Genomic DNA, 62018 nt, shown 5'->3' with positions numbered 1-62018 from the left:
AAATATAGGTCACTCAAAATCTCGAAAAACTACACAACGTACAAAGTTGAAATTTGACAGGGAGGTAATTTATAGTAAATAGACAACAGTTAAGAAAGAATTTCGCGAGAGGATTGGATTAAGAAGGTCTAAAGGCTGACGAATTAGAGAGCGTCCGCTAGCAGCAAAATTCTCGTTGTCTACAGTGATTTAATAAAATACCCAGCTTCTCTTTTGGTACGGAAAATATCAGTTAAGTTCAACATTCGCAATAGTGGTATAGAGGCAGAACACAAAAAGAAACAGCGCTTTTTCAGATCATAAACCGATACCAATTCATCTGGACTCTTAGTAATTGTCTGGTTCTAGATAGGTACTCTTAATTCTAAAATAATACACACAATATTACAGTTTACCTATGAGTAGTACCTATTAAATATCAGTATTTCGTTAGTCGGTTATAATAGTAGGACAGTACCTATGTAATAACCTATATCCTCTAGGCTAGAGTGGTGGCAGAAATTTGTATTTGGAGAGTCGTAAAAGCAGATTAAGCAGTCTACTTATTGGCCAGGCTTTCCTTCGTTAAGAGAGAAAATCTAATAGAACACGTGTTCTTCAAATTACAGATGATGGACCCTAGAACGAGTATGAAAGGTGTGACCACAGACTAGAGTTAACCTACTAAAGTATAGCCTTCACCCGCAAGTCTTACCTTGAGTCAGCTGCATTACTCGGAAGCCGGAGCACCGTCACAGTCCATGCCGGTCCCGGCGCCGGCGGCCGGACACGTCACGTCAGGTCCGGAAGACACCGGGTTGCCTGCGCGGCAAAAAAATAAACAAATCGATATATTTGAGGAGCAGGCGAGCGTTCGCGGACAGGAAGCTAGGATAATAGCGAAGCCTCGTCCGGTCGCCGGAGACGGTGGGGTAGGGGTGGTTTTAGGCCACGCCCACAGGCGGGGCCACGCATCGCCTGCGCGGGATTATCACCCCTTCGATGCGCTGACTGATTCTTGTCATCTGACAAAGGAGCATCCACAATGCCTCTAGTATTTTTGAGATAACTCACTCCTTCCTCCGAGGTGGCATTATTCTCTGATACAGAATATTTCGATAGTGATGAACGGTACAGTTACGTTGGTAAAGTTTTCCCCCGCGGCGTGCTCTTTCATTTTCGTGCCGATTGTGATGTCGAGTGCTTTTGAGAGTTTGTTTTGTTACCCATTTATATACTGTTACGCAGTAGGTATCATGAAATAGTAGTTATATATGGATCCAATATAAACTGGTGTCACTGTTTAGAATCTATACTAATATTATAAAGCTGATGAGTTTGTTTGTTTGATTGAACGCGCTAATCTCGGTAACTACTGGTCTGATTTGAAAAATTCTTTCAGTGTTAGATAGCCCATTTATCGAGGAAGGCTATACATTATCCCCGTATTCCTACCGGTACGGGGACCACGCAAGTGAAACCGCGCGGCGTCACCTAGTCCAAGATATATCTATTAACAATATAGATGTATTGAATACAATACTTGCGGAAACCTGCGATGTTAAGCGTGACACTCAGCTTTTCACGAATTTCGAAAGAATAATAGATTTTTCAGAGATAAGAAGTACCTACCTAACTTCTATGTGACTCAGTAACCTCATCTATCGTCCAGTGCAAGTCCCATTGAAATCGGTTCAGCTTTTCCAAAGAATATCCTAGAAAACAGATATAAAAATAGGTTATTTGTGTTTTGTATCGTGTAAATAACTATATGAATAACATTAAAAAAACTTTAGAAATCACAGATAGACTCTTCAATTTTATCAGGGTACTGAACCTCAAAAGGAATAAACTAACCCTTATAGTATCACTTCGTTGACCTTACTCCTACCCTACCCCTACCCTACTTCTACCCTACCCCTACCCTATACATATTAAAATTTAAATTATAATGAATCGTTTGTATGCGAGTATACATTTTTTTTATTTTTTTTAAATTTTTTCTCCTTAAAAACCATCCTAGTTAGCCTAGAACTTCAACGAACATTTAAAAAAAAATTGGTTAAATTGGTCCAGGCGTTGTTGAGTTATGCGCTTACCAACGCATTTTGCGATTCATTTTATAGATACGTAGGTCTACTGTCCCTTAAGAGCTGTGAAAAAGTAAATGTACAGAAATACCGATAACGATACCCCACACTATAAGATAGACAATATAAAATTCATCCTCGCTTTGCATGTAGGGAAGGAACCCTAATTTTTTATAGACTTAATTAATATACTTACACTTACCAAATCTCGTCATCCTAGTTTTAACAGACTCATGAGTTATCGTAGTGACAAGTTTATCTTTTTAATTAACAATGGAATTAGTATGCAATTTTCGATTTCCAATTACGTTTTTTAAGTTGGTCGACTATTACTCTTTTTATAGCAATTGCTAATTAGCCGTCATAGTTTTCCTTGTAATTTCATTATGTATCCTACTTTTGTGATTTTTTTCATATTGTATCCATAAATAACGTTTAGCCGGTAGAGGGTGGGGACACTTGACTCTTACAAAAGTTAGCTCTTTAAAGCTTAATATTTTACAAACGAATCCCTAGCTCGAAATACGTTGGTAGAACTAGGCTTAAATTTATGTTTTTTGTAGATTAATAAATAAATAAAATAAGTTTAAAGACCTATAGAAAGATACCCCTCAGTATGAATTAAACGAGCAAAAAAAAATTATCCCCACTTAATATATATATTTTGTGATATAGTTTGAGGTTAAAGCAAAATGGGAGTAGAGAAATAATATTTATATGTTAGACATTTTATTTATTCTTTAACTAACTATTGTAATAATAAGTAATTAACCACAGTTTAAAGTAATGGTAAAACTAATAAACTCTCGGTACGGGAGGTATTGTTTGCACCTCGGTGTTCAACGTTGTATCAATAACGGGTCGGTACGTGATAGCGACTTTACCGGTCTTCACGTCCAACGTGGACAGACTGTGCTTTCTCCAGTGTTGTTCAATCGGTTTCGCCGTCTGCAACAATGCATTGTCAAGGTTTGGGTGTACTCTTCTATAACAAGACCCCCAAGACTGTGATGGACCTGCCAATGCATAGCTTTAAGCAATGTGTTAAAAACATTTACTTTGTCGAGGTTACTACAACATTGATGAGTTCCTTAAAGATAAAAGCGCTTTGAGGCCATTGGATCAGCTTCCACCTTCACACAGGAAATAAAACTATAAGAAATTGTAATTGTTATCAATTGTAAATTATAATACTGTATGACTTTTTCAAAAGAGCAACTGTTGAGTAAGAAACTCAACAGTTGATCTACCGTTCCGGTATCTTCAAAGCAGAACCTGCCTTCCGAACCGGTGGTAGAATCTTTACAAATAGTCAACTGACGTGTCAAAAGTGCTTGTAAACTGAGCCTATATTGAAATAAATGATTTTTGATTTTGAAGAATAACTTTACCGATGTTGATTTCTTGTGTTTGGATTTCTACATTAGCACATGCTCCGAGGTAAGGGTGCTTTCCACCAGAGATGTGCTATGTAGCTGTGCTGCGAAGATGTGAAATCTATCTCTACGAAAATATGTGACCGTTTCCAACAATACTAAGCTATATAGCTGTGCGAGGAAGATGCGCTATAAAGATGCGCCGCCGCAAAGTAAAAACGCGGGCATGCCGTAGAACAGAGTGCCTATACTCTGCTCTGCACCCATAGAAGGCATCCATAGCACGCATCCTTCCATATAAAAACATATCTTAGTTAAATCCGTTTCCACCAGTGCTGAGCTATGTACACCAATGAATATGATTGGTGGATATCAAACGCATCCATAGCAACGTCGCGTAGCACATCTCTGGTGGAAAAGCACCCTTATCCTGTATAATTGTGGTTCCTGTAGAAATAAGGAGATCAAATGGCTGTGATATTCACAAATACGGTGGCTTTTTATTGACAAATAAAATAATTTCTATTGACAAAATCGGTCCAGTATATCCAGAAATTGCAACTTCTACAACTTCACAAATTTCAGCTCTTTATACTATCTATATAGATATATCAAAATCAATGCCATTTTTCGTTGTAATTAGACCGAGATCATGACGCGGACCAATTTTGACCAAATTTTATTAATGTAAAATAATAAATATAGACAAAAGCTACAATATCAGCAAGTAATACATTATATTTGTTGATAACAATTGGCTATATTTTAATCACGTATTCTCACGAAAATAAAAACTATATGGGTAAAACCACAGGGCCTCTTCTGGTAAGTTATTTAAGTGTAAGGGCGTCTTCTGTTACGTTATATATAGACAGCGGTGTTTATTAAGTAAGTAGGTACTAAAAATGATATATGTATAGATTCATGGTAAGGAAAAGTACAATAAACACTGCTCTGATATGCGTAATACTAATATGGCAAAAGTTTTCGATTCTCTTTTGTTTTTTTTCTGAATATAGTCACTTCGTTACAGAACGCGTTCGCAAAAATGGAGACAATTTGCGGTAATCAAAAACCTGCCCATGAAAAAATCAGTATGGAGCAGATAAATCAAGACGAGCGAGAAACAACACGTTGATGTGCTGAGTTTATGCGAGGAAGAACTTCCACCAATGACGATTCACGCTTGGGATGACCTACGACATCAATAACAGAACAAATAGTTAAACAAGTTGAAAAAATGTTTTTATGCGATCGTCATGTCGTTCGTTTTATAGCTGATGAAGTAAAGATTTCGTTAAGAAGTGTCTATAATGTTATACACGATTCTTTGGGCATGGAATATAAAGTTCAGCGCGCTAGATGCCCAAAATGCTTACGGACGCGCTTTAATATATCGGACTAAGAATTTCACAGAGCTGTTTAGATTTGTTACAAGATCCTAACCGCAATTTGGCTCTATAACTATGGATTAAACCTGATTTCACCATAACGATCCTGAAACGAAACAACCCAAGTCCATGACCTGGAAGATGTGACTATCTCTAACTACTAATAAATGTAAGGCAACTCTTCCACCAGCAAGATAGTGTGGTATGGGCTCCCTTTTTTGGGATAGCCAAGAGTTGGTAATGATCGAATACCTCAGTCATGGAGACACTATTAAAAGGTCTATTAAAAGGTTAATTAAGAAACGGTGAGAAAAACTAGCAGATGTTGTTTTGTTTCACCAAGATTACGCCCCCGCGTACAGGTTCAATGTTGTGATGGCTACTGAAGGTGCTGACTTTGAATTGATGATGCAACCAACGCATTCACCGAGTCTCGCTCCTAGTGATTTTCATCTCTTACCGCGTCTAAAAAAGCAATCAGAAATTTGATGAAGACGCAGTGATAGCTACTACACAATTTTTAAGGGATCAGGACAAAGACTTTTTTCAAAAAGGAATTTTATGTTTAGACAAAATATATGCCAAATATATACTCCTAAAAGGTTGACTTCGTTGAAAAAAAAAATAGCATATGTATCTTAGTCATTCTCACTACTTAATGAACACCGTAGTATATTTTCTAGGTGAATATTTTATACAGGTGGTGTCATAACTAATGGATTAAACGTACGTAAGATGAAACAAACATTGTCTTTCAGTATTGCAGAAACTGATTTAGAACTCGGAAAACTAAAAAAAAAATTAAAACTTGGTTGGTATTGTCAGTCTTTAAGTCATCGTCAGGGTTGAAAAGGACGTTTTTCGGGCATCTAGATCTACAATCGGCATTGGAATCGAGGGTGTAGTTGCAAGCATCAACCACTATAAAATGTCTGAAGGACCTGAAGCAGTTTTATAGTATCCTTGAGATGCGAATATTTTAAGGAGTCTCCTTGGAGTGGACGGATAATATGCTATTCACGCAATATTTCGTAGAGACGACACATCACATGAGCATATAGATCACCTGTCCTTTAGTATCCTTGCTATAATCCATTTCATCTTCTCTCTTAGGAAAGTCATCCCTGAAATGCGCTCCACGGCTTTCAGTCCTATTTAGGGCGCAAGCCACCACCTGGTTAAATATAAAATATAATTTAGCTTAATGTGTAGATAAACTATTAGAATTAGTATTCTATGTTCTAATCTGGCTTCAGTTGTAATAGTGTATAGATAGGCGCGTTTGTATGAAGCTGAAGTAATGACAGTGAAGCAGAAATATGTTTATAAATTATGGGTATGTGGGTCGCACCGGAGATCAAGGAAAGGAAGGAATCACTAAAATCCATATTTACTAAAGCTTCATCCATTTCTGGCGTATCAAAATAAATTCTTGAAATATTCTTATTGGCATTTAAAACATCGCCGAACGTGACACGTCCCAAGAAATAATTTTACTTTCTGTACCAATAGTTGAATTAATTGATATTATAATTAGTTTTTAATACTTTATAAAAACTAAAATTCATAATTTAAACTTAGTAAATCATAAAATATGGAGTTGACTATGGATATGTACCAAAATATCTTGCCTTCATTTGAATCACATGCATTTATTCCGTATTTATGAAATATTTGAGCATTCCTATCTCACCTGAACAGCAGTTTGCAACATGTTCTGCAATTCCAGTGCTTCAATCAAATCACTGTTCCAGTTTTTGCGCTGATCAGTCACTTTGATATCAAAGAAACACTGGTACCATTTCTGAATCTCAGTGTTGGCTGTAATGTAGAAAAAAAAAACATTAGTAACATTTACGTACAAGAATACGTGTTCTATCTGTCTTCTATTTATTCATAATATTTAAATGAAGCTGTTAGCCGTGTTAGCCCATTGGATATAACCTCTGCCTCCAAATCGGAAGTTCGAATCCGGTCCGGGGCGTGCACCTCCGAATTTTTGGTTATTTGCATTTTAAGAAATTAAATATCACGTGCCTCAATCGGTGAAGGAAAAACATCATGAGGAAACCTGCATACCAGAGAATTTTCTTAATTCTCTCCGTGTGTGAAGTCTGCCAATCCGCATTGGGCCAGCGTGGTGGACTATTGACCTAACTCTTACCTATATATATGAGCTTACCTCGTCCGTCTCAAAATCGAGAGACAATTATTTTGTCGGTGAATTTGTTTCGATGCGATGCAACTTTGTAGCTAATTAGGTACTTTGTTTCACTAGTGTAGTTCTCGTTCTCGTAAGAATAAAGGGATAAAATAAAGTCTATATTACTTGCTGATTAGTGGTATTGGACAAATCGGTTTTGTGGTCACTTTACATTTATAATAATACTAGCTGACGCATGTGAAATTCGTGTTTTCACTTAATTCAAAAATCAAAATTATTTTTTTTTTTTTTTTATTCTTTACAAGTTAGCCCTTGACTACAATCTCACCTGATGGTAAGTGATGATGCAGTCTAAGATGGAAGCGGGCTAACTTGTTAGTATTGTTAGTGTTGTAATTATTTGTTTTATATAATATTTTATTATTTATAGTCGCACAGGTCAACCACAGGACTACAAGTAAATGAGGCAGATAGTCTGCATCGCCCAATAACGAGGTAAAAAGATTTACCTTCCGACAGCAGTTTATTGTCTCTAAATACACCACACTTGTTTTGCATGGTGGCTCTCATTTTTGCCCTCAGCTCATGAACCGATACTGATCCTTTTGCTGAGCGTATTTTTTCAAAATTGTCCAGAATTTCATCACAAATGTTCTGCAAAAGAAAACAATAAATTTTAAAGACGAATCAAAATCCACATTCGTTAAAATTGTCAAAAAAGTCACACTTTGTTATTATTACTTTATTTTATTCTTTACAAGTTAGCCCTTGACTACAATCTCACCTGATGGTAACTGATGATGCAGTCTAAGATGGAAGCAGGCTAACTTATTAGGAGGAGGATGAAAATCCACACACGCTAAATCGCTTGGCGGTCTATGACGGTAGGGTGGTAACTAGCCATGGCCGAAGCCAGCCAGACCTGGACCAATTAAGAAAATCTCAATCGGTCCAGCCGGGTATCGAACCCAGGACCTCCGTTTTGTAAATTCAATTGACAGCCTCCGTGGCGCATACCACTGCGCCTCGTAGCGTTATCCTTCTATCTGTTTAGTTACGGATTTTACATTTATTAACCAGTTTTATTTTGGATATAATTACCACTAAAATTTCAACATTATCTACTAGTATCATAGCATAGAGCCGTGATAGCCCGGTGGATATGACCCCTGCCTTCAATTCCGGAGGGCGTAGCTTCGAATCTGGTCCAGGGCATGCACCTCCAACTTTTCAGTTATGTGTATTTTAAGAAATTAAATAGCACGTGTCCCAAACGGTGAAGGAAAAATATCGTAAGGAAATCTGCATTCCTGAGAATTTTCTTAATTCTCTACATAATTGTGAAGTCTGCCAATCCGTATTAGGCCAGCGTGATGGACTATTGGTCTCTCATACTGACAGGAGACTCGTCTTAATAGTGAGCCGAATATGGGTTGATAATGATCATGATGATGATCATAGCTAGTATTACCTTTTCTCCTCTAACTTAATGAAACAAGGGACAATAGAATAATGGCAGAAAATGAACCCAAAACCTGTCATATTTAAATTTAAAACCAAAGCTTAAAGCTTTGAGTAACAAAGAGTATAAATAAATCATACGTCTCTCAATGTTGGTAGTGTCTCTCCAGGCTTGGCAATTCTCGCCATGTTAAGACCAATCGACTTTCCAAAGACAACTACATCCAGTATGGAGTTGGCGCCAAGACGGTTGGCACCATGGCAGTTGCTGACCGCTTCTCCGGCTGAGTGGAGTCCTGGTATCACCGTATCTGCACCTTTATACGCCAATGCCTATAAATGTACTAAATTTATTTTCATCTAACATTCCAACTCTCTCCGGAGCCTTACCTGCTCAAAAAGTACCATTACAAGACATTGCTCTATGCTTTTAACACGTTCAATAATTTTTCGTATATTGTTTATTGAGGGCTAAGGAGCATTATGTCATCGGCATAAATATTAATTATAACGAATTCTGCCAATATGTCTTATTAATGATCATAGAGCTAAGTACCAGATAACTGTGCTACTTGAGACGAATATTTTAGCATTCCATGGATTCACCGTGCGGGTGCCGGGTCCATCGCGTGGTAGAGAGAAAAACACCAAGCAAAGTCCAGGACTTGTGACTACTGGATGTAGGGTTAAGGAATTCCTTGACGATCGATCAACACTCCCCTTCTCTGCTCGTATTGTTCTCCCTACCTAATAACTACTCTATAATTAGGTAAATAACGTAAAGAATAAACAAGTTTGGAAATAACGGCCCACCTTGACTCACTACTCTCGAACTGTTTCTTCCAACAAAACAGTTCGATTCTAGTGCCATTGCCTGTTTAGATTGATAGTATGACTATGAACGTTACTTTCATTAGATGCTCGTACTACATCCAAAGCAAAATTGTCATCCAAAAGTAAAACATCTCCTTTCCAGATAATGGGAATGCCCCCATAGTGTATTTACTAGACTGTAGTAATACTACATAGTAGAACAACTATATCTCTTCTTTCCAGTTGATGGGAATGGCCCCCATAGTGTATTTGATAAATTGAAAGCAAAATCAACTTCCAGAAGAGGAACAACAAATACCTCTCCTTTCCAGTTGATAGGAATGCCCCCCATAGTGTAGTGAACGGTGGGCACGATAGGCACAGGCTGCGTATACACATCGGTCCCGGTGAAAGTCCACGCCGTCTCTGAGATACCAGGCAGGCGTTCACGGATGACTTCCGCCGGGAGGTGGTGAAGTTGTAGATACACGTGGTCCTTCTTCGGACCTACTCCTCTTCCTGTAACATAGAAATATTCAGCATCATCACCAACATCATCGTTATCATCACCATAACCATCATCAGCATCATCACCAACATAGTCATCATCATTATCATCATAACACCATCATCATCACCATCGCCATCATTATCATCACCATAATCATCACCATCACCATTATCATCACCATCACCATCATCATCATCAGCATCATCATCATCATCATCATCATCATCAGCAGCAGCATCATCATCATCATCATCATCATCATCATCATCATCATGCACATCATCAACACCATCATCATCACTATCATTATCACCATCATCATCATCATTTTCACCATCATCATAATTATCATTATCACCATCATCATCACCATCACCATCACCATCACCATAATAATCATCATTACCAACATCACCATCATCATCATCAACACCATCATCATCACCATCAATCATCACCATCATCATCAACATCATCATCACCATCACCATCATCATGATCATCACCACCATCATCACCATTACCATCATCTTCATCACCATCATCATCATAATTATCACCATCAGCATCATTACCATCACCATCATCATCACCATCAACATCACCATCATCATCACCATCACATCGTCATCACTCTCATCATCGTCATCACCATCATCATCATCATTAAGGTGTACTGGAGAAGATGCATAAATGATTGTACCTTGACGAATTTCTGTAGCGATAGATCTTGAGACGACATCACGACTCGCCAGATCTTTAGCTTTGGGAGCATACTTCTCCATGAAACGCACGCCTTCGCTGTTGACGATGTAACCCCCTTCACCTCGACAACCTTCCGTCATGAGGCAGCCAGATCCATACATGCCTGGAAATTTCATTCATTCAAACTTGAAACTATACATTTTTCATATTTTTAAAGTCAATACGTTTTATATAACAAACTACTCCGCTGCGTTTGTCGGTCTGTCTGTTCGCGATATACATGACTGGTTATTGCCAGTAGATACGATACTAATGGATTATACCAAATATTTATATTTTCTTTTTTTTAATGTAGGTTAAAGTCAGCGATGTCATTTACCCAAACTTTTTAAAAGGATAGCACACTATTGCAGCAATGAAAGATAAAAAGCTGTAGACTAATTTTCGACCCTATACTCGTATTTCGATATTTATTCACTGCCCACATCTCTAGGCGCGCTGTAGACTAAACGGTAAACTTGAACATTGTATGGCTCACGTAAGCCGTGTAAGATTCTTTAAAAAAAATTGCTCAACGGTGATGAGGTTGGATTCAACACCCAGCCGCTAGACTATTGTCGTACCCATTCCTAACAGTCTTTTGCTATTAGTTGGAGGGGAACAGGAACTTTGGTCACTAGCCGACACCCCGCGGTTTTATTCGCCTAGTTCTCGTTCCCGTAACTGGAATAAAATATAGTCTAAAACACTCTATTTTTTTTTTATTTTTTGATAAGTTAGCCCTTGATTACAATCTCACCTGGTGGTAAGTGATGACTCACAAATAACGTGGCTTTGTAGTGGTAAATTTTCAAAATCGATTCAGTAAATCCTAAAATTATACCTCGATCCCTATAAACGTTACCTCTTCATAATACACGTATTACTATAGATATTTAAAAATATGGCAATAATCCTTTAAAAATCCAAATGACTACTATACAGGCTGCTTGGTAGTATTTCCTATAACTCTAGGGTTGAAAATGATCAAGGATTCAAAGTGTTCTAAAATGAATATTCTCGGAGTATATGCAATGCATCCTTAAAATAATGACGAAGCCAAACTTAAAATGCAACGTTGTTACCTAAAAGCGAGTCGGTATTATTTGAATTACTTTGCATGAAAACAATTTTTGTTTTTGTAGTTAATTTAATAATAGTTCTGCAGTTCGGTTCCTATAAGTGGTCTCGTTAATAACTTGAAGTTATAGGAAGTACTCCCGAGCACCTTGTATATTTCACGAAATTAAATATCACATGTCTCAAACGGTGAAGGAAAACATCGTGAGGAAACCTGCATTCCAGAGAATTTTCTTAATTCGTGTGAAGTCTGCCAATCCGCATTGGGCCAGCCCTCTCATTCTGAGAGGAGACTCGAACTCAGCAGTGAAGCTTGAAGTTATGGGAAATACTCCCTAGCATCCTGTATATTTACCAGTGGGATGAAACTGAATAAACTCTAGATCCTGAAGCGGGATACCGGCTCGAGAGCACATGGCACCACCGTCACCAGTGCAAGTGTGCGCCGCAGTGCAAGAGAAATACATCCGTGGGTATCCTCCCGTTGCTATCACGGTGTTTTTGGCTTGAAATCTGTCATTAATTTTCTTTTAAAGTCTTTTTAATAGTCAGGAATCCGTAGAACATGTTAGCAACTAACGAGTTTTTCGTGAGTAGCTTCATCTCGATGAGACGATCAATTTTTTATTTACGAAAATTCTTGATTCTGGTAGCTAATAGTTATACAACTTAATAGCCACAATGTCCTATAAATTGTGTGGTACATTATGTCGTATATATTACTAGCTGACGCCACACGATTTCACACGGGTGGTTTCCGTTCTCGTAGGAATACGGGGATAAAATATAGCCTTCCTCGATAAATGGGCTATCTAACACTGAAAGAATTTTTCAAATCGGACCTGTAGTTCCTGAGATTAGCACGTTCAATCAAACAAACAAACTCTTCAGCCTTATAATATTAGTATAGAAGATATGGATAAGATAACACACCTGTGAAGACTACTATCGTCCATGTCAATAGCGAGAGCTCCCACCACAGCTCCGTCTTGAAGCATCAAATCCAGAACAAAAAACTCATTGAATAGATCAATGTTCTTACTAAACTTCGTGCAATATCCGTATAATGTATGAAGAAGCGCGTGACCGGTTCTATAAAAAAAGAGTTATGAGAAATGAGAGCGGTTTCAGACTAGCGTTTTATACGCGCGTATGAGCTCGATTTTGGAAGCGCAGGCGTTTAGACGCGTATAGGCGCGTCTTTTGGCACACGCTCAACTCGTAATGATCTTTTACGCACTATTAAGCTCGTATCACCATCATCATTATCAACCCATATTCGGCTCACTGCTGAGTTCAAGTCTCCTCTCAGAATGAAAGGGTTTAGGCCAATAGTCCACCACGCTGGCCCAATGCGGATTGGCAGACTTCACACACGCAGAGAATTATAAAAATTCATTGGTAAGCAGGTTTCCTCACGATGTTTTTCCTTCACCGTTTGAGACACGTGATATTTAATTTCTTAAAATGCACACAACTGAAAAGTTGGAGGTGCATGCCCCGGACCGGATTCAAACCCACACCCTCCGGAATCAGAGGCAGAGGTCATATCCACTGGGCTATCACGGCTCTAATAGCCTCGTATAAGCGCGCGTATTCTATTTTTTTTTTTAATTGATTAGAATCATTTCGCAGTTCTGAGTAAAGTGGAGCTATTAAAGTGACCAGTTATTATCAATCTTGATGCAACTATCTGTGACACCCAGCATTTTTTTCGTCGTCTCAGTCGACGGCGAATAAGTAGCGCAAATAGTAATTTTTCTTCGTCAGAATTTATGTTGATACTGACACATCACCACCGGTTTGAGCGAACACGCCGATATATGCCCGTTTATGCGAGTCCGGTTTTTTGAAGCGCGTAATATAGCGCGCGTGTATGTGCTTATGCTGGAACGATTGTATACGCGCAAAAAAAATACGCTAGTCTGAAATCACTCTTAATAATATCTAAAACTCTATTTCTTTTACAACCCTTGTTCTTATATTTTAATTGAAGAGTATATTGATGCGGTATTCAACAATATAAAGAGTGATTGAAGTAGACCGTGTATATGTTTAGTATTAATAAATGTCATGGTTCACGTTTTCCACATGCAAAGTCACGGGCGTAGCCTTGTTAAACTTACTAAATTATTCTATAGTAAAAGAATCTATACTAATATTATAAATCTGAAGAGTTTGTTTGTTTGCTTGAACGCGCTAATCTCAGGAACTACTGGGCCGATTGGAAAATTCTTACCTACAGTTAGATAGCCTATTTATCGAGGAATATATATTATCACGCTAAGACGAAGCAGAACACCAATGAAGAATGTTTCAAAACGGGCTGTTTTCCTATAGAGAAAGTTGACCAATGAAACCAGTGGTAAACGCGGTAGATTTACAAGACGGAGGTCCTGGGTTCGATCTCCGGCTGGACCGATTGAGGTTTTCTTAATTGGTCCAGGTCTGGCTGGTAGGAGGCTTCGATCGTGGCTAGTTACCACCCGACAAAGACGTACCGCCAAGCGATTTAGCGTGTAGAAACCAAAAGGGGTGTTTAGATTTTCATCCTCCTCCTAACAAGTTAGCCCGCTTCCGTCTTAGATTGCATCATCACTTACCATCAGGTGAGATTACAGTCAAGGGCTTACTTGTAAAGAATAAAAAATTAAATTATAATAAGCGCCATCTCTTTCAACATAAACGAACTAGTTCTTGATTCACGTGAAAGTTGTATTTAAATGGGGTTGTTTCGTGTAAATGGGATGGTATTTTAAACGTAGTTCCTTCTTTTGCCGTTGATGCCTGCACGTGGCGCTAGGTCGGCGATTTTTAATTTTATGGCTATTGAGAAATGTTTGTATTGTGTGTGTAATATGTAATAAATGATTGCAATCATAGACTAAAAATTCTTACATAAATTTAAGAATATTTTGTTTGCAATCAATTTATATATAAGTAGTAAATAAAACATTTAAAACTAAAGAAATTACTAATGCCATCTCGTAGATTGTTAAGGTGTCAGTAGGTAGAAAGGTATCGTAAATAATTGGTGATGTGTAAGTGCGTTACTCGTAGAATTCTAACCAGACGAGAAAGTACCTCGAGGATTTACTAGATGGCGTTTAAAAGGACATATTTTTTTCTTATGCACTATCTACATTCATGTTGTTGTGAGAGTGTCACCATGTATAATATACCTACCTCATCCTACGAAAGTTCGTTAGCCCATGCTCCTACAATAGGTAAGAACAGTAGCCACTAATTGAGTTTGGACCGCGATGACTTTGGAAAGTTTGGTTTCAGTCCAATATAGTAATAATTGCCGTACCGTGAGCCATGATATCCCAGAGGATATGACCTCTGCTTCCGATTCCGGAGGGTGTGGGTTGGATCCGATCCGGGGCATGCTCCAATTTTTCAGTTGTGAGGAAACCAGGGAATTTTCTTAATTCTCTGCGTGTGTGAAATCTGCCAATGCGCATTGGGCCAGCGTGGTGGACTATTGGCCTAACCCCTTTCATTCTGAGAGGAGACTCGAGCTCAGCAGTGAGCCGAATATGGGTTGATAATAAATGATGAATGATAGTAATTATTCACAAGCTTGGATTTAGTCGAGCGAACAACCAGTTCGGATTTATTCAACGTTTCATCCGAAATTCCACAGTGCCTGAAGACAAAAGTCTTCGAACAGTGCGTGTTGCCAGTGATGACTTATGGTTCTTGGTGACTTGGTCGCTAACTTTGGGCCACATATTAAAACTCAGAGTCACATAGCGGCCGATGGAACGAGCTATGCTAGGAGTATCTCTGCATGATCGAATCAAAAATATGGAGATCCGCAAAACTAAAGTCACCGATATAGCTCAACGTGTCGCGAAACTGAAATGGCAACGGGTGGGGCACAAAGTTTGAAGAGCCGATGGCCGTTGGGGTCTCAAGGTGCTGGAATGGCAATGGACGACATCAAGCGAGTCGCAGGTATTCGCTGGATGCAGATGGCTTAGTATCGTGATATTTGGAAGTCCCTACAAAAGGCCTATGTCTGGACGTCCATCGGCTGACATGATGATGATGATGATAATGTAAAGTTCCCGTGGTGATGCAATAAAAAAGGCTGATATGATGATAGATAAAACGAAAAAAATCTAGAAAAAGGATAAAGCGACACCTAATATAAATATACTGAACTACCTAGTCTATGGTTCCTAGTTTCGTCGAGAAAAAGGTTATCATCGAGGGTTCAATACAAAGGGTACATTACAAAGAAAAAAAAAGTTTTAGCGCCATCTGTATCAAACTACTCAAACTACTCGTTGAGAAGGTGGTTGCACGGTGGTTAAGATGGCATAGTAAAACGTGGTAAAACCCAGCGATAGTCAAACTCTACTATATTAGTGGTGCCTTAAAAAAAGCTGTTAAGATGATAGATAAAATGAAAACAAAGATTTTACTCTTCGTTTAATTTTTACTAATCAATTTATAGTAAAATGGATAAAACGACACAGTGGCGTAGCGAATAAGCTAACCTCGGATAGAGTTTGCAATCTTAAAAATCAATCTATCATTGGGACATTGGGAGGACGGATCACAGATTAGAGATGGCCTCTGTATGAAAATGTCAATTTTTGCGTGTCAATAACCTATCCGACCATTTTGACATATCCATAGAGATTGCAATTTAAGATTGTTTACACATGATAGGTGTAAACAATCATAAATTGCAATCTGAGAAATTGTTCGGATTGTTGCATTATTTTTGAATAAAAGTTTATAAAATTTAAATGGTCATTACATTATTCAGTGATAGTGACGTGATTTGACGTGTCTGTTTGTCTGTCTGTGGCAACATAGCTCCCGAACGAATGAAACGATTTCATTTTGATAGTATGATTTTGATAGTATGAAAGGACTTATGGGCGAGTGTTCTTAGACATGTTTGATGAAAATCGGTTGAGCCGTTTAAAAGTTATGGGGGGTGAAAGTGGGGAAGAATAACCGAATGTCTGCAAACTCGAGTGGGGTCTCAAATGGAAGAACACTGAAAGAAAATATTGATGACTTGATCGAGAGTGTAATGGTCATGAAATTATTATTTCATGACCTTCGGGGGTTTTTCAAAATTTTCAATTTTATGTTAAACCTATTTATTTCACGCTCTAACTTAAATTACATGTAGTAAGTAACATGTCATTTAAGTTAAAGCGTGAAAAAATAGGTTTAAACAACTTCTCAAGGTTAAAATTAAATAAGTACGTCATCTGGCAAAATGTGGCGTCGTCACAGATGCGCGTCACACGCCATTTGGCAAAAAGTGGCGGCGTCACACATAGCAGAGGTAAAAATTAATTTGACACAATAACAAAACGAACTTCTGTACTCAAACTACAAAAACGTCAGTTCAAGTTGTCAAAAACGTTCCGTTCCATTTTCAGTAGTGCGTTATTCGGGTAGTGTGTTTGTACATATTTGATAATAAAATGGATTTTTTTACGTGTTTTGAAATGTAAAGTCATATTTAGCTTAAAACATATTTCAGTAGGTATTCCGTTTTTTCAACATCAATGGCGAGTACATCACTCAACTGCGGTTCGCGGGCGATGTAGTCATCATGGCACAGACTCTAGATGACCTTAGTACCATGCTCAATGACCTCAGCAGAGTTTCTCAACAGGTGGGCCTGAAAATGAACATGGCCAAAACAAAAATAATGTGTAATGCTCATGTATCGCTCCACCCAGTTATAGTTGAGAACGCTGCACTCGAAATTGTAGACGAATACATATACCTGTGACATATGATCCAGTTAGGTAGGTCCAATTTCGAGAAAGAAGTGAAACTTCGCGACATCTTTTCGTCCGAAATTCCTCTGTGCCTGAAGACAAAAGTCTTCGAACAGTGCGTGTTGCCAGTGATGACCTATGGTTCCGAGACTTGGTCGCTAACTATGGGCCTGATAAGAAGGCTAAGAGTCACACAGCGTGCGATGGAACGAGCTATGTAAGGAGTATCTCTGCGTGATCGAATCAGAAATGAGGAGATCTAGCTCAATGAGTTGCGAAGCTGAAGTGGCAATGGGCGGGGCACATAGTTCGAAGAGCCGATGGACGTTGGGGTCCCAAAGTGCTGGAATAGCGACCCCGCACTAGTAAGCGCAGTGTTGGCTGACCCCCCACCAGGTGGACTGACGACATCAAGCGAGTCGCAGGGATTCGCTGGATGCAGATGGCTCAGTATCGTGATGTTTGGAAGTCCCTACAAAAGGCCTATGTCCTGCAGTGGACGTCCATCGGCTGATATGATGATGATGATGATGATTCCATTTTTAATTTGAAGATTTGTTACTTTTGTAAAACGTTGAATAAAAAGTACTATTGAATTAAGCACTGTGCTAAGAACGAAACGACAAGGAGGGAAAAGATCGCTTGCGATCCGTCAAAAAAAAATATTTAGATTGCAGATCAATTGCAGAGTTTTAATATTGGCACGAAGATTAGAGATCGATCGGGCGATTGGCAACAATCTAAGATTGATTTAAATCTTAGATTGGAGATACATTATTAATTTCGAGCGTTAACCAGTTTTTTATAACTACATATTATGCTTTTATCCCAGAAAAAACCAGATTAAGTGAGATAGTGGATTACATTTTACTATTTTGTCTACGATTGCAATCCGGGGGGCCCGTATCTATACTAATAATTATTATAAAGCTGAAGAGTTTATTTGTTTGTTTGATTGAGCGCGCCAATCTCAGGAAATACTGGTCCGATTTGAAAAAAAATTTAGTGTTAGATAGCCCATTTATCGAGGAAGGCTATATTATCCCAGTACTCCTACGGGAACGGGAACCACTCGGGTAAAACCATGCGACGTGACATTGATATGGCTGATACGGTAGTAGCTACGCCTCTGAAGCGACACCTCATATAAATGTACTGAACTACCTAGTCCATGGTTCATAGTTTCTGCAAGGCAAAAAGGTATTCATCGAGGGTTCATTACAAAGACATTAAAAAGTTTAAATAGGCTGAGATGATAGATAAAATGAAAACAAAGATTTTACTCATTTCGTTTAATTTTTACGAATCAATTCAGAGTGAAAATAATAAAGCGACACCTAATTTAAATGTACTCAACTACCTAGTCTATGGTTCCTAGTTTCCGCAAAGCAAAAAGTTTTCATCGAGGGAATTTTTTTCAGCGCCATCTGTATCAAACTACTCAAACTACGTGCTAAGAGGACGGTGGACAAGGGGTTGGTGAATGAAATACCCAGCGACAGTGGTTCAACTCGAAAATAGAATTAATCAATAGGCATAGAGTAACTAAGTCACCTGTAGATGGCGTAATAATATTCAAAGGGAACCGTAACCATCTAGCCAACTAGTGCAGTGACTAGAATATAACATTATAAATATTCATCGTAACATCATCATATCAGCCGATGGACATCCACTGCAGGACATAGGCCTTTTGTAGGGACTCCAAACATCACGATACTGAGCCACCTGCATCCAGCGAATCCCTGCGACTCGCTTGATGTCTTCAGTCCACCTGGTAGGGCGAACGACCAACACTGTGCTTTCTAGTGCCATCGGGGTCAGGGGTCGCCATTTCAGCACTTTGGGACCCAACGTCCATCGGCTCTTATAAATATTACTTTTATTACTAAAGTGAAAGCAATATATTTTTGACTACTCTTCCTCCAAAACGCTGTCATATTATTGTTCTACAGCGAGACTAAACGACAATTTCTAAACCATTAAACAACTATAAAACGAAAAAGCTTTAATTCGTAAATAGTAATAAAACCATACAAAAATAATAACCCCTACAATTCGAAGGCGATTTCCATCTTCAAAAAGAATATAAAAAAAAACAACTAAAACGAATATTACTTATCTATACTAATATTATAAAGCTAAAGATTATTTGCTTGAACCCACTAATCTCAGAAACTACTGGTCCGATTTGAAAAATTCTTTCAGTGTTAGATAGTCCATTTATAGAAATAGGCTATAGGCTATATTATATCTCCGTATCCATACGGGAACGGGAACCACACGGTTGAAACCGCGTGACCTCAGCTAGTTTAATTATATTAAAAAATTCATTGTGACTGTAACTTATGTTGAAACATTAAATAAGTTCAAAGAGCCGACGGATATTGACGTCACAATGTGCAGGAATGGTAACCTCGCACGGGGAAGCTCAGTGTTAATCGATTCCCACAAGCAGGAAACAGGGAGCGTCTGGATGATAGCGGGTTAAGCCGTAGGTCTACCTATGCAAGAGCCTAAGTCCAGCAGTGGATGTCCATTTGCTGATAATGATAGTGAACTTTCACTAAATAATACTCACCGGTCGGCCACAGCGCATGTTCTCTTTGCCATTTCCTTCCCGTTCTTTATAGTGCCACCTCCAAAGGATCTTTGATAGATTTTTCCTTCCTTGGTCCTTGAGAAAGGCATTCCCATATTCTCCAACTCAAATACACAATTGGGTGCATTTTGAGTCAAGTACTGGATTGAATCCTAAAAAAAAGAATAGTTTATTTAATATAAATTTAGTCATAATAAAGCTCGTACGGTATTTGTGTAATTTCATTATGTTTTCGCATATTTTTGATCGTAATGTTTGTATTTTTGTGTGAAAGAATTTACACCAAAATACAAACAGATGGGTCTACAAAATAGTAAACATTATATACAGGGTGTTGTGGAGTATTTCCCATAACTTCAAGTCCACAGACAGGAGCAGAATTGCTTAGCTATTTTTTATTAACTAAAAAAAACTTATTATGTTTTTTTACAAAGTAATTCAAAAAATTCCGACTATCCATGTAACACCCGCCTTTATCTATCCTTGCATTTAAAAATACGTAATCATAGTGGTAAGACTGTCGATATCTAAGAGATATTGCAGTTGGCACTCCAATATCCTCGTCGTCATCAACCCATATTCGGCTCACTGCTGAGCTCGAGTCTCCTCTCAGAATGAGAGGGGTTAGGCCAATAGTCCACCACGCTGGCCCAATGCGGATTGGCAGACTTCACACACGCAGAGAATTAAGATAATTCTCTGGTATGCAGGTTTCCTCACGATGTTTTCCTTCACCGATTGAGACACGTGATATTTAATTTCTTAAAATGCACACAACTGAAAAGTTGGAGGTGCATGCCCCGGACCGGATTCGAACCCACACCCTCCGCAATCGGAGGCAGAGGTCATATCCACTGGGCTATCACACTCCAATATACTTCATGATATTAGCAATAAAGTTATACAAGTTTGGCTAGATAATATAAGGGAAACAATTTAAGGTCTGTTTACAATTTTTTTACTCTGAAAATATTAATTTTAGAACACATGTTCCTTAGAAATTTCTAATTAATTTTCCTTATAGCAAATAAATCTTGAGTTATGGGAAATACTGACGAGCACCCTGTATAAATATTCTACTACACTAACCTGATCGCCAAGCCAATCTGATCCCTTAACAGTATCGTAGAAGTGCCAACGCCAGTCATCTTCATGCATGCTGCCTTTATGAAAAGTCAAAATTGAATTAGTTTATTTATTTTTCTACTTGGCCTTCAACATACTTGATTACCGAGTGCTGAGACTGAGATGGCCTTGGAAGATAAAATTGTGTCCCTTATATTAAGTGAGACCTAGCCAAGCTTATTCATTGATAAATATCATGAAGTAGCTTACTATTGAATTAGTGCGGAGTGTCAGTTGGATATCTCGTCGATATTCACAGTATTACCTCAATGATTACGTATTTTAAAATGCAAGGATAGATAAAGGCGTGTGTTACATGGATAGACGTATTTATTTGAATTACTTTGTAATAAAAACATAAAAAGTTCTTTTTTTTAGTTAAAAAAAAAATAGTTACGCAGTTCGGCTCCTTTAAGTGGACTTGTCAACACTTTGAAATTATGAGAAACTAGCGGACGCCCGCGACTTCGTCTGCGTGGAATTCAGTTTTTCACAAATCCCGCGGGACGAATGGATTTTTCCGGGATTAAAAGTAGCCTATGTGTTAATCCAGAGTAAAATCTATTTACATTCCAAATTTCAGCCAAATCGCTTCAGTAGCCGTAGCGTAAAATAGGAACAAACATACTTACACACTTACACACTTTCACACTTCACACAAACTTTTGCGTTTATAATATTAGTGTAAAGTGATAGTGTGAAGTGTTAAGTGTGATACTCCGCAACACTCTGTATAAAGTCTTAAAACAAATAAAATAAAAATATATATAAATATATATAAAATTGGTTGTCTGGAAGAGATCGCTCATTAGCGATAAGGCCGCCAATTGTACATTAGTTTTTAAGTTAATTTCTTGCCTGTAATTATTATTTTTGGTGTACAATAAAGTATATTTCATTTCATTTCATTTCATTTCATAAAAGATAAGAGATTTGAAAAGATAGTCGCTGTAATGGTCCATCGAATTGAATTATCATAAAAATCAATATATTCAAACCTAGTCATCATCCCCATTACCTACACTCGAGAGCAAATAGCCGCAATTTGAGTAATGGTAGCTCTGCCTTTTTCAGTAAATGATATATTTACGAGATTAGCTACGAATCATTTCTCCACGTCAAGAATACGTAAATCTTTTGGTTCAATCCACGGATACAATGGATAAGTACCCAATCATGGATTAGCCTATAGGCTATTTGAACAATTGCTTAGGGCATCCCGTCTAGCGAATGCGCGTTTGAAATTGACGTTGATTGATGTATAATATATACTCTGTTTTATTGTAAACTAGCAGACTACCGCGACTTCGTCAGCGTGAAACTTAATGTACACTTTTAACTATTCCTACCCTACCCTACCCCTACCCATTTTTTATTTATTTTCTACAAGTCCTTGACTACAACCTAAAGATGGTAAGTGATGATGCAATCTAAGATGAAAGCGGGCTAAATTGTTAGAAGTAGGATGAAAATCCACACCACTTTTGTTTTCTACACGATATAGTACCGGAACGCTAAGCCGCTTGGCGATACATTTTTGCCGGTAGGGTGGTAACTAGCCTCGGCCGAAGCCAGACCTGGACCAATTAACAAAAACCTCAAATGAACCAGCCAAGGATCGAACCCAGGACCTCCGCCTTGTAAATCCACCGCAACACTGCGCCACAGAGGCCGTAATTCATCACTAGTCGTCAATTAATCAATTATAGGTTATAGGTACACATTCGACCGATCGATGCGGTACCGAGCACGAGGTTCCGTGATAGCCCAGTGGATATGAACTCTGCCTCCGATTCCGGAGGGTGTGGGTTCGAATCCGGCCCTGGCATGCACCTCCAACTTTTCAGTTGTGTGCATTTAAAGAAATTAAATATCACGTGTCTCAATCGGTGAAGGAAAACATCGTGAGGAAACCTGCATACCAGAGAATTTTCTTAATTCTCTGCGTGTGTGTACTCTGCCAATCCGCATTGGGCCAGCGTGGTGGACTATTGGCCTTACCGCTCTCATTCTGAGAGGAGACTCGAGCTCAGCAGGGAGCCGAATATGGGTTGATGACGACGACGACCGATTATCGCTTGGCTGTACCACAAACCACAAAGGTTATTGGGTAACTACCTACTCGTCCAAGCAGACTATTGTGCCAATTTAGTAATTATAAAACCTTTTTACCCGAAATGGTAATCAAACCTCGGCTGTACGGCATACTTGTGATATTATATTTGTAGGTACATAATTTTTACACATGCACGAGCAATTTCAATTGCATGAATATTCAATTTTTAACTAGTTAATTCAATCGTAATACCGACAGTAGCCAGTCAAATGTATAATTACTAGCGGACGCCCGCGACTTCGTCCGCGTAAAAATCGATGTCAACTTTCAACCCCTATTTCACATTCTATTTTGCAAGTTTTATAACTTATACCTAATAAATCCACTAATCATTTTACATTTACAAATGTGGAAAAAATAGGGACTTTCCGTACAAACTTTCTACCCCTACTTCACCCTTTTCTGATTTTGTTTTCGCGACAAAAAGTATCCTATTATACTTCTCCGTATTATGGTCTCAAATCGTTGTAAGTATCATTTGAATTCATTCTGTAGTTTCAGCGTGATGCCCGGATAAAAAAAGGCAGACAGACAGACAATAAAATAGAAAATAGGCTTTAGTATCGATCTCCCACGTCTACCCTACTCCTACCCTACCCGTACCCTAACTGTACCCTACCCCTACTCTACCAGTACCCTACTCTACCCTACCCGTAATCTTCCACTTTCCCTATCCCTAGGATAGTGCTAGTATATATTTTCAAGCTTTATACTTTATACTTGAAAGTATTATACTTTCAAGCTTTATAATTAGATGATGATGAAACTGGAAGGAAGGTTACTTATATGTACCTTACCTATGGAAGCGTTCATTCCACCCTGAGCGGCAATGGTGTGGGACCTTGTGGGGAACAGTTTGCTGACTAAGGCAACAGAAAACTTTCCCTCCGCAAGAGCGACTGCGGCACGTAAGCCAGCCCCGCCCGCGCCTATCACCAGGCAGTCGTGCTGATGTTGTGTGATAGAGTACGAACCATTGCGCCTTGGTACTGTAATAGACAACAATTTTTTTTTTGCCGTACTTTTGTAGGGGCTGACGCAGACGTTTAACCGCCATGTAATGCGAGTGTACGTGAATTGTATGAGTACCGTACCGGCGTGCGCATAAGACATATATAGAATTTAAACTATCGTGAGTGTTATTCATATTAATTGATTATGAAACACGGCTAAAACTCACGTGATATTAGGTCGGAGTATGCCCGAGTAGTTTCGAACCCATACAGGGCCCTTAGACATGAGCTGGTTCTTGCATCGCGGCACGGTCCAAACTTGGAACAGTTTGGACTAAGAATACGTAAATAAGAACCAGCGCATGACTAAGGGCCATGAGAGGGTTGTAAATGATGATCCTTGACTTCAGGGCCAGGTTTTCCATTTTAGAGGAACTTAAACCCACCACGCTGTTCCAATGCGTGTTGGCGGGCTTACAGTGATGTTTGTCATAAGCGACCACTATCAGAAATTAATGATAAATGATTAATTTTGCTGAAAATTTCTTGGAAAAAAAAAGCATTACATCATCACCATATTATAATTATTCAATTACCCATAGCAGGAAGGAGTGAGGTACAGGTTGTACCTCTCGGTGCTGAGAAATTTTAGTGAGGAACCCAAAACCTCCAGATCCGAATCCACATCGAATAACCACTGTGCCATAGAGGCAGATATTAATTCTACTTAAATGGGGTAAGCTATATAAACTGGATTGTACTTTAACTTGAGTTAAAATCATAATCCCACATGCGAAATAAACATCAAACAGTATAGGTTTATTCGATGAAACATTTCGAGCCAGACGGAAAATTCTGTGGATGTCAACAACATACTCGTATCGTGTTGCTCACATCCTGTCGACTAACACAAAATGTTTCGCTTCGACGTTTCTAATTAGAACAGCCAAGTCGTGGAATGCCTTCCGGTGTCACTGTTTCCTGCCACCTATGATTGGGTATCCTGGTACCTTCAATATGTACACATGTACACACACCATAGGTGAATACATTGAATAGGAAAATCTAGGCAAGCGCGCTCCAATTTAGAACTAATTGCTTTGCTTTGCTTTCCATCAGACAGTAAATAACCACCACAAAACGGCCTCCGTGGCGCAGTGGTGATTTACGAGACGGAGGTCCGGTGTTCGACCCCCGGCTGGGCCGATTGAGGGTCTGGCTGGTGGAAGGCTTCGGCCGTGGCTAGTTACCACCCTACCGACATAGACCTACCGCCAAGAGATTTAGAATTGGAGTGTGGATTTTCATCCTCCTCCTAACAAATTAGCGCGCTTCCATGTTCGATTGCATCATCACTTACCATCAGGTGTGATTGTAGTCAAGGGCTAACTTGTAAGGAATAAAAAAAAACTATCACGTAAATAAAGAATAAATACATAATTTAGTAAAGCCAAAAAGAAATTCAACTCTTAATATCCATACCGTTGAATATCTGCCGAATGTTGTTCTTGATAATGATACGAAAATTGACCTGTAAAAAAAACAAAGTAAATACATTATAAGATAACATTTTATCTATTTACTATTAGTTAAACTTTAAACGGTTTTCAATGATTTTACTGCCACTCACTTCATAAGAAAACTCCTTGTAACGAAAATACTCGTATGAAATAACTTCGTGTGGTTTTATGAAACCACGATGCAAGTGAGCTCCGCCATAATGAACTTAGCTGCTATGCCGAGCATTCCCTCCCTATTCCACGGCTGGCTATAATCCGATAGCCGATAGATGGACGAAAAAACTCGAGGCGATGGAAAACAGTTTCACTTTAAAATGAAATTATTTCAACCGTAAAACCGTTCCCGAGAGATGTTCCCAATTGCATTAATAAATTTTCCTGTACATAATATAGATTCTTGAGTCAATATAATTTGCCGCCAATGTACGAGTAATACAATTCCACCAAAGCCAACAAAATGTTTTTATTTTTAATGCTGTAATGTTACCTTTAGGTATACGTTGTTGACTTCCAGCGAATTGAAGCCCTAGGTTATTAGTTAGCTGTTGTATTTTCTTTTCATTTGTATTGGATTGTATTTCCCTTCTCTTATATTTTATTCAATGCAATTTTGTAACAGGTACACAATTTAATCTATCCATGATTTTGTTACGTTAGGTTGTTTTTCTATTTCTTATATCTATACATATTACACCCAGTATTACAAATTTCCACCTATATAACAGGGGCCCTTGCAACTTGTACGCAGTGACGTAGCGTGCTTTGGAGGGGCACTGTATCAAAATTTGTTGCAGGCCTCAAAGATTTCTCACAAAATAAACAAAAGTTGTCGTCATCAACCCATATTCAGCTCACTGCTGAGCTCGAGTCTCCTCTCAGAATGAGAGGGGTTAGGCCAATAGTCCACCACACTGGCCCAATTGGCAGACTTCACACACGCAGAGAATTAAGATAATTCTCTGGTATGTAGATGTTCCTCACGATGTTTTCCTTCACCGATTGAGACACGTGATATTTAATTTCTTAAAATGCACACAACTGAAAAGTTAGAGGTGCATGCCCCGGACCGGATTCGAACCCACACCCTCCGGAATCGGAGGCAGAGGTCATTTCCACTGGGCTATCACGGCTCTTAAACAAAAGTATGTGATTTAAATAAATACGTCATTAACTTAAACCATAACCTAAATAGGGCATTTATAACTTTTGGGCACACGCTTAAAAAAGATTTTTTTTTTTAATTTTGTCATTTCTGAAATGAAAGCACTAGGTAGTTTTTTATGTTTTTTTCCGGGAAGCACCTAATTAAGTGAGATTGGATTTCATTTCACTAATTTTTACTTTTACACATTGGGGCTAACACAATAGAGACGTGATAGCCCAGTGGATATGACCTCTGCCTCCCATTCCGGAGGGTGTGGGTTCGAATCCGGTCCGGGGCATGCACCACAAACTTTTCAGTTGTGTGCATTTTAGGAAATTAAATATCACGTGTCTCAATCGGTGAAGAAAAACATCGTGAGGAAACCTGCATACCAGAGAATTATCTTAATTCTCTGCGTGTGTGAAGTCTGCCAATCCGTATTGGGCCAGCGTTGTGGACTATTGGCCTAACCCCTCTCATTCTGAGAGAAGACTCGAGCTCAGCAGTGAGCCGAATATGGGTTGATGACGACGACATTGGGGCCCCTGTAGTCCGGAGGCCACGTATCATAAATACTAACTAACTTTCTCCGTGACGCAGTGGTATGCGCGGTGGATTAACAAATCGGAGGTACTGGGTTCAGATCGAGATTTTCTTAATTGGTCCAATCTGGCTGGTGGGAGGCTCCGGCCGTGGCTAGTTACCACCCTACCGGCAAAGGCCAAGCGATTTAGCGTTCCGGTACAATGCCGTGTAGAAACACCAAAAGGGGTGTGGATTTTCATCCTCCTCCTAACAAGTTAGCCCGCTTCCGTCTAAGACTACATTATCACTTACCATCAGGTGAGATTGTAGTCAAGGGCTAACTTGTAAAAGAATAAAAAAAAAAAACTACGCCCCTGCTTGTATGTAAAACTTTAGTTAATGAATAAACGTTTTTAATTTTTTTTTTTCATAGTAAAAAAACGTCATCTGACCGTCTGTCTTATCTCAAAGACTACTGAATGGATTTTCATGCTGTTTTAACTAATAGATAGAATAGATAGTGGTTCATGAGGATGGATTTAGGTACCACGGTAATGTTAATTATTTAATTTGTATACATCGATTGATAATAATAATTGAGAAGGTCGGAAAGAGTCAAGCTAAAAATGCAAGCAGTTGAAAATGCTGCATAGTCCTTTGGATCCTACCCTACTAATATTATAAAAACGAAAGTTTGTATGGATGTTTGTTAATCTTTAACGCTGCAACTACTAACCGATTTGGCTGAAATATGAAATGGAAATAGATTTACTCTGGATAAACACATAGGGTAATTTTCATCCCGGAAAATCCACGATAGATTTGTGAAAACTAAATTCCACGCGGATGAAGTCGCGGACTTCCGCTAGTGTAATATATACATGCATGATAGAATTATATCTTTTATAAATTTACGAGTACCTAAAAAAAAATAATACGCTATTTCATATATCTATCTTTTAAGGATAACTTATTATTTTTAATTTATCCTTCTAATATTATAAACGCGAAAGTGTATTGATGTGTGTTACTGGTCACTGTTGAGCTCACCCTGGGGTCATGCCTGAAAATCAGCACTACAGCTCTCAACTGTAGTATCGAGCTGAGGCAGCGCCCCATTTTGCTGAATCTCTTTATTAAATTATTATACTAAGTACAGACAGAGTAACTTTGTAATTTAAGTAGGTATCTTTAAGTAGCTTGTAAGCTCTGTTAGTATCAGTTTGTAATTTCTTCTTGTTTTTTAATTTGTTCTTTTTTTAGCTGACTAAAGGATTTTATTATTATTATTACTCTTTAACGCAGCAGCCACTGAACCGATTTGGCTGAAATTTATAACAAAGATAGATAATTCCCTGGATTAACACATAGGCTACTTTTATCCCGAATCTATGGTTTTTGCGAGATTTACGAAAAACTGATGATGCTATGAATGTTTGTTACTTTTCCACGTCGCGATTAGCTGAAATAAATTGAGATAGATTATAGCCTGCATTTCTTAACAAACAGGCTACTTTGACCCCAAAACCCATTGCGAATGTTTGCGAGAGAACTTAATTTTACGAGGACAAGTCGCGTAGGTATTATGAAATGATGACGTACATTGAAATTACATGGATTTTCTCGGACAAAGTCGCAGGCGTCCGGCTGTAGCTCACTCTCTCTAGACGCTATTCTGTATTGATTAACGACTTATTATAAAATTTTGAACATGCACTATGAAGCCTACGAACTATCTATCCTATCATATACGGAAAAAGCATCCTATATAGAAAATATAGCGCTGTTCAGTTCGTTAAAAATGCAGCATACGGATGTACAGGTATTCTGCCAAATATAGAAAATACAGGTAAAATATTCTTACCAGAGTAGAATAAATCATAATCAATAAAAGCGTATGATTTGAAAATAAACAATAATTTCCGTCAACAACGCTTTATATCAATAATGGAATCACAGAAAATAATACATTTGCTATTTTGAAATACACGTAATGTCAAACTACATTGAAAATTAACGTAAAACCTTCAGTTTTAACTGGTAAAAATGGCCAGTATGATCATTGAAACCATAAAGGGTTAGGACCATAGATCATCGTAATTATGGTTCTGATAATGAAAACCCCGTAATTTACAACGTACATGTGATATTATTGTGATATCGTAAATTTATAAATAATAATATTTATACTTCGAGTTATTTGATTTTCGTGTTGTGTTTCTTTAATGATGCAGTATCGATTGAATCCTAGACGCTATAACCGCACCATTCGTGATTTGTTGCGATCAAGTTAAGGCACCTAGCTCACTAGGTGACCACCAGTAGCAAGCATTTCATAGATGCAAAAAAGCACTGCCTATCCTCAGGACTCAATACAAACCAATGTTGGACCCCAGAGCAGGGGCGGTGGCACGAGATTTAGGGACGTAAATGATTTAACGTACTCAGCCAATAACACATTCAGACTAAACAATATGCACGGGTTACCTACGAAAAATTTTCAGTCTTCGCTATGCCACAGAGTACATAGTTGGACTAAGAATTTTGCAGTTTTTACTTATAATGCATACCCTAGTTAAAAATCTTATGGACGCCTCTGCTGACCACGACCACGACCATTGGCCGCAACGACCAAGGTTAATGGAAGAAACCATTATGAAAAACGCGCACGCCGCACGGTTCAAAGTGCTGGCACGATTGGTGCTACTTATATTTTTCTATGAGCGTTCGTGCACTAGTTCTGTGTCGGCTAGCCAATATTTCGTGGGCAGATTAGCAACTGCTATTGGTCGCTGTACTCTGGGCCGGCCCGTCCATACGGCGAACGGAGCAGTCGCTCCAGGCGCCAAATCCTAGAGAGCATCTAAATGATAATCCTACTCAACCGTAGACGGTACTGCGCCTGATTTTCAATTGGTCACCCCAGGTTTCATTGGTTTTATTCTTACTTTACATATCGACTATTGCGACCACGGTCTAATATTGGGCTAGTCGTGGCCGTGGCTGCCATAGTGCGCGAGATTCCTAACACTCTGCATTTGACTATCACGTTTCATTAATCGTCTTAAATATAAGCCACCTGCATCACTGACTGTCGGAGATGTTACCTTAAATGATTTTGATAATTACACCTTAACGGGTGTGGGTTCGAATAAGGTCCGGGGCATGCACCTCCAACTTTACAGTCGTGTGCATTTTAAGAAATTAAATATCACGTGTCTCAAACGGTGAAGGAAAAACATCGTGAGGAAACCTGCATATCAGAGAATTTTCTTAATTCTTTGTGTGTATAAAGTCTGCCAATCCGCATTGGGCTAGCGTGGTGGACTTTTGGCCTAACCCCTCTCATTCTGAGAGGAGACTCGAGCTCAGCAGTAAGCCGAATATGGGTTGATAATGATGATGAAGATGATCAATGATGTAAAATTAGTCCTAGATTTAAGACAAGCTTTTATTAAGAGAAAAAAAATATTTTCCTGATTTTATTTCAATACTTTGAATACAATAAATACATAAATAATAAAAACCCTGTATTAAATAACAAGTTCGCAGTCTCCGAGTCAGGTAGTAAGAAAGTCAAGGCGGGACTGTAAGCGTTTCTGTTGTTTTGTAAAGGAAGCCCTAAGCGTCGCTAACTTTAAAGTTTTCCATTTATTGAGGAAAATAACAAAGGAAAGCTTATTTTTCTTGTGTTAAACTTTCAGACTTTTGTTAGAGCGACAATAAACAGCTTTTGTTGTTACATAAAATCGAATTTATGAAGACTCAAAAGCTTTATTATTGTCCAACGTTGTTTGTTTGTACCTCTCATAAAGCCTCTTAATAAAAGAAATATTATATTCATAAAATAGATTAAATATTCATAAAATACGAATGGCATCCTTGATATATAGGGATTTCCGAACACCAGGGGCTTGAGCCGCCTGCGACTTCCTGCTCGCTTGATGGGTGTCAATTAACTGCACTTTCTGGTGCGGCGTCGCTATTTTTTGCAAGTAAGCCCTTGACTACAATCTCACCTGATGGTGCACTCACCATCAGTGATGATGCAATCTGAGATGGAAGCGGGCTAACTTGTTAGGAGGAGGATGAAACTCCACACCCCTTTCGGTTTCGACACATCGTACCGGAATGCTAAATCGCTTGACCACATCTTTGTTTGTTTCTTGACCCCCGTTTTAGTTTCCCGACTCGTTGATTGTATCAGTGGCTGTTATTAAATTGTTATCTGTATTTATTTTAAAATCGTTTTTGTTTTTGGAAAGGTAATTAAATGATTTACGTACTTTAGAATATTTGGTGTAATTTAGCGTATTACGTTATCCCACTAGCAGGAATAAAATTATTGTTTTATAAACTTCGCACTACGTAAGGTAAAGTTATTTTAGTCGCGCGTATCTTCATCATTATCAAGCCATATTCGGCTCACTGCTGAGCTTGAGTCTCCTCTCAGAATGAGAGGGATTAGGTCAATAGTCCACCACGCTGGCCCAATGCGGATTGCAGACTTCACACACGTAGAGAATTAAGAAAATTCTCTGGTATGCAGGTTTCCTCACGATGTTTTCCTTCACCGTTTGAGACACGTGATATTTAATTTCTTAAAATTCACACAACTGAAAAGTTGATACATACAAGATACGCGCGAGCCGTGTTAGCCCAGTGGATATAACCTCTGCCTTCGATTCCGGAGGGTGTGGGTTCGAATCCGGTCCGGGGCATGCACCTCCAACTTTTCAGTTGTGGGCATTTTAAGAAATTATATGGAGGAATAATAATAATAATAATAATAATAAGCCTGTTTATTTCCAATCCAAATAAAAATAACATAACGTACAAGCAATTTTTAAACTTAAAAACTAATATTATAAACAAAAAAAAAAATGCATTAATATATTAATTGCTGTCGCTTTCTTCGTTACCATTGATCGGAACCCCTTCTTAGGTTAAGGCCTCCTCCAGCTTTTTCCAGACCTCTCTGTCTTTAGCTTTCTTTATCCAATCATTTCCTGCTATTGTTCGTATATCATCTATCCAACTTTTTTTGGGGCGCCCTCTTCTCCTTTTTCCAGTTTGTCCTTCCCATACAGTTGTCTTTAAAGTCCGTGTATCTTGCTATATGACCTGCCCACCTCCACTTCTGCTTTAGAGCATATTGTAAGGCATCTATTACTTTTGTTTTACGTCTTATGTGTACGCTCCTGACTTTTTGTATTCTTCTTACCTTCATTACACTCTGCTTTCTGGCATACTGCTATTTTTAACCGACTTCCAAAAAGGAGGAGGTTCTACGTTCGGCTGTATGTATGTTTTTTTTTTTTATGTATGTCCAGCGATAATTCCGTCATTTGTAGACCGATTTTAAAAATTCTTTTTTTGTTTTGAAGGGTTTGATTTCAGGGTAGTCCCATTTTTTTCATGTTAGGATCTGATGATGGAATCCTGGAGAAATCGAGGGGAACTTTCGAAAATCGTAAAGACGGCTAGTGCGTTTGTTAGTGTTTCCATAAGGTATTTTAAACCACTACAATTTTATGAAGGTCTGGAGTTGGTCTGATGATGGAGCCGAAACACAGACGATGGAACTCGTCAACGATTTACAGCAGGTATTTTTTGTTTGGGCTTGATTTATTTGTATTGATGAGAACTTTCCACCTAGATGGGTTGTGACAGTATTAAGGGACTGATGATGAAGACGAAGGAGAGTTAAGAGAACTACTCAACGGTTCACATTAGCTACCTTGTGTTTGGACTTGATAAATTTGTATTGATGAGAACTTTCCACCTAGATGGGTTGTAACTGTATTAGGGTTCTGGTGATGAAGACGAAAGATAGTTAAGGGAACTCCTCGACGGTTCACAGTAGCTACCTTGTGTGTTGACTTGATAATTTTGTATTGATGAGAACTTTCCACCTGGATAGATTGTGACTGTATTAGGTGTCTGGTGATGGAAATGAAGGAGAGTTAAGGGAACTCCTCGACGGTTCACAGTAGCTACTGTTTTTTTGGGCTTAATAAATTTTATATTGATGAGAACTTTCCACCCATATGGATTGTGACTGTACAGGGAGTCTGGTTATGAAGACGGAGGACAGTCACCTTTCACGTTTTTCTGAATATTCATATTACGTGTGGATAAAGGGGGAGTGAAATTTTGTATATGAGTTAAGGTAGTATTTTTAAAATTGGGATTGTAGGACTTAGATAATTATCATAAGAAAATAACGTTTCAACTAATTCCTCATTATTTTTTGTTCACAATCGGTAGGTGTGCTAACACTAAAAATTAAAAAATAAAAATTTTAATAATAAAAATTCAACCGACTTCCAACTCAAAAATTAACCTAAACTAAAAAGCAAAAAATAACACCTTACCTATGTGCTACCTTCTGATTAGTTTGAAGGCGGTGCCAATCCAGTGACATGTTTTAATTAAACCCGTTTCTGAAAGAACTACAGAAATTGCGTAATTTAAACGGCTTCAATTAAAACATCACTGGCTTGGCACCACCTTCAAACTGATCAGAAGGCAGCACATAGGTAAGATGTTATTTTTTGCTTTTTAGTTTAGGTTAATTTTTGAGTTGGAAGTCGGTTGAATTTTTTTTATTAAAATTTTTATAGTTTTTATTTTAGCGTTGTAAGTCCACGTTTGGCACCCATATGTGAGAGTAGGTAGGACACAGGTATCTAGGACGGTTTTCTTAATATGGAGGGGGAGATCTCCTTTTAGGATTTCCTTCAAGGACCAAAACTTTTTCCAGCTCATATTAATACGCCGTTCGACCTCTTGTTCTTCGTTATTATCTTCGAATGATATTTGTTTCCTTAGGTATATATAGTTTTTCACATATTCAAGTGGCTTTCCGTTCAGGTTTATAGCATTTCTGTGGGTGTTCGTCATTACCTTTGTAACTCGTTTATTCTCGTTCATTTTTAGTCCAACCTTTTCGCTTTCTTTATTTAAGATATTTATCATTACTTCTAGTTCTTTACTTGTTTCAGCAAATAGGACAATATCGTCCGCGAATCTGAGGTGAGTGAGTCGGGCTTGATTGACTCTTATCCCCATCGACTGGCAGTTGATATTATCGAAAATTTGTTGTACAAATACTAGTATAAATAATTTGGGTGGGAAGGGGTCGCCTTGTCTCACTCCTCTGAAGATTGGTATATCAGGACCTCGTACTTCTAGTTTTACTTGACTTACGCTATTATTGTAGATGTTTTTCAGTATTCTCTTATAATTTTCTTGAATTTGATATTTATTCAGAGCTTCCCAAATTGCATCGTGAGAGATAGTGTCGAACGCCTTAGTGTAGTCGATGAAAGCAATGTATTCATTCAGTCTATTCAATTCTCTGTATTTTTCTGTGATTTGTTGCATAACTTGTATGTGGTCCGTTGTTGAAAATCCTGAACGAAATCCCGCTTGTTCTACCGGTTGGAATTCATCTATCTTTGGACTCAATCGGCTCTGTAGAACTGATGTAAATAATTTGTACACACTTGAAAGAAGGCTAATAGGGCGGTAATTTGCTATATCTTGAGGGTCTCCTTTTTTGTAGAGAAGGATGTGTAAAACTGTGTAAAAAACTTTATTGAATAGATATGCTAGTGGGCGGGCTAATATGACAGCACCGGCTTTTAACATTTCATTTTGTATGCCGTCAGGACCAGGGCTTTTGTCTGTTTTGAGTTTTTTAATATGTTTGGTCACTTCTCTGTCATCCACTGGTGGTGCATCACACATATCTGGGGAACTATCTGTGGTTTCTTTGGTTCCAGTACAAGAGATTGAGTTTGATGTTTATCTTATATAACTCCTTATAGAATTCTGTAGCGCAATTCATGACATTTTGTCTGGTTTCAGATTCTTTTGATTTTAGTTTTAAGTTTTGGATCCAGTTTTTGTGGGTGGTCAATTCCTTGTGTGTTCTTTTCGTGCTTCTGTAGACTTTTAGGTTAGTTTCTATTATTTTGTTTCTATGGTATTTGTAGTCCTTATTAATTGCTTTATTTGTAGCTATAAATAGTTTACTCAATTCTTCTCTATTTTTTTTAGTTTTCTGTTTTGTTTTTAAAAGTTCAGTTCGTCTTTTAAGAAGAGTTTGAGTAGATTCACTGAGAATTTTGTCTTTAGTTTTTAGTTTTGTTTTATTTGATCTAAGTGGGAGGCTGGTGGTGATAGTGTTAGCTAGTTTGTTGTAAAAATGTTGGATGTCTTGTTCTTCTACGTGTTTTATTTCCAGTTGGTTTATATTGGTTTCTAGGGTCCTCAAATATATCGATATATCCTCATCTGTCTTTAGCGGAACAGGTTGCGCTTTGAAAGAAGTTCTACTCTTTTTGCCTTGGTCTAGACTGTAGGTAGCTCTTACCAAGCGATGATCGGAGCTGAATCCGAAGCTATGAATTACTTCAACATTTGTAATCTTAGAGCGGTGATTTGACAAAATAAAATCGATTTCGTTTTTTACTTTGCCACAAGGCGATAGCCAGGTCCATTTGCGATTTGCTCGAGCTTTGAAAAATGAGTTCATGACTGACATTCTATGTTCCAATCGGAATTGAATAAGTTTGTCTCCTCTTTCATTTCTCTTCCCGTATCCGAATTTTCCCAAAACAAGGTCGTCTATTTCTATTGTCTATTTTTTTCTTCTAGCAAATTTTTGCGTTAAAATCACCGATAACGAGGACGTTTTCTCCTGCCTGGTTTTGAGCTTCCCGAAGAGTTTCATAAAATTAGTTGATTTCTTCATCTGCAGCATTGTGAGTTGGTGCGTATACTTGTATTATTGTAAGCAGTTGGTTGTCGTATTTTAGTTTAAGTAGCGCAACCCGATCTGAAAGCGCTGTGAAACTTGAAATTTTATTTTCATGTTCTTTTTTTATTAAGAACCCAACTCCATATTGGCCAAGTGTTTCACCTTTGTAACAAAAAATGTATTTCTCATGTTCTTCGATTGCGCAACCCATCTTCCTGACTTCTGCCAAGCCGAGTACATCTATTTTGATTTTTTGTAATAGGTATGTCAGTTCTATAAACTTTTCTGTTCTTGCTAAAGATCTTACATTTAATGTTCCAATTTTGAGAGTCTGCTGGGGTTGTTTGGTTTTCCTGGTTGATTTTTCTATGATTGTTGGAGGGTTATGGTCTTTTTCCCCCACGGGGACCAGCCGGCTTGGGGGAGGTTGTGTCATTTCTATTTTTTTAGAATCTTTAATGTTTGTTATAATATGGAGGAATGGTGAAGGGAAAACATCGTGAGGAGACCTGCATATCAGAGAATTTTCATAATTCTCTGCGTGTGTGAAGTCTGCCGATCCGCATTGGGCCAGCGTGTTGGACTATTGGCCTAACCCCTCTCATTCTGAGAGGAGACTCGAGCTCAGCAGTGAACAGAATATAGGTTGATAATGATGAATTGGAGGGGAACGGGAATCATGATCTTATTTAAAAGATATAGCATATTAAAAAAAAAAACAGACATAATGGAATTTTTCCAAAAACGTTTTGTTTTATTTCTGTGCTCTTAGATAGGTACTTTCAAAATATAAACTTTTGGGAAAACAGAAGTGTCACAGAAGCTCCGGAAATACTTTAGGCCGCAACAGCTCAGTTCAGGTCGCCGGCCTCAACATGAGAATACATAGGTTCGATCTCTGCGCATTGACTTATTTGTATATACGCACTACTAACCGTACCGACTTATTGGAGGGGAATTAAGAATATAGATCATCTATTATAAATCTGAAGAGTTTGTTTGTTTGGTTGAACGCGCTTATCTCAGAAACTACTAGTCCGATGACAAATTCTATCAGTGTTACATAGCCCATTTTGTCGAGGAAGGTTATAGGCTATATAAAATCCCTCGGGAACGGGAATCACGCGGGTTAAACCGCGCGGCGTTAGCCAGTATGAAATAATTGTGCATTGTTATTTTATTATAAAATCCGTCCAGTAGTTTTTGTTTCTATAAAGAACATACAGACAGACAGACAGACGAAAATTTTACTGATTGCATTTTTGGCATCAGTATCGATCACTAATCACCGCCTGATAGTTATTTTGGAAATATATTTCATGTACAGAATTGACCTCTCTACAGATTTATTATGAGTATAGATTTGTGAAAGATCAAAGTGGAGTATATTATCAATTAATAATTATGTTGATATCTCTATTAAAGCGAAAAATGTGATTATTATTAATTATTAACTCAAAGAAACCAATTTAGTTACGATTTTTTTCACTTATTGCTGGTTTTCAAGCTATGGCTCTTAAATATGTTTCATGAAAATAGGTACAGCAATAGGGATGATGACAGTTTTTTAAATTGTACATAAATTAAGAGTATACTAATAGTAAAGCAATTTTGTAAAAGGAACAGGGTATCTGCGATCATTACTTTCGGAGCTACAGAGATTTAAAGAGTCAGATTTGCGGCGCTGCCGCGGATCCCTGAAAAACGCCCCATACAAAATGGCTCGAAATAATGACGTCATAGGCAATGTAATGATCGTTAGATTTGTATGCGCGTTCAAACAAAATTACTAATATCTTTGTTATTTGTGCGTTTATGCTTATAGTTCAAATATTAAAAAATGTCACATTTAATGTAAGGAAGCTAAAACTGTATGAATTTTCATCTAATTACGACAAAAGATTTTTAATAGATTTTGAAATTTTAAAATCTCATTTATTTTGCAAATATCCAGTCAATCTTTGCTTTTTATATATTAATTAGTTAACATTGACCTTATTTACCCGAATGTATCATAAAAATCAATATATTCATACCTAGTCATCATCCCCATTGTTCTCTAATATGAATATTTGATTGTTCTTCCTTATGAAACATGATGTATACATCATGTCAGCCACTGACGATCAATCTCACATGTCGGCAGCGCTAACGGCTTGACGTCCGATACAACTGATCGGCATGATGTCGGTACATCGCGACCAACACACGATCGGCTGTCGATCAGTTTTATCGTCTGTCAAGTCGTTAGCGCTGCAGGCATGTCAGAGTAATTGATAGTCAGTGATATTACAAAGCTGCAACCCGTCCACCAGATTTGTTAATGACGACTAGTCGGCCGACAAATCTGGCTGTTGATGCTATTGAAAATAGGTATAGTAATTGTTCTCTAATATGAATATATGATTGTTCTTCCTTATGAAACATGATGTATACATCATGTCAGCCACTGACGATCAATCTCACATGTCGGCAGCGCTAACGGCTTGACGTCCGATAAAACTCATCGGCATGATCTCGGTACATCGCGACCTACACACGATCGGCTGTCGATCAGTTTTATCGTATGTCAAGTCGTTAGCGCTGCAGGCATGTGAGAGTAATTGATAGTCAGTGATATTACAAAGCTGCAACCCGTCCACCAGATTTGTTAATAACGACTAGTCGGCCGACAAATCTGGCTGATGATGCTATTGTTCGCGTCGCACCCCCGCCGCGCTCTACATGTCTGAAGTGCGCTCGATCAATTTGTCGCTGTTCTTGTTGTTCTTTAACTTTAGCATCTATGGTATGGTGTTAACCGACAAAAATGCGTGCACAGATCATCAAAGTACACAAGTGACTGGACTATAGCTCGTATATCGTATAGTGTTTGAGCGAACACCAATTTGACTACTAAAATGGAACGGCATGGAGTGCGGTGCGAGACTCGTGTAGGGCGAGCTTATGCTGTATGAAAACTAGTTAATCGCATACTAATTATTATACCTATCAAGATATACTATTTAGTACATTAAGCTTAGATTAATAAACATCACACATCTTTACGCGATCACCCCTTCTGGTGTTTTTAACAAATTTTAACAAATTACAAATTACAAATCTAGATAGCATTAAGTCCCTATCAATAAGACACAGAAATTCCCATCAAAAAAATAATACAACCACTTTTGGTCTTATAGGGTTTCTCTATAGAGTAGTTAGCAACATAAACACTTGTTAATAAATAGATAAATAACTAATTGAAGTATCAAGAATGTTCTTTAAGTATCTAAACATGTTGAGATAGAGTTCTGCTATACCCTACACTTTCCAACTCTATCTACGAATCTCGTAGGTGTTCTACGAAATTCGTAGCCTCTTCAGAATATTTTCGCATTACATTTATAGTAAATACACTACAGTAAATAAGTATCTATAAACTTAAGATTTATGTATCTACTTTTGTTTAATATTTAATTTGTAATAAAGATACTGGCAAATTTATAGTGCAAACTAATGTAATAGTTGTAGCAAGTTATATCAAAGTTTCTAAAGAATTTACTACGGGGCATTTGACCGAATTTGACGTCATTCATTGAAGTCCTACACCGTGGCTAACCATCGACTTCGTGGGCGCATGCGTTTTAACTTGCTTGTAATTTTAGTACGAGACGATTTTGTGAAGTAGACTATTTTTGGCGGTCGACGCCACTGGCGCAATCGGTAAAGCAAGTTGAGTTTGAGGTTATAAAAAGTTGGTGTACAAAAAAATTCTTTGAAACCCGTAAAGTGAAGTGTCAAGTGCAAGTATTTAAATCAACTATGTGATATATCCATAAAAATTAACCATAGAGAAATAAATTTTAAAATATAATAATTTAAAATTACTATTGAGTTTTCACGTAAAACTCATGTAAAATTAGTGGAAAATTCTAAACTGTGTTTATGTAATATTGTAGTCGTTTAAAATATGAATGTGTCAGTGAGAAAAATGTTATAATTGTTACAGTTAGTTAGTGCCTTATTGAGTGATAAAAAAAGTTTCAGTGTGATACTAATTGGATACGGTGTTCACAATCTACTATTAATAAGGTACCAGTATGTTTAACCTATTATAACTCTTACGCTAGCGTAAACTAATCGATAACGGCTGCGGCATAACCTCTTTATTGTATTCTTAAGCTCAGAGCTCATCGTGTCTGAATGAAGTCGAGTATAAATATATCATTAAAATAACCTTTGCAATTGTAGTTAAATTACATGGCATTTATAACGTTTGATATGACTGTTAATTGAATGTATTCAGAAAATAGTTGCAACCCCTTTTAGGTTAAGTTGTGACAACTTGATGCTGACGTAACTATTTACGTAATAGAGACAACAATAGTAAAGTTAAAACTTCGACTTTTTAGTTTGTTTTTAGTGTTTTCTTAGGGTAAACTTGAATAAAGTGAACGTTTTTATTTACATTTATAAGTAAACCAAGCTTTTAACGGCAAGTGTAACTTGTAATGTTGGATCGATGCGTTCTCTATATAGAACAGTTCAATGCACCTGTGACCTACTTTCCAAGGAAATTGGCGCAACATTATTACGTACAATTTTAACTTTGAAACTGTGTTTTATGAACCAAATATGCAGATTTAAGAAAGCATTCACCTGTTTTAATTTTTAAAGTTTGTTATAACTTGAAATAAGAACAATCGCTTGATTTATTAAATGTTTGGTAATTTATTATTTATGTTTGTAAATCGGACGGTTGCGATTTATATAACTTTTTGAGTGTATTTTTTTTTTTTTAATTCATTACAAGTTAGCCCTTGATTACAATCTCACCTGATGGTAAGTGATGATGCAATCTAAGACGGAAGCGGACTAAATTGTTAGGAGGAGGATGAAAATCTACACCCCTTTCGGTTTCTACACGACATCGTACCGAAACGCTAAATCGCTTGGCGGTACGTCATTGTCGGTAGGGTGGTAACTAGCCACGGCCAAAGCCTCCCACCAGCCAGACCTGGACCAATTAAGATAATCTCAATCAACCCAGCCAGGGATCGAACCCAGGACCTCCGTTATGTAAACACTGCGCCACGGAGGCCGTCATTATATTTACTAAGAAAAAACCATTTTACACTTTTTCAAATGCCATCTTTAAATCTTTCAGGTGATTTATTTGTACATAGATATTTAAAATTTCGCTAGAGATCAAATGTTAGTAACGATACGATTCAAAGCAAAACGGGACTCTCCAGATAGGTATTTCATTTTAATTACGAAACTCGCCTGTAGGCAACATGTTTGAAATGGGGTCGGAAATTTTCCCCCATTGTAATATTCATTAAGGACAGCAACCCCTTCACCAAAATATTGGATGTCTAGCCGTGTAAGAGATTAATATATCAAGGCTAAAGCTACATGTATACTGCATCCCTTTTATTAACCGACTTCAAAATAGGTATTAAAAATAGTATTAAAATATTGTTAGAATTGCACTGGTACTTTCAAAATTCATTTATTTCAGGTTTTACTTTACAAGCACTTTAGATACTATCTTTGATACCGGCAAGAAACTCAACAGTTGCTCTTTAAAAAAAAAATCATAAAATATAACGGTTTTACATAACAATAAAACCGATATTATGTGCCGAGAGGAAAACCATACAGCATTGTCTTGATAAAGACAATGCTGTATGGTTTTCAATAGGCACATCAATATTATAATTTACAATTGATGACAACATTACAGTTTCTTATAGTTTTAATTCCTCCTTTAATTATATACTATGCACAAAAATTAAGGGAGCAGAAAAAAAATCCAAATTTTTGGGGGATTTTCAACAGGCTGTAACTTATACAAAAATGGTCGTACAGCAAAAAAATAAAAAGCAAATAGTAGCTTTAAGTGTTTAGTTTTTGGATCTGAGTTTGAAAATTTTTTTTTGAAAATATTTTTCGAGTAATCATAAGAAACCCACCGAAAAAAAAATTTTCGAAATTTTTTTGGTTTTTTTTTTAATCTACGGACGTGGAAAAATTTTTTTCGACTCAACCTCTATATGGACCGGATAGCTTGTTTATTCAGATTTAATTTCGTTTTTTTTAAATCTCGATACGAGCATTTCTCGCTGAGATATCGATGTTTGAATGGAAAAAGATCATTTTGTCTTTGATTATCAATATCTCAGCAACCAATGATCGCACAGAAATTTTGAGGTTGGTTTCAAAAACTTAAATAAACTTTCTACAAGGATTGGCAATTGAATTTTGAAAAAAATTTTTTTTTCAATCATTACATGAATTTGAAAAAGCATCCAAAAAAGGGCTTTTTGTCGTTTTTTGGAAAATCAAGCGCCCAATCAAAAATATTGCGGAAACCACTGACGTTAAGTGTGCCTTTTACTGTTCAATATACCCACAAAAACCCTACAAAGTTTCAATTCAATCCAGCCAACCGTTTTTTTTTCCCACTTGATCGAATTTTTGAAAAAATTAAAGGAGCAAGAATTTCGCTCTGAAAATGTCATAATTTACGCTTTTGTGCTTGCGCACGTGTATGTGTGTGGTTTTATCAGAGATTGAGACCCTGTGGTTCGTCACTTCCACACACACACACACACACACACACACACATACATCTTCGGAGAGTGAGTTTGGAGTCAAAAAATACTGTGGAACACACACATACACGTGCGCAAGCACAAAAGCGTAAATTATGACATTTTCAGAGCGAAATTCTTGCTCCTTTAATTTTTTCAAAAATTCGATCAAGTGGGAAAAAAAAACGGTTGGCTGGATTGAATTGAAACTTTGTAGGGTTTTTGTGGGTATATTGAACAGTAAAAGGCACACTTAACGTCAGTGGTTTCCGCAATATTTTTGATTGGGCGCTTGATTTTCCAAAAAACGACAAAAAGCCCTTTTTTGGATGCTTTTTCAAATTCATGTAATGATTGAAAAAAAAATTTTTTTTCAAAATTCAATTGCCAATCCTTGTAGAAAGTTTATTTAAGTTTTTGAAACCAACCTCAAAATTTCTGTGCGATCATTGGTTGCTGAGATATTGATAATCAAAGATAAAATGATCTTTTTCCATTCAAACATCGATATCTCAGCGAGAAATGCTCGTATCGAGATTTAAAAAAAACGAAATTAAATCTGAATAAACAAGCTATCTGGTCCATATGGAGGTTGAGTCGAAAAAATTTTTTCCACGTCCGTAGATTAAAAAAAAAACCAAAAAAATTTCGAATTTTTTTTTTTCGGTGGGTTTCTTATGATTACTCGAAAAATATTTTCAAAAAAAAATTTTCAAACTCAGATCCAAAAACTAAACACTTAGAGCTATTATTTGCTTTTTATTTTTTTGCTGTACGACCATTTTTGTATAAGTTACAGCCTGTTGAAAATCCCCCAAAAATTTGGATTTTTTTTCTGCTCCCTTAATTTTTGTGCATAGTATAGTTTTAATTTAATTTTGACGGCCTCCGTGGCGCAGTGGTGCGCGGTGGATTTACAAACCGGAGGTCCTGGGTTCGATCCCCGGCTGGGCAGATTGAGATTTTCTTAATTTGTCCAGGTCTGGCTGGTGGGAGGCTTCGGCCGTGGCTAGTTACCACCCTACCGGCAAAGACGTGGTACGATGCCGTGTAGAAACCGAAAGGGGTGTGGATTTTCATCCTCCTCCTAGCAAGTTAGTCCGCTTCCATCTTAGACTGCATCATCACTTACCATCAGGTGAGATTGTAGTCAAGGGCTAACTTGTAAAGAATAAAAAAAAATTGCTGTGTGAAGGTGTATGCTGATCCAATGGCCTCCAAGCATCTTTATTAATGAGGAACTCATGAATGGCGTAGTAACCTCGACTAAGTAAATGTTTTCAACATATTGTTTGTTATAGAAGAGTACACCCAAACATACAAAAGTTTTTTTTACTCTTTGGAGACGATATGCAGAAATAACTAACTTATGCCCGTGTCTAGTAAGACGTGGGTTTAAATCTTCTTTTCGTTTGTACAAATTAATATTTTGTCTTACATAGATTATGCTGTTATATATATATATATATTGCCGCCGCTGCTGTTGGCGGCTCGAGACCGTTGTGCTTGGAGGTCGATGCAAGAGGTCTATGTCCAGCAGTGGACGTCTATCAGCTGATAAGGTAAGATAAGGTATATATATTGACAGGCTACTGTTAGTATACCTATTTATTTAAACTTTTGACGAAAGGTCTCGCATGATTTTAATTTATATATTGCTTGAATTGCTCTTTTTTGAAGTACAAATATAGAATGTATATCAGCAGCCTTGCCCCACAACAAAATACCGTAAGACATTACGCTGTGAAAGTACGCAAATTAAACAAGCCTAGCTGTATCAACATCAGTAAACTGTCTTGTTTTTCTCACTGCAAATGCAGCTGAGTTGAGTTTACCTGACAGTTTTTCTATATGAGCACCCCACTGAAGTTTACAATCCAAGGTCACTCCCAGGAACTTTAAAAGTAAGTTGTTAACATCTAACCAATGCGACTTACATCGTCGGAATTATCTTTACTTCTGCCAGTCTTAAAAATTAAGGATGTGTCGTTAGCAAACAGTACAATCTCACAGTTAGTTAGTTTTAGTCAATACTCGTTTCTAAATATGTGTGCCTTTCATAAGTGCATGTATGTATATTTGTCCACGCATATCTTAAATATTGAGCCAGCTTATATTTTTTTTTTTTTGGATTAACAGGCATAATTTAAATTTACCTCCGGGCGATAGATACGTTGAATCTGAGGGATAATCGTACGAACACACACACACACACACAACCGTATGTTTACCAAAAGTTACAGAGAGAATGAGAGAGAATGGTAGACGTAGGACACGTGTCATGAGATAACTGTCTTTTTGTCTTACACATCGTAAGTCTCTTTCGTCCCTTCGAAATTGAGAAAGCAATTTTTTGAATTCGTTGATCGTCTAATGTTTTTCTCTTCACGAGATACATTTTATTCACGCATTCTAGACGGTTAGTAGGTGGTTAGTAGATCGTAACGCGTAATGTACGATTTTTCCTTCAGTGACGTTTTGTCAGTTATATCAAGGTGAAGGAATTTCATATCAATAAAAAATGTATAATAAAAGTTGTAAAAAACTTTACCCTCCTTTTGAGTCACTCGGGTAATAATATATGAGAAGTTACAAGTACCGCCATCTAGTATACTTTTCAGATATTATCTCACAAAGGGTCGTCGCTATCGTAGTTATAATGGTTCCTCAAACTGCATATGCTTTACATAATAAATCAACTATTTAATAAGAGATGGCGTTAAAAATGATATTTAAAACCTGGGTCTAAGTCAACATACAGCATTTTCAAAGCAAAATCAGGGTCTAACCATCAATCTCCTATTGATAAGTGGAAGCACAATCAGCGACCAAAAAACGTCCCCTCTCAATGACTGCCAAACACAATTTCTTGGCACTCAATTCAAGTAGTGGCATTTGCAAATTGAACCTTAAACTCAATCCTTAAGGTTAAATTTGCTCTGATTTTGGGATGTTATTGAATATTAGACTAATATTATTGAATATTGAATATTGTATTGTATATATGTTATTGAATATTGGATAATTTTCTTTACCAATAATTCTAAAACTGTCAAAGCAAAATTGAACAGTCTTTAAGTGAAATTTAAATTTCTATAAGAGGTCAATGGGTCTGATCTGATAAAAACAACCACTACAGTTTTCTACTAAGTACTAATAGTTTCTGAGCTAAACCGCGATCGGACGTATGAACTTGGTGAAACTATACGTAGGTAGGATTTCTTATTGAATACAGAAGCTTAAAATTGATAATTATTATCTTTGGATTCATTTATTTAATGTCTATTGTACCTAACTGAGACCTTGGAGTTAAAATATATTACAGCTTTGCGAGTTGTAGTCTAAGATCCTGCTATCCTGCTGCTGCTAGGCTATTCTAAATTTAATAGTATCGATGTTTAGTGTAACTCGTAAGTTCGACTATCGAATATTCTACTCTATCTCTCTGTCTAACACGATACTATAGAATGAGAAAGATAGAGGCGAATTCTAAACTCACAGAACAGAACATGTTTACAGAATAACCCTCCAGATCAAGCTATCCTGGACGATTTTTCTAATAAAAAAAAGCTTTCTGATACACATTATACAATATACAAGCGAAATTTAACATATGAATTATTTTTTGTGAAAATTTTTGAAATTAACCATAAGAAAATATCGCATAATTAAATACATTTCGCAAATTATATATATAAAAAAAAAAATTACTACTGCAAGAAAAGAAAACTAAACATTTTATATAAATTTAGGACACTAATTTACCTAAATTAAAATAAAAAGTTTAGTTTTAAACATAAACCGTTTATGCGTTCAATAAAAATACAACCAGAAATATCACAACCCAGGCAAACAATATTTTTTTTAATAAATTTACCTTGAAGTTTAATATTTTAATAAAAATATTAGTAATAATCTCCGCGCTAAACCGCTGATAGATAGACGGACGGACAGACAGGCGGACACGGATAAGGCTTCTTTTAGGGTTCCTTGCCTAGAAGAAGCCAATACTACACATATTTGGGTATTTCATCCAGATTTGTAATCTAATGTTGTAATAAACAAGGAAATGTGAGAACGAAGTAAGTAGGATAATGATCTTACATAATATTTATATTCCTACATCATATTGTATTAAAATGAGTTCAACCGTTCCAGATATTATATATAAACATAAATATAATATATATTTAAATAATTTAGAAAACCTTACGAGAGCAGATAGTGCGATGCTGGATCTTGTACTATATGACAAACAACAACAATTTCCCTCGGATTCGAAACTAAATTATCCATTAGTATCTATACCACCACTAGATACGAGTGAATATCCGCGCGCAAACAATTACAATTCCAAGGTGAATTAGAATGCAACTGTATTACAGAGGAATTTACGTGATGTCGTTGATCACACATTAGTAGATACCATTTGAAAATGTTGTATACTTAGAGGCACAAATTATTCGCCCACTTTAATATACTCGCGTCATTATTAAGAAGCGAAGAGGGCGGATAATTATGCCTCTAGTATTAAGTATGTAGTAGTAAGTATGAAAGTCTGTCTGTTACTTTTTGAAGGCTAAACCAATAGTAATTGATTTAGATTACTTTAAGTAAATAAATAAATGGGATCTTGAACCAAAAACAGGTTACTTGTTTTGCCGTAAAAATATAAAATTTGAGTAGGGTAGGTATCTTGAAATCACAGACAAACGCTCAAATTACATTTGTATGTAATTCACACCTCATTTACAATTCTATTCAATTGGTTTTAATTGATGTTTTAAGCATACCTACTTGAAGTATTAGAACCTAACATTTAATTTTAATTTATGACGAAGTTTTAACTAATTTTCATTTTGAGTTTCTGCAATTGTTTCCTTCCGTTATTTCTTCATGTTCGGAGTTGTACACCAATTCATGCTCTCGAGACTGGCCTAAATCATGCAATAGTTATAATACATTACACAATAAAGGTCGTGCACAGAGAACTTGTGAATTTTCTATCTTGAGTAACTTCATTTTATGCTGGATTGTATACTCATTCTGTTAAAACGTGTAGATTGTCATAACTATTATAGTATGAACAATAAACACGATCCAAAGTATAAATATACTTGATTTCTTCCCGCAGTTTGCACAGACTTGTATATTTCTCTTCGACAAGTTTGCGTCTTCTTTTACTGTAGTGACACAGAATACATTATACTTACTTAAATAGAGAAGGAAACAATTTTATTTATTTACTAGCGAACGGCCGCAAGTTCGATAGTGTGAAATCAATACACAATCTGGTTCTTTTGTTGTCCAAGGAACCCTTATAGTTTCCCATTGTCTGTCTGTCCGTCCGTCCGTCCGTCCGTCTGTCTGCGTTTTTGCGCAGAGGTTTTAACTACTAGAAAGCTGTAAATTTGCATGAGCATTAATAATTTGAACAAATTCGTAAAATAAAATCTTGAAAAATTTGTTTTGAAGGTGATTTCTTATAGTATAATTAGATAGGTCTTCTATTAAAGCTTTTAGATTTAGTGACGTGTGTCAAATAGCTAATTTTTGTTAGAGTAAAGTGTCTCCACCCTCTACTGGCTAAACGATTATTTATGGATAAATTCACGAGAGTAGAATATACAATGAAATTACAAGAAAAACTATAACAGATAAGTTATAGTCTATTTGAAGAGTTATAGTCGACCTACTTAAAAACGTAATTGAAATCGAAAATTGAATTAATTATTTTTTAGATATGTTCATTGAAATTAATAGCCTACCCTACCTACCCTACCCCTGCCCTGAAAAAAAGTGTTTAATATATGTTGCACAATAACCTATTGCTATCTACCACTGAAAGTCCCATTTCAATCGGTTCAGACGTTCCAAAGACAAGCCCGGACAAACAAACATACAGAAAGACAGATGAAAATTTTAAAAAAGCTTGATTACGTTTTAGTATCATGGAAATAGCTATAGACACTTGAAAAACATTTTGATTTTTTTTTTAAATATCCCCAACCTTAAAAAAGCTGTCGTCTATTTTGTGACGTTACTATATTACTGGAATAGGGATGGGATGGGGATATTTTTAAACACTGATGTTTTTATAAAAAAATATCAAGGTGCCAATATATCGTTGATAAGAGCGATATATCGATGATTTTGCCGATGTTTTATTTTTTTATAAAGATGCTTTTAAACCTAGCATTAACATTTGTTTTAGGATTGCGATAATCCGACGTTGGCATGGTAGATACCATCATTGCCCGCTAAGCTGCACGATAAATTCCTACCAAGGTCATAATCTCTTAATACTGTCCAATGGTTTCAATTAGATGGACACTAGATAAAACCCCTACCCCCTTGTCAGGTTATTAGCCACCGTTCAATAACTAACCAATTTATTGAGTTATTGATCGGTGCCCAGGATGCACCACGTGGAGGTTACCTGACCCGCACCCCATCCTACCCCGTACACTATCTACCCTAACCTACCCTTCTCTACCTACTACGCCTACCCCTACCCTACCCATACCCTACCCATACACTATCCCTACCCTACCCCTAACCCTATCCTACCCCTACCCTAACCCTAATTTTCTTTGATATAAACCTCACGGAGCCCGAGACCTTTCCAACGAATGCAAAACCTTGGAAATCGGTTTGTGCGTTCTTGAGTTATAGCGCCAGGAAGGAAAACCCGACTTATTTTTATATAGTAGACTAGCGGACGCTCGCGACTTCGTCCGCGTAAAACTCGATGTAAACTTTCAACTACCTCTACCCTACCCCCAACCCCTACCCTAACCCTACCCTACCCCTACCCTACCCTACCCCTACTCTACCCTACCCCTACCCTACCCTACCCTACCTACCTACGTTGAATTTTTTCCTGAATTTTCTTTGCTATAAACTTCACGGAGCCCGAGACCTTTCCAACGAATGCAAAACCGCGGAAATCGGTTCGTGCGTTCTGGAGTTGTAGCGTCAGGAAGGAAAACCCGACTTATTTTTATATAGTAGATTATTATAAGTACTTAGTTCTATATACCCAAGTAGTGAAAAAGAAAATTGTTAATGATGTGTATTTTGATGTATTTTGACAGCAACTGTAATACATATTGATATAATTTTTGATTCTGGTTAGTAAAACAAGGCGTTACAACATAATACTTTATACAAACATTCTGAGTATAAATATAAATTTATTCTATATTCTTGATTTTGATGTAGGTAAGCTACATAAAATGATGCCCTCTTCTTTCTTCTGCAATAATTTTCATCTTCTATATCTTCCTTCTTCATGTTTTGCTGAGTTTTACATTCATTCTCTTAAGTTTTGGGCTCATGGATACATAAGAATATAGTATATACTGAACACAAATCTCAGAGAATAAACATAGATTCATTCTTGAGTAACTTCTTGTAATTCTTAATTGCAACTCCATTCTTTTAAAAGGTTTTATCAGGAAATAAGAATTCCTAAAAATTAGATAGTTGGTAAATTGTATGATATGTCTAGCAGGCTATTTCTCAAACTTAGACGTTAATATGTTAGTTGATATATGCAAAATTTTAAAAAATATTTAATATAATATGTTGCATAATAACCTATTGCTATCTACCAATGAAAATTCCATTTAAATCGGTTAAGATGTTCCAAAGACAAGCCTGAACAATTAAAAAAAAAATATAAGTATTTGATGTTCACTATTTAATTTAACATGAATGTAATTATTAATGAAGTAATACTGTAATATGAACTGTATGAATACACAGCACATCTGTAGCTATTATGAAAACGGAATTAGTTGAAGCGAATTGTTATAGTATGCAAGTACCGACCACCTCCTGCTGACTTTATAATCAGTTTGAAGAGGTAATGGTACATGTGATGAGGCGATTGTGTACATCTTCATTACAAATATTGTCTTGCAGCGATTTGAACATTGTTATTCTAAAAGATAAGTCAAAGTCTGCCAGATATCTTAACTTATTCTAATGTTTTGATCTGACACATGCGACATTACATTAACGAACCTACTTTAGGTACCCGTCTAGATAATATGTTTTACAATAGGGTATTTGACTCATATCAAATTATAAACAATATTAATTTCGTATAGTATCTACATGGATTAAAGGTCAGAAATATTAATTTATATAAGGTAAGAGTTCCTGAATAAACTTAATTTAAAAACTATGTATTTTTTGAAATTTCCCCAACCTCAAAAACGCAGTCGTCTATTTTGTGACGTCACAGTGTTGAATAAGGGATTGGATGGGGATATTTTACAACACCGATGTTTGCATTAAAACATCGTTGATAAGAGCGACATATCGATGTTTTTGTCGATGTTTTATTTTCTTAAAAAGATTCTTTTAATCCTAGCATTAACATTTGTTATAGGATTGCGATAATCCGACGTTGGCATGGTATAGATACCATCATTGCCCGCTAAGCTGCACGATAAATGCCTACCAAGGTCATAATGTCTTAATACTGTCCAATGGATTGAATTAGATGGACACTAGATAAAACCCCTACCCCCCTGTACACTCTTCTTTTTTTTCTTTGGAATTATGCAGAGATTGATAAAATATGTATAGGTACATATAATAAACTATCATATAACTCTCGAGAATAAATATATTTTCTTTTTTTTTAGGAATTTCACACTACGATGAACTGTATACCCATTCTTTTAAGAACTGCAGCTCTGCATAACTAATGTCGTATGCAACGGCTACAGTGCTATAAAGAATAAATATACCTTATTTCTTCCCTTGGATTGCACAGACTTGATAACTTCTCTTCGACTTGTTCGCTTCTCCCATTACTGTAGTGACACATAATATTATAAGTATATTATTATAAATACTTAGTTCTATATACCCAAGTATTGATTAAGAAAATTGCTAATAATATGTGTTTTGATGTATTTTCACAGCAACTGTGATACGTATTTATATAATTTTTAATTCTGATAACAAGGCGTTACAACAAAATATTTTAAACAAAAAAATCAACCGACTTAAAAATCACAAATGTAAACTAAAAAGAGAAAAATAAATATATATATATAATTACAACCGTTTCTAAAAGTATCACGGAAAGTAACTGTCTGAAAATTCTTTAACTTTATGATTTAAAAGGTTTAAATATATGCATAAATATGTTGGCAACGCTTTTCAAAGTTATTAGAGGATAGCATGTATGATGTTATTTTTAGTTTTTTAGTATTTTTCTTTTGTAGTTAATTATTCTAATTGAAGTCGGTTGGATTTTTTATTAAAATGATTTTATTTTTCTGTATTTAGTGTGTCCTGGCATAGTGCACGGAAGCGCCACAGTACGAACAGTTTCGTTAATTTAATTTTAGCACGAAGTTAATAAACCGATTTTCAAAAAGATTTTTGGGTTTTAATTTCGTTTACGTGACAGCAGATAGTAAAAATATCCACAGAGAATGTATTTTAATAAAAAATATGATATTGTAAATCAGATTTACTGTATTGTTAAATAGTGGAGTAAATTAAAATCAAAAAGATTTATTTATTCACTAGCGGACGCCCACGCTTTCATCCGCGTGAAAGTCGATGTAAACTTTCAACTACCCGTACCCTACCCTACCCTACCTCTACCCTACCCTACCTCTACCCTACCCCTATCCTCCCTACCCTACCCTACCCCTACCCTACCCCCACCCTACCCCTACCCTGCCCCTGCCCCACCCCTGCCCATTAAGGCTATACACCACAGAAAACATCACCTCTTTATTTATCCGCCTTTTTATTCCTCCCGCCGCGAATCGCGCATTCTCGCGCGATGGCTTAGCGTATTTCATGTATAGCTTTGGTGTTTCTTTATCGATTTATATGATTTATATGGTTTCAATTAGATGGACACTAGAAAAGCCCTACCCCCTTGTCAGGTTATTAGCCACCGTTCAATAACTAACCAATTTAATGGGTTAAAGACCGGTGCCCAGGATGCACCACGTGGAGGTTACCTGACCCGCATCCCATCCTACCTCCTTACCCTATCTTCCCTACATCTACCATAGCACTCTACCCTGTTATAAATATTATTCTAGTAAGTAAAACAAGGCGTTACAACACAATATTTTAAACAAAAAAATCAACCGACTTAAAATTCATAAAAGTAAACTAACTAAAAATAGAAAAATAAATATAAGTTTTCTAGATGTTGGAAAGGAGCCCACGACTGTGGATGGTGTGATTTAAATTATTATGGATTATGAAGGGACTTCTGATTTTAAAATATGGCTTACAAAATATTTACAAACATCATCCTGAAAAAAAATCGGTTGTCTGTAAAGTTGGCTTACTGACGATAGTTGAACGTGACAACATCATAATAAAATACTGATGGAAAGGTTGCATTTTTCAAAAGAAAATGTTCGCTTTTCTAAACTAAAATATTGTTTAACAATCTTCATAGACCAGAATATACTTTATTTCTTGTAAAAAAAGTTAGCAACCCTAGAGCGAGGGAACGACGCATGACGTAATTTTTTTTTTGGATCGGTCGGTTCCATCGAATTATAAGACGTTGTCACGTCAAAAAACAAGTTTACAATAAAAACTCGGAACCGAGGTTTCTCTTATACTGAAGAATACCTAATGAGTAACAGCTGCTATTATTATTAATTTAAGATGAATGGATTTATAAAAATATTATACATTAAAACAAAATATATTATTAATATTTACAGATCGCTTATTGCAATTACGTCTAGATAATTGACTTAACCTACTAATTGTCATTTCGAGTTTCTGCATTAGTTTTCGTCTTCTATAAATTTCTTGGTTCTTCATGTTAGGCGGAGTTTTACATTCATTCTCTTGATATTTATATTAACATCGTGAATATAAATATAAATTTATTCTTGATTCTTGATTATGATGTAGGTTAGCTACATAAAATGATGCCCTAAGCCTGCCCTACCCCTGCCCTTTTTTGAGTTTCTGTATTAATTTTCATCTTCTATTTCTTCCTTCTTCATGTTATGCTGAGTTTTACATTCATTCTCTTAAGATTTGGGTTCAAGTTATACATAAGAATATAGTATGCACTGAACACAAATCTCAGAGAATAAACATAGATTCATTCTTGAGTAACTTCTTGTAATTTTGAATTGCAACTCCATTCTTTTAAAAGGTTTTATCAGGAAATAAGAATTCCTAAAAATTAGATAGTTGGTAAATTGTATGATATGTCTAGCAGGCTATTTCACAAACTTAGACGTTAATATGTTAGTTGATATATACGAAATTTTAAATAAATATTTATAAATGTTGCACAATAACCTATTGCTATCTACCACTGAAAGCCTCATTTAAATTGGTTCAGAACTTCCGAAGATAAGCCCGAACAATTTTAAAAAAGATATTTATAATATGTATTTGATGTTCACTATATGATTTATCATGCATGGTTAAATCAAATAGTGAACATCAATATTAATGAAATAATAATGTAATATGAAATGTATGAATACACAGCACATCTGTAGCAAATATGAAAACGGAATTAGTTGAAGCGAATTGTTATAGTATGCGAGTACCGACCACCTCCTGCTGACTTTATAATCAGTTTGAAGAGGTAATGGTACATGTGATGAGGTGAATGTGTACATCTTCATTACAAATATTGTCTTACAGCGATTTGAACATTGTTGTTCTAAAAGATAAGTCAAATTCTGCTAGATTTCTTAACTTAATCTAATGTTTTAATCTGACACATGCTTCTAACGAACCTACTTTAGATACCCGTCTAAATAATATGTTTTACAATATTGTATTTGACTCATATCAAATTATAAACAATATTAATTTCGTATAGTATCCACATGGATTAAGGGTCAGAAATATTAATTTATATAAGGTAAGAGTTCCTGAAAAAACTCAATTTAAAAATTATTATAGTATTTTTTGAAATTTCCCCAACCTCAAAAACGCAGTCGTCTATTTTGTGACGTCCCAGTGTTGGATTAGGGATTGGATGAGGATATTTTAAAACACCGATGTTTGCATTAAAAACATCGTTGATAAGAGCGACACATCGATGTTTTTGCCGTTGTTTTATTTTTTTAAAAAGATTCTTTTAATCGTAGCGTTAACATTTGTTTTAGGATTGCGATAATCCGACGTTGGCATGGTATAGATACCATCATTGCCCGCTAAGCTGCACGATAAATGCCTACCAAGGTCATAATGTATATAATACTGTTCAATGGTTTCTATTAGATGGACACTAGATAAAACCCCTACCCCCTTGTAAGGTTATTAGCCACCGTTCAATAACTAACCAATTTAGTGAGTTATTGATCGGTGCCCAGGATGCACCACGTGGAGGTTACCTGACCCGCACCCCATCCTACCCCATACCCTATCTACCCTACTACCCTACACCTACCCTAACCTACCCTTCTCTACCCTCTTATAAGTATTATTACGAAACGTTTGTATTGGAGTAGGCAAAAGTGTTGTTAACTCTTTTTTATTTAAATTGTAATTTTTATAATTCACAAACCTATAGTCAGATCGGGTAGGTATTTTAAACAATGTAAATAAACAAAAACATATGATTCAGGGGTGCTCAACATTTTACTAAAGCATTATTCACGAATATTGTCATGAAATAAAACTTCCTTTGATAGACAATTTTTTTTATATTTTATGTTCCTATAAACTGTTATTTATCGAACAGATAATGTTTCACTTATATTTAGGGTTCCGTGGTCAATAAAGAACCCTTATAGTTTTGTTTTTTTATTATGTATAAGCAAGCACCGCTTAGCTGTACGCTAGATTGTAAGCTATGAGGCAGCCTTTGGTAGAACGCGCTTGCCTAGAAGATGCCTATTCACTCTTGACTTGAAGATACCCATACCCATGTCCGTCTGTCCTTCTATCTGTAACTCAATTACTAATAGAAAACTGTAGCTTGACTATGAAAATTATGTACGCGATTATAGGCGTAAATTAAAAACTTGACAAGTAGTTTTTACTCGTTTTCTCGTAGTGTGGGTTATTGTTAGATATACGTTTTTATGTAGAATTTGATGAGTTTGTTAAGACACTACTTTTCAATTTAGGCCTCTATTTGTAAAATATTAAGATTTAAAGTGCTAATTTAATTTCGTACTAAACTAAATAAAATTAAAAACAGTAAACGAACAACAAATAACAATAATAAACAATAACAACGAAACAAGAACAAAACGAAATAACAAAAATTATAAGGGAAGAAAATACGCACAACAAACTGGATTTAGTTAACGAATACTGTGAAGTAGGAGTATTAGTCACAGACAAAAAATAAAGTAGTGTTCTGTGCTGTGAAGGGTGAACTGTCAAATCTCAAATCTTCTTTCACTTAATACAAAATCAAAAAATTATTAGTTTAAGGTAATTCTGCAATAAATGAAAATATTTTATTCACATTATAATAAAAGAAAACATCATTTGAATTACAACTTCTTTCTTCTTTTGATATGATAATACGATAATACGATATATAAAATTAATTAAAGCTCTTATTTAATTTTATAAATGCATATTAATACCCATAAAACTCAATCTTTGTTTTTCAAAATGGTTTGTGACTCATGTCTGCTTGGGGTATTTAAGGTTCTTTTTATGTCGTTTGTGTTGTATTTCTGCAAACTCTATTTAATTAACATAGAGGAATTAGACATGGAAATGCATTGCACCCAAATGCAGCAACAAAATTGTCTGTCGTTTTTAGAGGGGGACGAGGTAAACTCACACATCGAAAAAATTTAACAAGAATTAATAATAATTATAATCTGTACACAGAATATTCAATTAATGGATCAATGTTTTGCTGTTCGTTCGTTCGTTAGAAGAATAGAATCGATTTTTCTTTTATATATTGTTTTAATTTATTATTAATTATAATTATGTTTTTGACGACCTCCGTGGCGCAGTGGTATGCGCGGTGGATTTACAAGACGGAGGTCCTGGGTTGGATTCCTGGCTGGGCCGATTGAGGTTTTCTTAATTGGTTCAGGTCTGGCTTGTAGAAGGCTTCGATCGCTAAGGCGTACCGACAAGCGATTTAGCGTTCCGGTACGATGTCGTGTAGAAACTGAAAGGGGTGTGGATTTTCATCCTCCTCCTAACAAGTTAGCCCGCTTCGATTTTAGATTGCATCATCAGTTACTGACTGAACATCAGTTACTGAGTGAGACTGAAATCAAGGGCTACCATGTAAAGAATAACAAACATAAAATAGAAATATTTTCAAATTAAACGTCACGTCATCTTTTAGTGAATTAGAAGTTGTTGACCGTTTTTCATGCCATTGACTGACTGACTACTTACTACACAAACCGGAATTATTAGGGAGCTTTTTAGACGACGAAAACGATTACAACAATGAAACATCGATACAATCGATAACGCGTTAGATCGTTGGTTGTTTGACAGAGAGGTAACGTCTTGCGGGGCAGGTCTTTCTATAATTGGTCCGTGATAATTAATTTGTTGTATGTGAATCCGGACTCAAAAGGGCTAGAACCCAGAGCCGTAAAGCTTATTATTCAAAATAAAATGTACGTGAATTGAAACGAAAAGTGTCGCTCTTTTTCTTAACGTGCATTTCGAACAAAGGTTTGGCGATCATTTTAGCATCTTAAATTCTGGATACAACAGCCCTGAATAGTAACCACTTATCAGCACGTATATTTACCTCCTATCCACGCTCCTTTTGTTCTGTACCTTGCGCAGAATTATATTCAAAGCTTTTTTATTGCAACAATAACAAATTCATTGTAATATTACCCCTACCCCTACCCTACCCCTACCCTACCCCTGCCCTACCCCTGCCCTACCCCTGCCCTACCCCCGCCCTACCCCTACCCTACCCCTACCCTATCCCTACCCTACCCCTACCCTACCCCTACCCTACCCCTACCCTACCCCTACCCTACCCCTACCCTACCCCTACCCTACCCCTACCCTACCCCTACCCTACCCCTACCCTACCCCTACCCTACCCCTACCCTACCCCTACCCTACCCCTACCCTACCCCTACCCTACCCCTACCCTACCCCTACCCTACCCCTACCCTACCCCTACCCTACCCCTACCCTACCCCTACCCTACCCCTACCCTACCCCTACCCTACCCCTACCCTACCCCTACCCTACCCCTACCCTACCCCTACCCTACCCCTATCCCACCCCTACGACCACCCCTACCCCACCCCTACCCCACCCCTACCTCACCCCTACCCCACCCCTACCCCACCCCTACCCCACCCCTACCCCACCCCTACCCCACCCCTACCCTACCCCTACCCTACCCCTACCCTACCCCTACCCTACCCCTACCCTATTTCTACCCTACCCCTACCCTACCTACCAAATATGTATAGTAGAGCTTTATATTGGCTTCGTTTTAAAAGAAGCCAATATAAAGCTCTACTATACATATTTGTGTACTTCATCCAGATTTGTAATCTAATGTTGTAATAATCAAGGAAATGTGAGAAGGAAATAAGTAGGATAATGATCTTACATAATATTTATATTCCTACATCATATTGTATTAAAATAAGTTCAACCGTTCCTTTGAACTTTTAGTTCCGATTTGAAACTAAATTATCCATTAGTGTCTACCACCACTAGACACGAGTGAATATCCGCGCGCAAATAATTACAATTCCAAGGTGAATTAGAATGCAACTGTATTACAGAGAAATTTACGTGCTGTTTGTTGATCACACATTAGTAGAGACCATTGTTTCAAAATGTATTACCTATGTATACTCAGAGGCACAATAATTATATTTGTCGGAGATTAGATAATAATAGTGCCATCTTATGGCGGCAGTAGGAAACGTCAAGTACTGCACTTGGGTGAGGTTTATGCCATGAAGGCCTGTACATGTGTAACATGGCCAGTTGGAATGTCGTTGGACGTTTTTAAAAGAAGAAGAAAAAGAATATGGAATATGGAATGAAAAAGTAGATTTGTCATAAGAAAAAATGGGACGAACGGCCTCATGACATAAAACTTACCGCGTTTCCATTCAATTTATTATTGTTAATTAATTGTTATTGTTAAATAATTTTGTGATTACATTAAAGTGATTATTTTGCTATTTACTGGCAAGATTATTTCCAAGATTCCATCATAGCTGACCCATACCTATTCAGTCCTCCGAAATATTTATTAATTATTATGCCTCTGAATATTATATTAATACTATAAATGCGAAAGTATGAAAGTCTGTCTGTTACTTTTTGAAGACTAAACCGATAGTAATCGATTTAGATTACTTTAAGTAAAGAAATAAATTGGGATCTTGAACAAAAACAAGGTTACTTGTTTTGTCTCAAAAATAAAAAAATTGAGTAGGGGTAGGGTAGGTATCTTGAAATCACAGACAAACGCTCAAATTACATTTGTATGTAATTCACACCTCATTTACAATTCTATTCAATTGGTTTTAATTGATGTTTTAAGCATACCTACTTGAAGTATTAGAACCTAACATTTAATTTTAATTTATGACGAAGTTTTAACTAATTTTCATTTTGAGTTTCTGCAATTGTTTCCTTCCGTTATTTCTTCATGTTCGGAGTTGTACACCAATTCATGCTCTCGAGACTGGCCTAAATCATGCAATAGTTATAATACATTACACAATAAAGGTCGTGCACAGAGAACTTGTGAATTTTCTTTCTTGAGTAACTTCATTTTATGCTGGATTGTATACTCATTCTGTTAAAACGTGTAGATTGTCATAACTATTATAGTATGAACAATAAACACGATCCAAAGTATAAATATACTTGATTTCTTCCCGCAGTTTGCACAGACTTGTATATTTCTCTTCGACAAGTTTGCGTCTTCTTTTACTGTAGTGACACAGAATACATTATACTTACTTAAATAGAGAAGGAAACAATTTTATTTATTTACTAGCGAACGGCCGCAAGTTCGATAGTGTGAAATCAATACACAATCTGGTTCTTTTGTTGTCCAAGGAACCCTTATAGTTTCCCATTGTCTGTCTGTCCGTCCGTCCGTCCGTCCGTCCGTCTGTCTGCGTTTTTGCGCAGAGGTTTTAACTACTAGAAAGCTGTAAATTTGCATGAGCATTAATAATTTGAACAAATTCGTAAAATAAAATCTTGAAAAATTTGTTTTGAAGGTGATTTCTTATAGTATAATTAGATAGGTCTTCTATTAAAGCTTTTAGATTTAGTGACGTGTGTAAAATAGCTAATTATTGTTAAAGTGTCTCCATCCTCTACTGGCTAAACGATTATTTATAGATAAATTCACGAGAATATAGAATATACAATGAAATTACAAGAAAAACTATAACGGATAAGTTATAGTCTATTTGAAGAGTTATACTTAAAAACGTAATTGAAATCGAAAATTGAATTAATTATTTTTTAGATATGTTCATTGAAATTAATAGCCTACCCTACCTACTATACCTATGCCCTACCCTACCCCTGCCCTGAAAAAAAGTGTTTAATATATGTTGCACAATAACCTATTGCTATCTACCACTGAAAGTCCCATTTCAATCGGTTCAGACGTTCCAAAGACAAGCCCGGACAAACAAACATACAGAAAGACAGATGAAAATTTTAAAAAACCTTGATTACGTTTTAGTATCATGGAAATAGCTATAGACACTTGAAAAACATTTTGTTTTTTTTTTTAAATATCCCCAACCTTAAAAAAGCTGTCGTCTATTTTGTGACGTTACTATATTACTGGAATAGGGATGGGATGGGGATATTTTTAAACACTGATGTTTTTATAAAAAAATATCAAGGTGCCAATATATCGTTGATAAGAGCGATATATCGATGATTTTGCCGATGTTTTATTTTTTTATAAAGATGCTTTTAACCCTAGCATTAACATTTGTTTTAGGATTGCGATAATCCAACGTTGGCATGGTAGATACCATCATTGCCCGCTAAGCTGCACGATAAATTCCTACCAAGGTCATAATCTCTTAATACTGTCCAATGGTTTCAATTAGATGGACACTAGATAAAACCCCTACCCCCTTGTCAGGTTATTAGCCACCGTTCAATAACTAACCAATTTAGTGAGTTATTGATCGGTGCCCAGGATGCACCACGTGGAGGTTACCTGACCCGCACCCCATCCTACCCCGTACCCTATCTACCCTAACCTACCCTTCTCTACCCTCTTATAAACAAAAGTGTTGTTTACGCTTTTTTATTCAAAAATTGCAATTTTTATATTTCCTAACAATAATGAATAACTTTGGCGATCATTTTAGCATCTGGAATTCTGGATACAACAGACGTGAATATTAACCACTGACGAAGACTTTTCAGCACGTATATTTTCCTCCTACCCACGCTCCTTTTGTTTTTTTATTGCAACGATAACAAATTCATTGTAATATTGTAATTGGTCTATAATATTACAGCTTAAATATTGTAATCTTCGTTCAAGAGATCTGGCAGTTGCAACAGAATATCTTGTAAATATTTTAGCGCAGTTGGCGTTTGCATCTTCTATTTGTATGAAAATTTTTTGAACTCAATAAAGGAATTTTTAATTTTGAACAAAATACTCCTAATGCGTCCTGTGATTCTATCCAGTCATCAAAGATATATTGAATAAACTCATCACCTGCGTCGGTTGTTGAGCGACCCCTTATAGAACCAAACTGCTTAGTGTGTAATATATTATTGTGATACAAAAATAACCTAGTAACTTCTTTACTACCCATTTTCAGTAATGTTTCTCAAAAACATTACTGAAAATGGGTAGTACTTGAACTAATTGTCTCTAATTACTGAGGTCTGTAGTAATTCCATTGTTTACTTGAATATATTTCATCAAGTCCGGATGTCGTGTAGAAACCGAAAGGGGTGTGGATTTTCGTTGTACTCCTAACAAGTTAGTCCGCATCCATGTTTTATGCATCATTACCTACTATCTGGTGAGGTTGTAGTCAAGGGCCAACTTAAAAACTAAATTAACTGTAAATAATATAAAAAAAATATTTGATGATTAAAAAAAATTGTGTACCGTAGATTTCTTCTTTCTTCGTATCGCGCCGAGCTGTACACTCTACTTTTTTTTCTTTGGAATTATGCAGAGATTTATAAAATATGTATAGGTACATATAATAACCTATCATATAACTCTCGAGAATAAATATATTTTCTTTTCTGAGGAATTTCACACGATACGATGAACTGTATACCCATTCTTTTAAGAACTGCAGCTCTGCATAACTAATGTCG

The 62018-nt window shown here is 36.7% G+C and overlaps 2 protein-coding genes across 2 annotated transcripts; both read right to left on the bottom strand.

Annotated features, from left to right (window-relative positions):
* Positions 1–2864: 2864 nt before the first annotated feature.
* LOC112042910 (succinate dehydrogenase [ubiquinone] flavoprotein subunit, mitochondrial-like) lies at positions 2865–35114 on the bottom strand. The gene is made up of 14 exons (XM_052890724.1): positions 34269–35114; positions 25653–25701; positions 24015–24206; positions 21066–21139; positions 19956–20128; positions 12543–12701; positions 11965–12122; positions 10489–10653; positions 9594–9793; positions 8603–8794; positions 7510–7654; positions 6530–6657; positions 5903–6010; positions 2865–3017 (listed from the first exon to the last, which is right to left on the bottom strand). Exons 1-14 carry the CDS (start codon positions 35112–35114, stop codon positions 2865–2867), a joined length of 2742 nt encoding a protein of 913 aa, XP_052746684.1.
* A 992-nt stretch (positions 35115–36106) lies between these two features.
* Positions 36107–36565, bottom strand: LOC128199732 (uncharacterized). The gene has a single exon (XM_052890723.1). The coding sequence runs from the start codon at positions 36563–36565 to the stop codon at positions 36107–36109; it is 459 nt and encodes a 152-aa protein (XP_052746683.1).
* Positions 36566–62018: the final 25453 nt, after the last annotated feature.

The sequence above is a fragment of the Bicyclus anynana genome, chromosome Z (genome assembly GCF_947172395.1).
Source record: "Bicyclus anynana chromosome Z, ilBicAnyn1.1, whole genome shotgun sequence".
NCBI classification, from domain to species: Eukaryota; Metazoa; Arthropoda; class Insecta; order Lepidoptera; family Nymphalidae; genus Bicyclus; species Bicyclus anynana.
Note: the sequence above shows the minus strand (reverse complement) of the source record. Positions and strands in the feature narration are given on the sequence as shown.

Coding starts and splice junctions, on each gene's coding strand:
- LOC112042910 (XM_052890724.1), bottom strand. CDS start 35,114: ATGTGTGATGCACCACCAGTGGATGACAGAGAAGTGACCAAACATATT. Junction 24,207..25,652: donor CATTCGGCAGATATTCAACG/GTATGGATATTA, acceptor TGTCTATTACAG/TACCAAGGCGCAATGGTTCG. Junction 21,140..24,014: donor TGGAATGAACGCTTCCATAG/GTAAGGTACATA, acceptor CTTTTCATAAAG/GCAGCATGCATGAAGATGAC.
- LOC128199732 (XM_052890723.1), bottom strand. CDS start 36,565: ATGACACAACCTCCCCCAAGCCGGCTGGTCCCCGTGGGGGAAAAAGAC.